Genomic DNA, 70,399 nt, shown 5'->3' with positions numbered 1-70,399 from the left:
TCCAGTTCTGCAGTGATGACAAAATGGCACAATTGTTTGTTAAAAGAAGTTAGTAAAGACAATGACACTGAAGACACTGTATGACCTTGACATCAGGTGTCTGACCTTGACGACACAGGTTCAGATGGCTAGAGCAAAAACCACCTGATGATTCTTTACAGCCTCACCATGGGTCTGATATTTGATCCTAGGAAACTCACTTGTGTATGGTTCCTTGTTTCACAGGGATCTTGGAAACCTGGGAGTTTCACTGGATAATACTATAAGCATGCTGGAACTCCTCAAGTATAAGCAAGGTGAGAGGAAAAAGAGATTTACTTACATGTATAAAGATCCTTGACTAGTGCTGACAGCTGTTAATTGCCACCTCTGTTATTTTTTTCCCTCCCATTAGAAAACATGGTCCTCAACAGAATTTAGTCATAATTTATTGAATAATATTTTGAGAGACAAGAGAGAGAGAGAGAGGGGTGACAGAAAATGTTGCAGTCACTTGCAATTGTTAAAATGTGTCTTGCTGGCAGCTTCATTTCGAGGAAAAATATAATCTCCAGTAAAAGTGATTTATCACAGTGACACATCTCAATGCAGAGCTCAGCAAGAGCCACTTAATACACACACAAAAATGAGAGAGAGAGGCAGAACACAGAAGAGAATAAAACCCCTGCATTTCTGGTACCTTCAGAAGTGACAGTCCTCTTCTCCCTTTCCCATAAAGAAGGTAGCATTCTCACCAGGATCCCAATACAATCCTCTATCAATTGCTCATTGCCCATTCATCTGTATGTTTTTCACTGAAAAGGACTTATTCTTTTATGTTTGTTTTTTACTCAGAGTAAGCTTAAAAAAATTTGTATCATGTAAAACTTTTAAGAAAAAATTCCAAATACTCTAAAGGTTCAGGTTTCTAATTAAATCAAAATGGAAACGTCTGGCTACCATTTTTGCCCCCAGAAATTAACATTCTTAAACCAAAACTGACTTTTTCTTTTAGCATTTTCATTTCATCAAAAAGCTATTTTCTTCGGAAAAAAAAAAAAGGATGGAAAGCTTTTGATGAGACATTTTTACAGAACACAAATGAATTACTAAGCCCTTACAAACTTCCTGGTTAACGCTGTATTCATCTGCTTACAGACAACAGAATTTTGGTCTGTCCTAAAAACGCACATTCTGCTCTCCCATGTAACAGCCAATTTTCAGGAGGTGTGAGCAGAGGAGGAGCAGACACAGCTGAAGAGCTCTGACGGCACGCAGAAGGCCGAGGCACGCACACCCACAGCTCTGCACTCCTCACACAAGTCTAGTCACGCTGTCCCTGTCTAAAGGCAGTGAAGGTAGCGATGTACCAGAATTACTCACTTTTCCTGTTCACAGCACCTAGCACTCGGACAGAAAGTACAGTCCTTCCTTATGACATTGTCCAGGCTCCCAAAATACGAGATTCCTAGTTTAGAGGGCAGCACAGTTAATGCAGCGTGTATCTCCTGATTCCATGACCTGCTCAGTGCCAGACAGGACTGTTGGAGCACTAAGATGAGCTAGAAGTGCGAGACAAAAACATACTCGTAGGTCCCTTCCCCTCTGTGAAGGAGTTCATTAAAATGTTTTTCAATGCAAGATGAAAACTGGCCAAGTGACAACTCAGATTTAAGTCATCAGATACTGTCAAGGCTTCTTAAGAGGAAAACCCCACAGGTGTAGCACTTGTAGCTCAGCATCTTGCCAGCACTAAGATTCACCAGTACCCAACTGCCTGCTAAAGAATGGCTCCATTCACTCACCTGCAGCCTAATCCTTACAACAAGGCCAGCTATTCAGTCTTGTGCCCTCAGCAAAATCCTACAAAGGAAGACAGTTTTATTTGGCATCGGTTGCTATGGGTATCAGTGCATCTTGCTTTTAAATTAGCTCAGGTGTGGTTTAAACAGTAGAAATAAGGGATGTCGTGGAATTTCAGAAAGCCTGAGGACACAGTTCCCTTCAGATATCAAATTCACAGATGTTATATTCAACAGCATTTCCCAAAAAAAGAATTTCTCAATAGGCACAAACTCTGTTACTGGTTGCATTGGGATAAAATTACAGTAATTCCACTACCTTAAAAGTTCTTCTCAATTTTAATCACCAAAAAAAGATAGAGATTTATGCAGCTTGGTTCCAGATTTTCAGTTCTGTCCAAAAAAAGCTGGGGAAAAAAATAAAGATAGAAGCAAGACTACGCAGTGAACACGGTCCTTGCCTGCTACTCTGTGGAGTTCACTAGTATAAAACAACAGAACCAGCATTAAGCAATCACAGAGCAGCAGAGTTTGCAGGAATTAAGTAAAACAAAGCACACAGATTACACAAGGAAATGAGTGAAGTGTCAGAAAAAGCTGCTATTTGAATATTGCACAGAAATCACTTTTAGTCTAGAAACACACGTTTATTTCTTTAAATAAATCCTAAGTGACCAACATCAAAATAAAGCTCAATGAAGACTTGAATGGTAAGCAACTGAATATGACTGCAGTTGTATCTTTTGCTGCCTTGTATACAAAATACCAAAAGAATTGCCCAACAGATGCAAAAATAAACAAACTAACAAACGATTAAACAGCTCCCTGGCTGGGCTTTGTCTGCCAAATCTCTGCCTGGAGAGGACTTTTATGTCCATGTAATGAACCCTCAAAATTATGGGCTTACAAAGGAAACAGCTGCTTAACCATAACGGTAATTACCCTGGCCAGAGCGCGGAGCACCCAACCTCGAGGCTGTGGCTCAGGGCACCCATCTCGCGCAGCACGCAACGACCCAGAGACGGAGCTGAGTCGGTGTCACCACACAGCGCTCGCAGCTGACACCTCTGCGGCGCCTGTCGCGGGGCAGGCTGAGGAGCAGGACGAAGCAGCGCGCCGGGCTGGTGCCCAGGCCCTCCCGGGAAGTACCAACGGCTGCGAGGGGGCTCGATACGGGCCATGTGGCACCACCACAGGGCGGTGGGGGATATCGGGAGCAACCCGTTGGGGCCCAGCTCACACATCCTACGGCAGTTTTTAGCCCACGCAGAGTTAGTAGGGCGTCAAGTTCTTCTCCTGCTGCCCTCTGAAGCTCATCCAAAAGCCCCACTGAGACACCCACCACCTTAGGCTCCAAAAGCAGAGAGGTACGCCCTAACCCCTGCAGTATTAAGGCTGAAATTATCATTATTGCACTTCTGTCATCCCAATGGGCTATGGACCTTAAAGCAACTCTGGGTGCACTGCTGTTGTCTTTACTGATGAGTCTCACTGATCCCCACAGAAGGCAGTGTAGGCCCATCTGCTGCACTAGCACCAGTTATCTGAAGAGAGCAGAGCGTGTCGTACCGTAAGTACAATACATCCTTCTGCAGCAAACATTACAGTTGGGGCAAACCTAGGTAAGAACTAGTTGAGTGTCTCTCACGGTCATCTGGTGATCTGCAAGTGGTCAAACCTAGAAAGCAGGGGTCCTGACTCTCAGTTTGCTATTCTAGCTACCTGAAAACACAGTGCTTCCCACAAGTGTTATTTGTCATACTTATCTTGATTGCCCATATACCTATGAATAGCCACAAATACAATACTCCCTAAATCCTTCATATGCTCATGTTGTCCAGCAGCTGGAGGCTGAGACTCCCATTACCACAGATCCTGCCCTAAGTGCTGGAAGCCACTGAACTGAAACAGCCAAGTGCTCTGGCTTGCACTGCAATTATCATTTTGATACATACATACCTGAGAGAAAACCATCAACTGTTTATTCAGCAGCTGACAAAGGGTACCACTTGCTAACAGCATCTGCCCTGTAATCCCATACTGGCACGACCCTTTTTGGCTCAGTGATCTGCAGCGTTAACTGCACAGCACCACCTAGGACGTGCATCCACAGTGCACAGAAATGTTTATGTATAAGTCGCTCATTCCAGCTAAAACACTACTCAGCCTCTAAAAGTTGCTACAATACTCATACGCACAATAGGGTGCTTTTAAACGTGTCATCTGCCAAATACATCTTCTGACAGAAAGTGATTGCCAATATGATACTAGATAATTTCTGTATGAATAGAGTTAAGCATGGCTTGTAAGAGACCAGGAGAGCAGTAGTTCAAGAAGCAGACAACAGACTAGAGACAAGTGACAAAGCTGATCTCTGCAGCTGCAATTAACTGTCTTTCCTTCAGTCTCTCCTGCACAGTTCTAAGAAGGGCTACATTTTCCTCCTGCTGATGAAGGTTGATTAGCAGTCAGGTGGGGAAAGGCTCTGGGGATGGCATGACGCATTAATTAAATCACTTCTCCCAGCTAAGTGATGACACTTTGATTTATAGCAGAGCTCATTCAACTAGACACTGGCATTTCCTGGGCACCAAGATGAGGAAAAGCCAAGCTGGGAAGCAGGTGGGAGAAGAGGGGATGCGCACATAAAGGAAAAAGAACAAACTGTTAAGTAAATGCCTGGAGCTGATAGAGACTATATTTTTTGAGTGCTTGCAGGAGTGACCATGCGCTGAAAATAGTTTAATTTACATTGCTTATACAGAGAGCATTTAATTTTGACTGCACCTACAAGAGCAGCTGCTTTAGGACAGAGTCTTCTAAAAATCTCCCAAATTAAACATAACATTAATTATTTCATAAGGCACATTTCAACCTGATATACTCAGTTTGTGACTACAGGCATGAGTCAGTGCACAACACTGTTCAGGCACAACAGCAGCAATCTCAGAAGGAGAAGGCAGAAGTCTCCAGAAGGCAGAGCAAGACAGTGAGGCAGGGGCCAGCTTTAGACGCCATGCCCCAGCCTTCTCCTGCTGCATCACCTGACAAGACTGATGTCTCCTGAACACTGTGTTTCAATTTCTCCCTCTGCCAAAGGGAGATAATGTTATTTCACCAACCTTTGTAAAGGGTTACCTCTATCCAACTTTATCTATTTTGTTTCGGATGTTGACATTTGAAAAGGCTAACTTAAACAGTCTTCCTATCAGATAGCCTCTCTTTTGGTGACAAGTCTACATGTTGTTCCTTGTGAACTCTGTGGTCAAAATCACAAACTCGCACAAGGGAGAAAATACTTCTACACCCCGGGATCTGAAATAGGTCAAAGCATGATTATCGTTACAGCAATATTTCACTCCCTCTTCTGTGTCAACCGTGCTTTGGTAATTCTTGGATTACTTTTTTCTTTGATAGCCTAAAGCAAGCATTTTTGAACACTGAGGGTCTAAAATCTTCCACTTACTAAAAAATACCACTGGCCTGTTCGGTAAGACGTATCTTTATGGTTTTGAACACAAAGGATGTTTGTTTGCTCACAACATTGTGTGGGGTGAACATTTTTTTTTTTTCTAAAAGCTCTTTAAAGTTATATGCAAATTTTTAGCAAGGATCATGTCAGACCTCTTAAACTACATCAGGCTCAGTCTCGTTTCATACGTGAAGAGGTAACATTTAAGGAAAACATCAAACAATAAGGTTAATTCAGAGAATGTATTCCTTTTAGTCAATATTAGTCCTTCTAGTTCACCTGTGTTGCTACAGCAGACAATGGTCTCGGACAGGGCTGAGGCCATGTCATGGTGGCGGCTTGTAAGAAGGTTTAATAAAAAAAGAGAATTCTTATTCTCTAACCTTTCACTAATAAACAAGAAAAACCCCACAAACAAACCACCTCTACGGATACGGCTTCCCTAGCAGTGACCAGTAACAAAACAACTGCTCTTATTGTAAATCCAGATTCTGATCAGCAAAAGAACTCATGAGCTTCTTTGCTTGGTGCATGCATCATGTACATTTGTTTTATCTCACTAACTTTCCTCGCTAAATTATACTTCTTCTTTCAGCTCAAAGCTTTGCTATGTCTTCTACAACCAATTTCCACCTCTCTTGCAATGTTTCATCTCGTTTATAGGTGACATTAGTGTTACACTTGATGACATCTTGAACTTTCCTCACACACCCCCTAGAATCTCCAAGTGCTTTATGGCTAATTCATTGTGAGAGTCAGATATGAAAAACCCTTTCCAGAAGCAGCAGTAACACAGAAATTTTTGTCATAAAGGACCTCTGCAGCAGACCAGAACGTAGATCAGTGTTTAACCAATATCATTTGTCCTTATGTATTTGGATTCTTTCGCATCACCAGCTCTTAATAACAAAAGCTTTTATTTAATACTGAATTTGGTAGGTAGCTAGGTGGGGAAAAAGGCTAGCTTGCTCTTAAATAGATCCACATGCATCTCCTTTTCATCATTAGAATAAATTTCCAGAGAGGTGAGCAGAGGTTTAGCTGCATGACTCTCATTAATGTTAACTTTATTTCAGTAATGAGGTGAAAGTACAATCTCTGGAGCTAATATAATCAGAGTGATGAGACCAAAGTCTGCTCCCGTAAATACTGCTGAACAAGATGACATTGACAATACTGATCGGTAAGGAAAAATAGGTGTCAGCAGCAAAATGATGGAGTGAGGGTGAAGACCCTGCCTTTAGGTATAGCAGTAAAACTTAAAACTGACAGGAACCGTTGCACTGATGCGAACATGCGGACGCTGGTCAGAGAACCATCGGGCAAGACGCTGAGCACACCACCACTCAGCTTTGCTAGCTCCTAGCAAAAAGTGAGGAAGCAGGGGGCTAACAGTCCTGTGCCCCTCAAAGTCATTTAAAAAAGATGAGGAGAATTAACATAGTAGCAAAAAAGGAATGTTGAGATAAAAGAAAACAGCAGGTGTGGAAAATCAAAAGCTACTGGTGACAGCCCCAGAAGACAATCACAGTAATATATTGCACCAGAAAGACCTTATATAATGAAAAGTGAGAGAGCCATCGTGCCATTGCACTCCATTACTCCAGCTAATAGAATGATCTGAACAGAACAAGGCTGGGAAGAATTCTACAGTAATTAGCAAACCTGTTCATGCCCATTTTTCTTGTGCACAACACATGAACGAAAGAAAAGCAGGCACAGCTATAAAGGGAAATTGATAGGACAGGAAAGCGGGAAGACACAATGAGTTGGGTACCTCTGCAAATGTAAAACTAATAATTACATTTTTTATTACAAAACCAGTATATAAGCATTTTTAGCTTTGCACTAAAAAAAATACACTACAATACTAAATAGATAGCACATAATCATCCACACCCAAATACTACTAGCAGAGAAGAAACAGAGGAAACATAATGTATACATCCACTCCATATAATTCTTGCAACATTCAGCACCTCTGTAAGCGGCTCAGCACAACTTTATCCAGACACCACAAACATAGGGGTTTTTTAAATCACGTGGAACTGATCTACTCCAAGCTGTTTGTACTGAATCCGTGGTTTTAACCTTATAGCTACAAATGAAGTGTATTTATAACGACATGAACAATATGTGCCCTTTTCACTTGATTTCAGTATCTTACTGACCCTTTGAAGACTGGAGCAGAATTGTTCTGAAATTGCTGATGCTCAGCAGCAATCTAGGTGGTAAGCCCTCTCGCTTTTTGGATTAAGGCAAAGCATATTTGGTTTTGCCATCCTGGCTCGCTCTGTTGTCCTAGTCCATCGTCCATTGTTATTGCAGATATCCAACCACAGCAAGACGAGCCCAGATCAATGTCTTCGTTGTGTAGATCTCAATTAACTACATCTCACTTTCCTTTGACAGCAACACAGATCACATGCAGCTGCTGCTTCCACTATGAGAAACACAAATTCTGGAAAGCATATTTATTATCTGGCTGTTAAAAGCAACAGAGCATGCGAGCCTCACCCTGCCTGGGTTACCTGAGAAATCAGCGTCTCCGTTTGATTAACTGACTGCCAGCTACTCACCTTCTCACTCTAACCTTGACGTGGCAGGACGGTGACAAGGGCATCTAGTGTAACATCACAAAATGTTTCACTGATGCACACAAACAGATAGCTTAATTTGTTTTAATAGCCTGGTCCCTTGAAGCACTTCCACTGCAAACTCTGGTTTTGAGGACAGAATGTATCACCTCTGTATAAGGAATCTACCCGAAAGCCAGCTGGCAGGAAGCCAGGGAGAATCCTGATGAGGCCCAAAGCTCTCAGTCTTTACCCAGCTTACAGCACCTAATAAATCCCAAAGGAATTCCACCCCCACCACACCATTTTTTTAGTCATATGCCTCAGGATCAGAAAAATTTACTTTATAAAAGTTACACCTCCTTAACAGTTCTTCTGTAGCCGAGTATTACTTGTGTACCAATAAAACCTGAATGAATTTCCATTTTATATACAGAGGCAACTAAGTCCTTATAGGGCGAAGTTTGATTTTTATTTCACTTGTCTTGCAGAAGTAACGGGGCTGTCAGTCACGAACTCCCACAATGTTTTGATGGGTCTCGATATTTGTTGCTTTTTCCCCAGTTGCAGCTGCTGGAGTAAGGTGGCCACATAGAAAGCTCAGTTTTTACACAAGAAAGCGCGCTCTCTACAGCTGTAGAGAGGAACTCAGAACTTTGAAACTTCCTTAGTCCATCTTCAGATGATAAACAAGCACAGTTCTCATTTTTTAATTTATTATGGCATTAGGAGTGGACCTGGCTTGTGATTGCTGAACACTTAGAGTTAGAACTCTGAGCACGCTACACTGGTGTTTGGGTTCATGTATCACCAGTAAATCATCTCACTTCCAACTGCAAAGCTTTTATAAATAGGAATATACATGATGCAGAGAGAACCCAGCTTGAATTTACAAACTAGCAGCACAGGAAAAAAGCATATTGAACACTGCAAACTAGCCTTCCCAGGCGTCACTAAGCAAAGGAGAAGATAATTGTTTGTATATCTTTTTTAGAATTACTTTTCAGCATAGATCTGGGCTTCCATACTGTGATATGAAGGTTCATGAGTGCAACTCATCTGGGCTCATTGTGAGATAATAACAAAATTTTAAGTAACTACTCAAAAAAAAAAAGTTTAACTGATGCTGGTGCCATTTTGGCATTACAACAAATTCTAAATATAAACTTTTCACAATGAAAGATTGAGATCAGGAAGCAGGTACACCTTTCTTTTTTGTAAGTCATATTTCTCCTGCAAGCAAGCCTCATCTGCTCTTGGCTGCAAGCTCAGACATCATAATTAGGACAAATGCTTTCTTCAGCAACCTAGAGGTCTACACTAGCTTTCAAATAGATTTAGAACTCTTGTTGCTGAAAAAGTAAGTATATGCTTACCAAAGCAAAACCCATATATTTGAGATGCATTTGTCTACCCAGGTCCAAGATCTGAGCTCTTGGAGACAAATGCAACACAAATGGGAAAATTCATATTCTGCTTCCCAACCCAGCTGACAGCACAGGTGCCAAGAAACACAAGTTTTCTTTCCTGCAACTTTGGATGGGTATGCCTTTTAACACACACTGCAACCATGATAGTATGAAATTTCACAAAAATACTCCAAGCAAAAGTGGACTGAGACACTGGAAAGCTACAGCTAGCACCAGGTTAAAGTGGGGGCAAAAAGAAATTGAGAAGGGGAAAAAGAGTAGACACATGCCCTCCTAACTCAAAAGCAACTACTTCTCCCTACTACAAAAAGAAACCTCTCCTCAAGGAGGGAGAATTCCCAGTATCCTATTCCAACCTTCAGTAACTACAGCTGAGACATACCCAAGGCAAAGCAGGGGAAGGCAGAAAAGATATAGGGACCTGAGGAGAGGAAAGAAGGGGAGGGGGGCGAAGGAGAAACCAGAGCGGTCAGTGAGCTGAGAGAAGAAAAATAAAAGCAGGTTTAGAGTGATGGGAGGTTAAAAAGCAGAACCGCAGCGCTCTGTGGTGAGAGGCTGGGAAAAGGGAGGAGGAAAACAGGCTCTGAGGGGCTGAATCCCCCCACGGTCCCACGGGGCGCGGCAGCTATCATCCACACACACAGCAAGCGGCCACGGCCCCGGGGTACCAGGGACACAACAGGGCAGCAGGGAGGTTAAGGCTTAACTACATCTTAAGATACGGCCTAGCGCATCTTTAACAACAACAAAAACCAAGATCAAAAAACAACCCAGCCCCACACCAGGCTCGTTCAGCTGCAGTCAGTCAGGGGAAGCTTCTAAGCCAGTGCCAACAAAACTGCTGCCGAAACAAAGCAGCAGCTCAGCGTCCACACGCGTTAGAGCAGCGCGGAGGCGCCTCGCCGCGAGCCCTCCACTGCCGAGGCGCTGCCTTACCTCGGAGCCAGCGGGCGGCACCGCCGTGCAGCGGGGGAGAGGACGCTCCAGCCGAGGGCCGCGGTCCGGACACGGTTATGGAGCTCCGTGTAGGGCAGGACGCCGGAGAGCCACGACGCCCCGTCCTGTCCGACAGCCTCGTCCCAGGGCCCGGTTCGTTACCACGGCGGCCGCCTCAGCTGAGGGTTCCCCTCGCTCTGGGCCGGGCAGCTAATGGCGGGGGCAGCGTAAGGGGAAAAAGGCGGGAAGGCGGCGCCGGGCGGGGAGGCTCACCCTGCGCCCTGGCGCCGGCCCTCCTCGGCGAGCCTCGGCCCTTGGAAGACTCGCGGCCTCGACGGCAGCGCCGTCCCTTCACACCTCCGGGGCCTGACTCGGCGGGAGGAGCCTCTTTCACTGCGGCAGCTCCCCTGTGGCGTGAGGAGAGCCGCCATGACAGGCCAGCCCACAGCAGCAGGCGGGTAAACCTCTCCAATTTCACCCCCTACTGTGTGGGCCAGGGGTTGGTTATTATTATTATTATTTTAGTACAGCAGTTGTCAATCGGGTTGCCCCAGTACCGTGGCTATTTTCCGACATGAGCACCCACAACAGCCCAACAGGCTGAAAACCCAGGCAGCCCTCAAAGGGAAATTTATTTTGTGGGTTTGGGTGGCCAGGCCAAAGGTGCAGAAGTAATTCCAGACAGGCGTTTTCCTGGAGCAGTGTAACAAGTCGTGTTCCGTACTTGCAGGTTTGCCTGCCTTTCACCAAGTGAAATCCAGCTCCGAGGGCCGCCTGCCAGGCCGCTGCGGGAGGAGAGCAGCCTTCATCCCAGGGCTGGGGTAACCTCTGCTGGCTGCTCCTCGCTGTTACAGCGGCTGAGACACTGCTGGAGGTCAGCGTGTCGGCCGACCCAAGAAGTCGAGCAAACAAAAAGGCATCAGAAGAGGTATGTTCTAGTTGCTTACTCATACTTTTGTATGCATTTGCTACTACAGAGGATCGGGGTTTTTTAATTTAATGTGTATTTTTCAGGCCTCCAAGATTTAGATAAATTAGGACCCTGTTTATCCATGTATGAACATGTTTATTTCCTCAGAACTTTTGTTTCTAAGGAGGTCAATAATTGTAGTTCACAAATAGTTCATATTTTTCAGTTTGAAGATGTGGACGCATCTACCCACTGTCATCTTACACAGCTGATGGATGCATTTTTATGCATATGATAATGTCAATAGCTTAGGATGCCACATTTTACTGTTAAACACGTCACACCTGGGATTTGTACCCAGCCTTATGCCACTTCTTCAAATGGTGATATTTCATATCTGTGCCAGACAGGAGTTATTCGTATCAATAGGTACATTAAAGGCTCCGGGTGAGGCCATGGTCAGAAGTTGTAGGAACTACAAATGCAGAGTTGTCTTTTTGCTCTGAGTTTAAAAATCTAAATAGATTTTGTGCAGGACAGAAACAGAATGCAGACAAACGACATACGATTCCCATTCACCTTCAATCCTATCAGTGTGCCTTACTCTGTACGTGCATGCAGAGAGACAGAAAGCATACAGGATAAAGGACAGCTGGATTTTATTCCATTACATTGGCAAGAAATCAGGTGCTAGTCCTCATTTCAGCCATTAACAGTAGAAAGAGATTAATTGTAATCTCATCTATGGAAAACCTCACACTTGCTTCCCATTCCATTTGCAACTGTAGCTTGTGGTCTTCCATCCCCTTAATTGAAAGATATACTAGAAAAGCTTCTACAAGGCAAGCTTTTCAGCCAGAATTAATTTCTTCATTTTCTCTGCTCTGCAGCTTTGTATTCTTTTACCATAGGCAAAACAGCAGACCACAGCAACAAACATGCTTCAATCTGAAGGCATCCTGAGAACTCTTGCTTAAGACTAATCTACTAAGAACCACGATTTCTAAGAAAAATCTGTGGCCATATGACTGCCTCAAAAATGGAAAACATCATGTAGACAATATGCATGTTGCTACAAGTCAGAACATATTTGACCAAAAATATTAGATATAACTGCCTGTTTAATTAGACACGGATCAAAAATAAAGACCTAAGTACTTTCCCATCGTTCCTGCAGGTCTTGAACTTGGCATTTTTCCCCCTTTGCCTACAGTTAGCTGTTTGCCTCCAGTTGTAAAGAAAAGCAGAGGGCTCTTATTAAAGCACCAATAATTTGCTGAACTCCATCTTTTGTGGAATTTGCTGAGTTAGAAAATTCCTTGTTACCTCCTCCCCCACCTCTCCTTGACTATTTAACTGAAGAACAAATATCACATTATGGTGCTAGGTAAAAGGATCGAGTGTGTTTGCAGTTTAAGTGACTGACACAAGACAGAACAAGTCCTGCAGCTCAAGCCTGTCCAGCAAAATGACAAAGGAAGTAAAAAAAGCATTTGTTTTTTAAAAGCGTATCAGAACAAAGACTGATGTTTAGGATTTGCTGTGCTTAGTGCCTTACATTCAGAAATTGACTCCTACTTACAGTTTGTTACAAAGTTCTCCAAGCGATTAGCGCCTGAAAACATACAGGGGAGAGAGTGAAGAACTGCCACTACAATGAGGGAGATTCTGAGAATGCAGAAACTGTGATCCCAACTCAACTGTTCAGTGTTGGCTCCAAGCCAGAAGTCTGCTTTTGCCTTTTCAGAACTCCAGCCTGTCACAGCAAGAATGTTTATCCAGCTCTCCGTGCACCATCCCAGTGGAGCAGTACAGCAGGTTCTTTCAAGGCCAATGGCTCAAGTTTTAATTCAGTGAAGATGGCAGCTACTGCTTTGCCATTCTGCCATAGATTACCATTTCCAAACTCGTACAGCTAAATACTATCCCTGTTCCTCATTAGATGTCAGCTGCTACCATTTTTCACTAGTATTAGTATTCTTGTAAACAGAAATCAAGGAGTACACAACCCATTCAATTATACCCAGCATTGACCTCAGTGCAGGTAAGCAGAGCTAGTTGCTCCATCAAGTGGAGCTCACATTAAGAGCGCTGCCAAACACTAGTCAACAACCCAAGTCTCTTAGCTGACAAATAGAAAGGAGAGGTCAAGACAGCCACTGGCAACCACGGAATCACCAGGCTTTTTTGCAAGAGGGACGGACATCACTTAAACCACACAGAAGTAAAAGCAGGAAGCACAGATTTGACGTTTCTCACAGTATCTTCACAACATGAAGCAACCATTTGCATTCCTTTCCCTGCTCAATCCACTTTTGCAAAGGGCCAGATCTTTGTGCACCACTGAGAGAAGCATTTTCTTAGATTGAAATGAAATCAATTTCCTGTTTGCCTCTACTTGCTTGCCTTTATTACACATACTCAAGTTGGTGACACTCTCTGCTCCACTACATTCTTCAAGCTTGCATATTGGTACAGTTGCCTTGTAGTTCAATGAAAGATGTGAGAACAGGCAGTATTCTGGAACACAGATAAATTTTTAATGATTTAACATATAGTATAGACAGTAGCTGAACAGCTCAACAACCAGGGAGGGAGGATGCAGTTTCTGTCCCATTGAATGGACAGTGGTCACAATGTGCTTCCGATCACATCTTGTTTTTCTAGGAGAGAAAGGGGCCAGGATTTCACACTGATGTTGTCCCAATTAGGTTGATTTTTATTATTTCTTACAATTACTGCTTCAAGCAGTGGTATCACCTGCTAAGGAATTAATACCAAGTTGTAAAAGAAAGCAAGAGCAAGTCATCAGTATCTTGATCTCACCAGTTGTGGTGCTGCAATACATCTCCGCAGGAATAATATAATAGATGAACCTGATGGCCTTCCCCGAGGAAAACAGTGCTGGAACAGGGGTGAAGAATTTGTTTTAACACTGAAAAGAGAAATAACCTCTGCTACCCTCTGAAGACAACATTTCACACTGCATCTTCACACTGCATCATGTCTGCTGCAGCAAGTTGCCATAGGATGGCAGCAAAGCGGAGACAGATTCTCAGCTGGATAAACTCCTAAGACTAAAGCTTTTTTTAAGCTTTTGGAAAAACAAGACTTTCAAGAGAATCTGCTGACGGAACCATTATCGCACTTGTTGACTTCTGGGAAAGAACAATGAAAACAATGCAAGTGGATTTTATCAGATGGCTGGTAGCACTATTTCTTGTTTACATCATACATAATTGCAATAGCATTCTACAGATCTTTTGCACTAGGATACTCCACCACTGTGCTTGTTTGGTTTGGGGTTTTGGTTTTTTTGGGGGGGGGAAGGGGCGTGTTGGGGGGTTGGTTTTGTGGTTTTTGTTTGGGTTTTTTTTTTTTTAAAGCCTCTGTAGATTGTTTTAATTCAGTCAGGGAATAGGAACTATCAGTTTAAACAAGCATACACAAAGTCAAAATCACAAAGGAGATGGATGGGGTAAAAACAAGAGAAATGAGGCTCTGTGTATAGAAAAGAACAGCCCAATTTTGTCTAGTGCTTGGACTTTGCCCAGTGACTTGCAGGGAGAGCGCAAATTTAAGTCAGCATTTTACAGGTTCTTTACCCGTCTTTTCTGCGTTGCGTGGCCTGAAGAGGCAGACAGTTTAAATTGCAACTTTAGAGAGCTAGGAGAAACTGTGGGAGAACCAACCCTGTTCTAGTGCCATTCTGATCAGAACAGAATTCCAGAGTAGCAGGTATGTCAAATGGCAAATCAAAAACATCATGACTGTGCCACTGAACTCGTGCAACACCATTGTCCTCAGAGGAGGGCTTGCGCCATGTTCTGACGCTCTAATTCCTTCATGCACAAGGACATCATTAAACTGAAATCCTCGAACAACCCCACCCTTTTGCCTCCTGCACAACCAGGAGTGAAGTACATTTCAATTACCGAGGCCTGAACAAGTTCAAGCAAACAAACCTGCAGTGCTCCCTGTCACAAAGCGGACCAGCAGAGAGCTGTTTACAAGACTAAGACTCCTCTTCGAGGAGACTTGCAGAATAACAAGGAAAGTGTTTACAGACACTAAACATCCCATCCTAGGCAGATCCCTGCTCTTTTCTTGTGCTAAGGGACTTTGACAGAACAACTCCATTGGAGTTCTGAATGCTTTAAACTCACCAAGAGGAACATAAGCACTATAGTGACCAATCCCAATACAATTCCTTTAGACTAAGGAGGAAAAAAACCAGTTTTAGTCAGGATCTAAAATATCCTTTCTACCTGACAAAACAAAACAGGGACTGAATGGCATCAACAACTAGCTATACAAAGCATCAATACTTTCAGCTAGTAATCCATATAAAATGAATAAATAATTCATAATTACATATGTAGCGTACACCATGCTTGTCAAGAAGTGCTCCGGAGAGAGAAGCACAACAGACATGCTTTACTCTCTGAAAGCAAAAATCCTCCAATTATTCCTGTCACTCTGGAAAGTCTCTGGACTGCAGAGACACAACTGAACCTCCGTGCACAGCTGCAAAGTTACATTAAATATTTTTCCTGTGATGTTTTATAGACTAGATGTCACAGGTTAGGGACCCGGACACTAGATCAACTCCGTGCATCCTAAAATTTAGAGGAAGCATTCGAAGAATGTACTAGTACTCTAAAGCAGGTGCAGAACAAACTGAAGAAAGCAAGATTCAATTCCAGAGAACTTAAGTCCCTCGCTTACGCTGCACACCTCTGGGTTTGTCCCAGAAACAACAAAAGCCATTTACACCAAGGGTCTTGTAAAGCAACAGCTGTTGTCTTGCTCTTTTGGATTTGTCTCCAGTTCCTTCCCTTCATGGCTTAGATCATGCAGCTCTCAAACAGGCAGAAGCTCTGGGGGATATTCACCATAGCAGTATTTTGCAATTGGATCTCTGTAGGTGTTTTCATGCTGCACGCTCTGTCAGGAAGAGGAGGAGAAGTTTTAACAACACTCACATATTGAAACAATACAGCCCTTCACTGAGGGCCAAAACCCAGAGCATCTATACGTATGCAAAACATTTCCTAAATCCTTCTCTACGTTAGAGTATCATCTGGAGTCAGACAATCCTGCACTCCCAACATGTAAGAGACAGTTGCTATATTATAGCGCTTGATGTTGAACCATACCCAGAACCTCCTTTTCAGACTACCCAAGTAGGTGGGAACAGATTCAATATTAAAAAAAACAAATTATACATGCTTAGGCAGTATCGTCAAATGTCCAAAGCAAGCAAGGCACAATAAAGTTGCTGCTTGAGATGTGTGCATTTTTCTTGCTAAATCTAGAGTTCAAACACAATGGGTAAAAAAACCCCCAAACTTTGGAGACATTTGGAACTATGTCCTTTGTTTGCCATCCATCCCTATCACTGTATTAAATGCTCAAGCTGCATGACATCTCCAACGGCACTTTCTAAGAGGGCCGATGCTTGCTTAGACCAAAACTTCTACTCAAATCACAGGAGGAACAGAAGTTCACTTCTGTTCTTAAAAAGCAAAAAAATTACAACATACTTTTTCAGTTACTGTGCAGATCACTGTCAGCATATGGTAGGTCTAAAAACGTACCACAACATAAATAGCATTCTGAAGCCACTGGGAACAACTCTCACTGTTCTCATCCTTACGAGATCTTCCCCAGAACTCACCCGAGATCTTCACCGGTCATGGAACTCAGCTAGTCTCTTTTTAGTTAAGTACCTCTTTCCTAAACAGTGTACAACTCATCCTGCTCTAAATATGCACTTTCCCCTTCATTTACTGCTGATGTTCCTACTTCGTCTTACAAACCAGAGGACTGCCTTCAGGTTGGCTCTCAGCCATAGCTGCAGCATTTAGGAAGATGCCCATGCAAGCACAGCAGACCAGCCATTCAGAGGACCAAGCCCCATTTTGCAAGGACAATTTTTGGGTACTTTTCCACTTTTGAGCCCTGGACATGTACTTGTGTCTTACCTGGGATGAAGTCCTACATTTCGCCAGACACAACTCGAAGTGGTCTTCCACTGCCATGAAGAGGTTTTGAAAAGCAATAGCTGCCCGGTTCAAGAAACGTTCCAGAAGATGTTGCTGAAGTGGTTAGCAAAAAAAGACGACAAAACAAAACAAAAAAACCCCACACTTCAACAAGGAGTAATCAAAGCCCACCTTAAGCTACACAGCTCAAGTATCAGAGGAATAGTAAGCAACTCCACTTAGAACTCCTAGCAAGCACTGAAAGGTTAACACATCACGGAACCCCAGCAGCAGGAAGAGAATCTAGAGAAGCTAACAGAGGATAGGGACTCATTGCAAAACTGATACTGGCAGGAACAGCTTTTCTGCAACCGTTTCCCTTCAGCAACTGCAATTCCCCTGAAGCTGAAATATTTTGCAAGGCTCCCAGCATTTCCTTTCAAAGGTGGGAACAATTAATTTTTTTAAAGCTTGATTTATAGCTTGTCATAGGGTCCTTGCAGGCTTTCCTCATCCTTCCAAGAAAAGGAACTGTCCCCTCTAAGGAAAAAGCTCCTCGCAAACAAGCCCTTTCAGCCACACAGGAACCTGAGCAGCTGAGAACACCTGAAAAGCAGGAGAAAGTCCACGCACCTTGCTGGGCTGCAGGCAGCAGGAAACACAGTACTCGTACACGCTGCAGCAGCCGTTGGGAAGGCAGCTGTCACAGCTGTACAGCTTTGTACTGGGCACGTGGATGTTACAACAGCCATTTACCAGTAGGTCCTTCCTCTCACAGATGTAGCCTGAAAAACAAAACCAGTGGTAACAAGTGACAAGACGTACTCCTTTGGACAGTCTGTAGAAATCTATAGCAAGAATCACATTACTTAAGAACAGGTTTATTTATCATTTAGTGGATTATGATCCCCCTCAATTTGACTTAAGTACTAACTAGCTGTTCTTTGAAATAACACTCGGGCATAGAGCCGAGTTTCACAACAGCCTGGTGTTATCTGCACAACTATTATGTACCTACTCCTAATATGTTATATATACAGTATATGAGTATTTAAATACAGAATATTTAAGTTCTCATTTCTTTTTGGCGTCATTCATTGTTGCGACTGGAAGGGAAAGGATGATTGGCGAGGACTGCACTGGAAGCAACTATGACATAGTTCTTTCAGCTGGTCTATGAACAACTCTCTTTACAGTTCAATATGAAGAGACTTAGATTTCTGCCTGCAGGATAGCTGTGACACTCATTGCTAAGCGGAATCCTTAACCGTATAGAACCACAGTGTATGTCCTTATGGAAACTGTACTACCACAGTGTTCAGCTGTAAAAGCTGTCTGTGATTTTAGAGACCTTAGTGAATCAGCAGTAAGCATAATTCAGGCAGTGCTAAATTCAACATTGATGTCAATCACAGAAGATGTGGTGGTTCTTCTACAGCCTTGATTTCTGGTCAAGAAAGGTCCAGTGCCTGAGCAACAAGCACAGTGGGGAAGCATATGTGCAGGGCAGGAAAGGCACCATACACTTAGAGCAAGTGGTTACTTTGAGAACCTGCAAGAAATATCCCTGGGTTTACAAGGGTCACCCGAGCTTGTTAACTGTGACAGCACTAATTATACCAGTCCTGAGCTGCCTCCACACAAGGCCAATCAGGTTTCCCTGATTACTCTCCCTAACGTGCCTGACAGTAGGAATACACTGCTGGGAGATACAAATACCTCTGCAAGCAACCACACTAGATTGAGCAGGACTCAGCTGAGTTCTGTGCAAAGGTAACTGGCGTTCATTGAATCTAAGGTGGTCCTGGAAACAGTACAGCACCGTGCCTGAGCTGAGCCCAGCTGGACCCAAGCCTGCTGTGCACAGAGTCAGATCAGCAGTGCCTGCAGCCACAGCAAAACTAATCCAGTCTGAGGATAAAATGCCAACAGCTGAGGTCGTGCAGGAAGAAAGCCTTTAATAAGGAGCAGTTGTTACTCGGAAGTGCCATCAGCAACCAGACAGGCAAAGCAGCATTCAACACTGCAATATGCAGAATAAATTCTTAGCAGCAAGTATACCCAGTTCATCTGTAATGAGGAGCTTCCCCTGCACAGAGTTCCTGCACTGGTTACTCAGCTGACTGCTGTTTCCTGAACTGAACTTCACCTTCCACACAATCGGTTGCTCGTGCTCTTGCACTTGGAGGAGATTCCGATCTCTCACTGTCCTCTCTTCCTGCAAGGAAAGACAGCAATGCAACCAAACATACAAGCTCCTTCTGCCATCCCAATTCACGTGCTTCTCCCACAATTAAAAATGCCTCCCAGTTGTCAACTCCACAGCCCAGGAAACTCGAGTGCCAATGGCGTAAGCAGCGTGCTACTTGCAGTAGCTCACCTTGTGCTATACGCAACATGGAAGCGGCATAACCCAGTGAAACGGGAGCGTGCAAGTTCTCCCAAGAATCCGCTAACACAGAATCACAGAACGGTAGGGGTTGGAAGGGACCTCGAAAGACCATCTAGTGTGTGTGTGTGTCCCCCACCAGAGCAGGACCACCTAGAGCAGACAGCTGAACGCAGCTGGACTCAGCACCGCGGCAGCAGGTAATCTATTGAACAGCCCTAGCTACACGTATTGCTCTGCTGCAAGTTCTTTGCTACTCGAGCTACAGTTCACAAGAGATATTAAAACAGAATAATCAAGTCCCTTCGAGGCTTTTTTCCCCTGCTTTGGTTCAAAACACGATCGCTGTCAAACGCGGTATCAGACGTGACTTTTTAAAACTCTCGTATTTATTTAACAATTATAATGTAATTCTTACGGCAACATATCCATGACAGCACTTGCAGAACAAACGCTACCCGGGATAAGCGATGTTTCAACCCACCCCCCAGCGGGACGGGGGCTCCGGGCGGGCACTGACCTGCTTGAAGGTGCTGGTGAGGAAGTAGACGAGGGAGAGCCCGAAGACGACGCCGAGGACCCAGCGCTTCCTCAGCAGCCGCCGCCACAGCACCGCTCCCCAGGGCACCATGGCGGCGCGGCGGGCGGCCCGGCCCCGGGGCCGCGGGCTGGGCCCTCAGCCCCCCGCCGCTGCGCTCGCCCGCCGCACGGAGGGAGAGGAACGGCGGGGGCAGCGCTGATCCGGGATCGGCATCACCGGCTCCGGCGGAGGGGGGGGGAGAGAGGCGGAGACAGCGAGCGCGGGCTGCGCCCGGCGGAAAGCCCCGGCGCGGCCGCCCCAGGCGCTGCCACCGGGCCCGGCTCCCTCCCGGGGAGCGCGGCCCAAGCGCTTCCGCCGGCCGCGGGGCGGAGGAGGCGGAAGCCGCCGCTGTGCGTGCGCGGAGAGGGGGCGGCCGCGCCGGGCGAGGGCGGTGCCCGCCGCCGCGGCCCGCACGGGTAGGTACGGGGGCCGCGGCCTCTGGGCCGGGCCGGGCCGGGCCGGGCCGGGCCTGCTGCTCCCTAGACCCGGGCGGGGCGTTTAGCCACATGCACCAGCGGGCATCTCCTTCCCCAGCCTAACTGGAAAAAAGAGCCCTCACCTCTGTCTCTCCGTGTGTGTACATGGATATGCGTGTAGTATATAACTATTTATAGATATGTATCTGTGTATGTGTGCTTGTTATGTACGGACATGTACGTATAGATCTATGCATTGCACACACACGTGTGCGTGTATCCACAACAAGAGTACAGCCCGGCAGGCGCCCAGGGAGTGCCTGCGCAGTGAGCAGGGCTGCAGGTGCCAATCCCGGAGGAAAACGGCCTTGTTGGAGCACATGTGTGTGTGCAGGGGTTGAAGCACTAAGGGTTCCTGCTCCCCTCGGTCTTTCCCAAGGAGGTGGAGAGGTGAAACTCACTGTGCTATGGTGAAAATGACTCTATGCATGTGCTTCTTACAGATGCGCCTCTTGGAGCACTGTGATCCAGGTGCCTTACAGTCATCCAGCTTGAAGGACCTCTGATGAGTTTGAAGTTTGGATCCTCTTGTGTTATCTGAAGGACTCCACATATGAGATGTCTGCACCCGCTTGAGCTTCCCTCTCTCCCAGCTTGAGCTTCCCTCTCTCCCACTGTGGCACCTTGCACCGCTGGTTAAACCAGTTGTTCAGGTACTGTTAAAAAACGTCCAAGTGTTGCAAGATGACAACCCCTAATCCAGGAAAGACAGGACCAATCAGTGTTGAAGCTGAGTGTTTTTAAATTCTGTCTGATCTAAAATCTGTAGGACCCTGGGCAGAACAGATGATTGCATCTCATGAAGGCCTGCATCTTCAATGCTTAGCATTCATGTCACTGTCCCCTTCATGGCTGATGCCAAAAGAAAAAGTGTCTCCTCTTAGAGCTGCCTGTCATCTGGAACATGATTTCACCCCAGATTACAATCTAGCAGACTTCTAATGGTCTGAAAGAGAGTGAAGGATTTTCCAAGTTTTAGAGTTATCTCCACACTGACCCTCGTTCTCAGGTTGTAGCATGGGAAGATGGACAGATTTCTTTATAAGCAGTGGCCCCAAAGCTGTTCACAGGTGGGACAGCTCTGCCTGCATGGATCAGCCTGTCTTGGCCTTTCCATCATATCTTAATTAATTACTGTTCTGGATAAAAAGAGGGTAATATTATATATCAAGTTGACAGAGATACTGTCAGGTTAGGATTAAATAACATTTACTGCAGGGAATGCATAAAAGACTCCTGGAGTACTAAGTGTTGTTACTACAAATGCAGCTTTAGAAAAATCTGAAAAAACCACCTTCATATGGATTTTTTACTGTATAAAACTTACAGATCCTTATAAAAGAAATTTTGGCCCTGAAAACACAATGCAAATTGAAACGTATAGCTAGAGATTGAAAAACTGCTGGGAATTACAAGATCAACATTTGTGGTTAAGAGAGTGTTGGAAACTTAGAGTATTAGAAAACTTTGGCTAGAATTCGATGATGGCTTCCTGCATCTTCTCCATAAAATGTGTGAAAAACTGTGGTTTTCCTGCCGTATATGATTATACCAAATTTTATTTACGTAGATATGTGTACATTTATATTAACTGCCCAGGGGATGTCCAAAGTTGGCATCTCATGTTAAAAAGTCCGTGTTCTCTGTCAGTAATGACTCAAATCCAATGTTGTCTCAGTTCAGCCCACTTGATGGGATTCTTCAAGATTGGATGTTACAAACCAAGAGGCTTTCTCTTTTTTGCAAATGTTAACTTATTTTTTTTCCTCATCTTGTTACAAATTCAACACAGTTACCTGTGTGATTTAACAGAAACACCCTTTTTTCTTTCACTGTTCTGTAACTTACCTTCGGGTCTGTGCAAACATCATGGACTCTTACTGCAGGTGTGCATGGTGAACACTACTGTCTCTTTATGCACTGTGAACTGCATGATTTGGGCTTTATTAAGGGATGAAATTCGAATTTAATGCAATTTTGGATGGGCTAGTGGGTCACTGAAAGTAAAGAATATGAATGAAAAGGTGAAAATACAGCGGGGAAAAAATATTCTGTATTTTCTGCTTCTCAGCTTCTATACTCTGCTTACAGACGGTGAGGAAATGCTCTCAGAGCCATTGTGCCTTTACAGAGTACAGATACAGGGCTATTATTTACATATATTCATGCAGCGTGCAATGTTATAAATAATGTTATAACTTCTGATATTCAAAAGTATTTAAAGCCTTTTACATTTTATTCAGTAGCTATCGTAGTCTAGGGCTGAGTAGGACCAGACTTCAGTGTTTAAAGGATGTCTTCTATGAATTGCCTGTGGGAACCTGGACAAATCACTTGCAAAACCAGCCCATTCTTCAGTTTTTGTCTCACTAATATAATATTAAGCAGTGTAAGACTATTTGCCTGATACCCTGTGCTGTGCCTTGATGATGATGATGATGTGTTCTTCTTTGCTCTTGAATTAACTTTATTTTAAAAAGGTGTCATATGTTTGAGGATTTACCCTTAAAATTAGACACTTGAAAGCAGAGATTTAAATAACTAAATAAAGAACTTCTCTCCTTGTTCTAGAAAAAGTTTCTGAAGTTAATACAATTTCAATGCCTTTTCATTTCCCACTCCAGACCTTACTTTATTTATGCTGACAATTCCAGAATGAGTGGAGCAGGAACATGTAATCTTTTGCATGTATGCCTGTTATTTATGACCATTCTGCAGTTTGCTAAAGGCATTTTTGTGGTTTAAAAGGAGTGGATTGCTTATTTAAAAGACTGTTGTCACGACCTGATTGTATTTTTTCATAAAAAATGTTTATATATTTTCTTTTTTTTTCCTCCCTCTCAGTTTTGCTTTACAAAGCAGGTTTCTTCAGAAGAGGAGGAAGGGATTTAGTTTTGAGAGAGTGCGTGTCGATTCACGTGTCACATCGAGAGCTGCTCCGTTAGTTGTCCTGAGGTTCTTTATCAGAACATGTCAGCACACAGCTGGACACTCCTTGTGACTGCCACATACTGCAGAAGAGGATCTGACTAGTTCCTGCCCTGCGTGGAGGCCTGTGTACGTGTGCTTCCATTTGCCAGCTGAAAGTGTTTCTTTGCAAGTGTGCTGAGAAGCTTGAGGTGCCCTTGCAGAGAAGCGAGTGATTTGTGCCAGCCATGTCACTAGCTGAATGGGTTTCACAACCCTCTGACTCTGTGGGCCTTTGTTAGTCACACTGGGATTTGTTGACCTACAACGTTAATGTTGAGCGTGTTGTGTTTTAAGGTTTTGAGGAAAATGCAGAGGCGGCATAGCAGCAACACTGACAACGTTCCTCCTGAAAGGTAAATCTTTTTCTTTCTTTTTTCCTCCATTTACCCCCCTAGTGGGGGATGTTCTGATTTAAGTGTATGGTGTGTTTTAGAGGATGAAAGCTCAGCATTGAGAAAGGCATATACTTCCTGTGCATGCAGTGTGGCCTGGCTTTCTGCTTGAGTTTAGAGAGTTTTGAGACAGATTTGCTTTTCTCCTTCATATCAGTTATTGGCTGCCACCAACTACAGTGTTCCAGGTTTCATGGTTCAGTATGGCTTATATAGAGACAGTTGGCTTGGCAGAGGCAGGACGTTGTGGAGCTCTGGAAGAGCGATTTGTGGCACAGTCCTGTGGGGATTTGGGGTGCTATCAATCGGAAAGCATCGATCTGTTTGAACAGAGGCTATTTATACTTCTGTTGTCAAGGTGACTAAAAAGTCTACTGGTCTGAAACTCCCAATTACTATGACTTAGTATTTTATAAAGATTTTGAGTGATTCTTTACATCGTCCCAGAATCTGTATGTAGCTTCATGTACGTGAATATTTAGAAGTAGAATACCTCTAATTCATTTCTGTAATTGTAACAGCAGCAAGGGAGGCTTGCCACTGTTGTTGTTCTGGCACTAAATATTCCCTTGTGCTTTCCCAGGGTTAGAGCTTGACTTTTTTTTTTTTTTTTCCTAAAGAAGAAACTAATCTAATTACTCTGAGGCAAAATGGAACTAACGAATTTCATTGCTCTGGCTGAGCTGGGATTGTAAGTGAATGATCATTACTAAATATTTCTTAGTGGTTTTGCAAGTAGAGGTGAAGCTTGATGTCATGACCACTTCTAGCATGGTACCATTCTTAATTTCAGGGGAAAAGCAAGCCATCTCCAACTTTCTCGGCATGATGCTGCCTGAGTCTCAGTGCAGTCTGTGGGTTTTATATCAGCAGGCAAGGCTGGGGCTTGAGAGGCACATACCACGTTGTGTGGGCCTTCCTGCCTGCAACGTAGAGCTCTCGGAGTCTGTACAGACTTGTAAGGCACTTCAGCATCTGTTTGAATGGTTAAAATATATTCTGAATATATTTTAACCATTCAAACAGATCTAACAGTGTATATATGATATATACACTATTACTGAGTCTAAAAGGTAAGCAGAGTAATATCAACTAATTATTATAAATGCCTCTGGTTTTTAACAGGATAAATACATATTGTCAGTAATGTAGGCTGAAGCTTTTCTAACTGTAGAGTGAAATGCTGTTGCCACTTATCTTCACTTCTGTTAACTTCAGCAGACTCACAATTTCATGCTTGTTCATTTGTTTTTAAATATGTCTCTGATAAATTCCTTCCTGCTGAAAGCATAGTCATGTATCCTGGTAGTATTGTTCCAAACAATACTTGTATCTTTATCTTTAGCACTGGGTTCCACCCAATTTGTTTGTCATGTTCCCAGATGTAAGTACTGTCACATTACATCCCTGTCTTGTGTATACATGCCTGAATGGTAACGTTAGGTGTAAAATTGGAGATCTGGTTGATGAATATTCTGAAGCAAAAAGAGATGTGCGATGTCTTGTTGACTTGATTCCTTGCTGGAGCCTGTGGAGAGACACTGGGAATGGGGTGTAGCTGTAAAAAGCTGTATTAGGCATTTCCTTAGTGGGAAGGTGCACCCAGAGAGGTTTGAAGCGGTCTCCGGAGTCAGATGAAAGGCAGTGCTCTGTGCCCTGTGAGATGCCTGGGGAGGCTTTTGAACCCATGGGAGAGAGAGGGTGAAGGGCCTTGCATATGCCTGCATGTGCTGTCTCAGCTTGTGACCACTGTTTCTAAAGGCAAAGATCTCCAAGGATTAAAATCAAGAGAGAGAGAAGCTCTGCAGCGTGACTTATTTGTGGACTTTGCCTCTTGCTGAACTTTATTTATTCTTTACTCTCCTTTTGCAAGTTAGTGAGGTATTTGCTGACTAGCGGGTATTTACTGCCTAATGATTGTTCTACTTGTTATCTGTATTGTTCCCTATTATCTAAACTTTACAAGTATTCATTTGAGTACCCCAGTAATGAGTTCAGGTGAAGAAAGCCTGTTTTCTCTTGGTATTAGGATGAAGATATTTAAGACTTTCTATTTGGAATCTGGCTATAATCCAACAAGCTCAGGAAAGAATCAGTGCCAGATCTAAATCTTTCCATTGCCCAGTGATTTGGGTACGTGCATGGCCAATTTGCTGAGAATATAAAAATAAAACTATTTCTTTTGACGCATGAGCACATCCTTTACTTGTAGCATTTGTTGGGTCAGGGACACACAAGCAGCTCTCAACGCTTCTCTTCCCCAGTTGACTCTGTCTGTTGTTGGTGTTATTCATCAGTGGGCAAGTAGTGATGATCCCTAAATAAAGACAGAAGATTTTGAGGGTAGATCATTTCTTTGAGTTATCTTGATCAATTTGTTTGTATATAATGTGACCTGTCTTGGTTGTGCTGTGCCACATGAGGTTTTGTATGTTTTTCTTTAAATACTAAAATCATTATAGAAGATGTTGAATTTAGTATTGGATCTGTTATTTCTTTGCCTCCAAAAGTAAAGGGGATGTTTGGGCACTCTGTTCCTTAGCTGAAGGCACTGGTACATTTTGATTTGTTCTTTAGAAGTACTCTTACCTTATCTCAGGAGTCTGGTTACTGGCCTCTAGTTCTGCAACTGTGACTTTCCAACAGCAAATAGAGGGAAAAGCATCTGTCGTCTGGAGACCTACGTATTCTGATAGTGTGTGAGGAACTGGTAAATTACTACCGTCAGGATTAGGCTAAAAGACTGACAATTCTGTGGCATTCGTTTTTCTTAATCGCTTTTTTGTAATCTCTGTCTGCTGCAGAAACCGGAGCCAAACAGTCAGTTCTGAAACCAGCGTGGATGAAAGTGGAGTTTTTGAAAGTCTGAAGGCTGAAGCTTCCTCACCACAGCAGCTGTTCTCAGGCCTGGCAGGTATCCCGTCGGGCACCATCACAGCCGCGCCGTTCCAGTCAGGGTTGGTTCTGGGCTCTTCAGCAGGAGGTGGGGAAGTGTTCATTCAGATGCCAGCCCCAAGGGAGGAAGGGACGGGTCGTACAGAAGGAGCCCCGTTTCACCACCGGCAATCGTCCCATCATTTCCACCACGGCCATCACCGGGGTTCATCCCTACTGCACATGGCAGGAGGGGACCGCCACGGGCATGCTGAGGAAGGCAGCGACGAACAAGCTGGGACTCCAGCCCCAGCTCTTTCAGAGTTAAAAGCTGTCATCGGCTGGCTGCAGAAGGGACTTCCCTTCATCTTGATCCTCCTGGCTAAAGTTTGTTTCCAGCACAAGCTTGGTAAGTATCTATCCTTTTTGGATTGTAAGTGTGTTAGGGAGTGCTTAGGAAGCTTTATCATGCTGTGGTATCTGATAGATTTATCGGCATGACGGTGTCTAGAGACAGTCTAGCACGAAGGGGACATACTCAAATGCATGGGGTAACGCAGCTGATAAATTCACCCTGCTTTCAGTCCAAGCTGGTTTGATCTGTGTCAGTCCCATCTGTTTCCTCTCCTGACTTGTGGGAGACCCATTCCGTTCCTTTTCCTAATCTGTCCTTAACATTCCTGTAGGGTCTGAGGATGTTACCAAGGCTTCCTCTTCAGACCTCTCTCTAGGAGAGACGGGGAGAGCTTACATTAGTGACTAGCAAAGGCTTATGTGTAGCACAGAAGGGTTCAGAGGGATGAGACACTTGTATAGCTGGAAGGATGGTAGTTGTGAAATCAAGCCAAACAGCATCAGCAGTTACACCTTACAGTTGAGATCTCCGGAGTTCCCCAAAAGAATACATCTATCCAGCTTTCTTTAATAGTATCTGGGTATTTCAGCCCCTCAGTGGTCATGTAAAATCTATGCATCTAATCCTCCTGTTGCTACAAAACTGTATATGTGGCATGTCTGAGATCCTTACTCATTCTGGGAGTAGTATGCTGAGATTATCATCACAGGGAAGCCAATAATGCTTGAGTTCAGCCCACCTACAGCTCTGCCAGTGTTCCCAAAACCAGGTATTGATTCGTGTCTGCAGCATCTTGCTCTTTGGACCTGGTATTCTGTATGGGTTTGGTAGTGTGCCCTGTCCTCCGTGAGCTGCTGAGCTGCTCTTGTAATACTGTCATCTGGCTGAGTTCTGTTTGCACAGTGCAGCCACGACTCGGCAGCACTTCTGTTCTCCTTCAGCACAGAACCTGACATTAGGACAGCATGTCTGTGTTGGGCTGGGTGGCAAGGGCTCACTGCAGTAGCTTCATTTCCATTTAGCTTGAATTTGAAGTTTATAGGAGTCCAGACTGCCCTGGTTTAGTCTATGTATTTTAATTCCCAGTGCATCCAGAATATCACCCAGTAATTTTTTTTCTAAGCCTGCGATGCTGACATCAAATGGCTTGGGACTGATGACCCTCCTGCTCAGCCTTACACAGTCTGACAGTGTCTTTCCCTGCAGGGATTGCCGTGTGCATCGGTATGGCCAGCACATTCGCCTATGCCAACTCAACCCTCCGGGAACAGGTTGCTCTGAAGGTGAGTACAGCATCCTACGCTCTTGTGTTCTCAGGCAACGGCACTCCTTGTACACAAAACAGTGTCTGTGTTGAACCTTCTTTTGCAGTGTAGCGCTGAATGCCGTTGTACGCATACAGACCTGTCAATAAGAGCACTGTGCGGTAATCCTCGCTTCCTCTTCCTACTTCTCCCCATTGATGCTCTTCCACAGTTTCTTTCTTGCTCTTTTGTGAAAGTGTGGCATAGTAAAACAAAGAGAGGAAAGCTCAGGGATGCTGTGATCTGCTTCTGGCTCTGCCGCTGCCTGGCAGCGCATCTTCAAGCACTGCGCCTTCGTTTCCCATCACGTACAGCAGAGGCGCTGCAACCTGTTTCGCTAGTTAATGACAAGGTTTAATTTATTAGCATTTAGGTAATGTTTCAAGATGTTCAGCTGAAGGTTTTTGTAGATGTATTGCTTGTTACCATCTTTATAATGCTCTATTGATAATATGCATAGAATATAAAGAAACCAGCAGATCTTTTCAGGTCTTATGATCTTTAGTGTCAGCAGAATACTTCAACAGCACTAAAAGCACAAGACTGGAATTGCTTTTTTGTAAAAATTACATGGGTGGCGCAAGTGTCTGCTTATATCTACCAGCAGCAGAGGAATAAATGTGATACAATGCTGAATGAACAGATAAATTGCACGGTCATGTAATAGATTGCTGTTGCCTTGCACTTTGCGCCTCTGTCTTTCCAGCAGTGTGCCCCTTAACCTGCCTGCTTTAAATCTCAACCTAACATCCCTACAAAGAGCTATTTTCTTAATAAATCAGCGCACAAGAAAGCTGCTAGATTTTTTCCTCCCAGGAGTGACATTTGGTCTCCAAAATTACACTGGCCCAGGACCCAGGAAAGATCTTCTGCCATCCAGCTTCCATCTGGAATGTTCCATGTCTTTTGAAATGCAAAATTTTCACTTCTTTTGACCTTTAATTTTCCCTTCAATAAAAAATGCACGTTGTAGAACTTCCCTGCATTCAGGTATCATTGATAGGTGCTGCGTGTAGTGATGGGTTATGCTGTATTTGATTTAGCTAAGCCTTCTTCTGAGTGACTTTGGATCTCTTTGTAAAACACCCCTTTGATGAAGTGTCATTACGAACAGGTGACAGCTCACAATTACAGGACAATCTGTGGAACTGATTTTATTTTTTTTTTAATCTGCTTGTCCAGCTGCATTTTAAATGTCAGGAAAAGCTAGGTGTCGTAAGAAAGATCCCCACTTTGCAAATTGCATTCTGCAAGTAAGGCTGTTGTTTTCACCAGTGTATTTCAATTAATTTCTCTGAAGTTAGTTTATTTGAAAAGGGTTGCCGAGTGAGAGCCATTTCTGCTTGTGTTTATACATGTCTTTACCTAGCAGCCTATTTCTGAGTTGTAGCTCTATGTAAATAAACTAGTTACTGAACACCTCGTTGCATGTTTGTGTCCCCTGGGTTGGCCTTGCATTTTTCAGCAGTCAAAGGCTCAGCGCAACCCTCGAGACTTTGAATTTATTTTCTCTGCTTCTTTTTCTTGCTCAGGAGAAGAGATCAGTGTTGGTTGTCTTCTGGATCCTGGCCTTTCTCACTGGAAACACCTTGTACTTGCTTTACACATTCAGCTCTCAGCAGCTGTACAACAGGTGGGCAAAATTTACATTGTACGTGGTAGAAGCAGCTGATAATTGCCAGATAGGAAAAAAGGGAAGCCCGCTTTTCCCCACACTTCGGGAGGAAGTGTGCATAACGTAAGGTACCAGCTGTCTCTGCTACATCTTTGTAACACCTTTCAATGGAGGAAAAGAACATGAGCGTCACTTCTACCGGTGGACTGTGCTCCTGTCAATAAATGACACAACCAGGGTGTGATGATACACTGCAGTGTCGCTGCTTGAAACATGTACTCTTGCAATTTTCTTATGTATCGAAGCAGGGTGGATACTTTTTTATAGTGGGACTTCAGAATTTCCATTTGACTGCTGTGACTGAACATAAAGGGCAGGTGTTGGCAGCAGATAAATTGACCCACTGATTCTCCTCTTCCTATAATGTTTTCTTTTCTCTTCAGTCTATCAAGCTTTGAGTCCATTTACAGGGGATAAACTGGAGATGAAATAGTAGTGTTTTACTTCGTGTCGTCAGGGCTTGGAGGCGCTTGGCTCTGAGGTGATTAAAATAGCCTCCACTTTCAAATTGTGACCAGGGGGGTTCTCAAATACAAAGAAGTTAATACCTGTGGATTTGGTTCAGTACTATCCCTACTTATGATAAAGCAGGGATTAAATGACAGAGAGGAAGCAAAGATACAGAACTTAAGCAAGGGGTTGTTAGTAGAATAAACAGGAAGAAATGGAGCAATATCAAACCTAGTTACTTGAGAAAGTAGTTTTGATATTCGTAGCTAAAACTATATGAATTATCTTCCTAATGAAAATTTTATTTGTCCCACTGAAGGGGACTTAGAATTCCAGACTGAAAATGCAGCATGTGTAACATGCATCAGTTGGGTTATGGCGAGATGGCTTTTGGGTATGGTTTTTCTGTCATTTATTTCATTGCTTCCTTCCTCCTTCCCACCAGTACTGTCTGTGCAGTGGGAGGGTCAAGGTCTGCCCACAAGCCTGGTATCCTTTGGAACTGCCCCTAATGTATTTGTGTTTTGATCACTGGAAAGCTCTGTGTGTAAATGCTTCTGGAGAGGGGGGGAAGATGAGAAGGGCTGTAGGTGTGGGTCCAAATGAGAGATGGCAAGCCATGGGCTACTCTGTACAGGGCTTGTAGGAGGGAGTGGAAGAGACAGCTATGGCAGAAAGAAGAAGAAATGTTTGCACCACAGGGAAACGGTGTGTCTCTAAGAAGGTGGTTAAGGTTAAAAGTATGAATGGGATGAGTTTAAAATAAAGGATGGATCATCTGAAATAAAAGTGTTTCAGCAAACTGGGGCCATCCTACACACTGTTTAGGGCGTGGTTTATTAACAGTGAACACACTGGGCAACAGCTTCACTGAAAAGCCCTGTTCCTGCAAGTGTCATAGTGGCACCTGCTGTGTCAGGCTTGGGCTGGTGTATCTGTTGTTTGACACGTGGGAACCCGTGACTGTTCATGAGGCAGGCGTGTGAAATTAGAAATAGCTGCTTTGGTTTTGTTTCTTTCTGGCTTATTTTTCGTTTCCTGATTTATTTACTTTTTGCTTGTTTCTAGTGCATGAATAGTAGTAAAGTCTCTGATTCTGTTTCTGTTTTTAGGGTGTAATTTTACCTGTTGTGCTGTGCCAATGTTGTGAGTATTTTAAATTCATGTTCAGGCTTTTCATTCTGGGATGGTTATTTTAATTTTGCCTATTTTTTTGTTAAGTTTTTTGCTTTCTACCATGAGGCTTTAGTAGGTAAATATCCTGAAGATGAATCCTGGTTGTTCAGTCTGAGTAGGGTCCAGCCTCATTGCTGCTCAGGTCAGTAGCTCCTGCCCATTGCCAAGTGAAGTTCTTCTGGCCTGGACTCCTCTTCTTTAAAGAGCAAATGTTCAGCCCAGCCAATAACATTATGTAAAGGGCATTACGTTTTTGGATCTTTGGTTCAGGTAAGAGTTGCTGATGAGCACAGCCCAGCTCTCGTTCTGCTTCGGACAGTGGCAAGCCACTGCCAGAGCATGACACGCCTGAAGTTCTGACCTTTCTGCCATGTCCAGTGCAGTGCTTCCTTTGTCGCCGGCTTGTTTCACATGCACAAGGGGCTGTAGAGACTGCTGCCCCTGCAGTAGTTCTACCTGTGGCAAGCCAGCCTCAGAGGACATGGGGGTCTTGACTCGGCCATGACTTCCCCAAGGAACCGTAACTGCTGCTGACTTGGACTTCAAAGGATTAGCTTTTACATCAGATCTGACAGAGCAAGCCTGTGGACTGAAGGTGCTGTCGTTAAGACCAAAGGCTCTTTTACAGGGTGGATTGCAGGTGAGGGAGACTGCAGTCTTCCAAACCAGATTTTGTACATGTCTGGGTCCTGTTTTCTGATAGTGGGCAAACCTGCTGACCTCAGTAGAAATGGGCAAGAGCAGACAAAGTCAAGAGGCCCAGAGGAACCATGGGACTAATTTGCATGTCTTATTGCTATTGCCCTTGAGAACTTCACTGAAGTTCAGTGGAGTTTCTAGGCTTTCTCTAGCCAGCAGTGGATACAGCTGGTATCAAGAAGCTTAAGTGAGGTTCTCCTCATTGGTGTTTGAGCCTTGCTGTTATGCCTTTCAGCCTTATATTTCTGAAACCCAACCTTGAGAGGCTGGACTTCTTTGACCTGATGTGGATTGTGGGCATCGCAGACTTTATACTGAAGTACCTCACTATTGCATTGAAATGCCTAATTGTTGCCCTGCCTAAGATCATCCTAGCTGTCAAGTCAAAGGTAAGAAGAGTCTTTTCTTCTTTGATAGGCAGATGTTTGTCTTTGATAGTCTGATACCTTTACAACATGTTCGCAGTATGAAATATGGGTGGAAGAAGAAAAATAATAAAACATCTGATAAAACTTTGGCAGTCATCTGGGTAGTGAGTTTTGGGTTTTAAGCCATTGCAGACCTGAGCAAGGGTTTGGTAATACCCATGAGTAATTCAAGTGCAGAGAGAGGTAAGCATTGCTTGAAAAGGCATAGGTACTAGCAGTAACATAACTGGTTTTCTGGTTGGCTTTGTTCTAAATCTTGTTTTCTGAGTAATCTCTGTACATAGATATTTCTGAAGCACAAATCTCTTTATTTAATGGAAAGAAATTGCAAGTACTTGTCCTTTTGGCTTTCCGCTTGGGGCAAAGAAGTAACAGTATTAAATAGAAGCTGCTGATGCCATGAAAGACAGCACCAGTTCTAACCATGGGTGAAGAAATATTTTAACTAAATGGTTAATGTACTTAAATGTTTATAGAATCATACGGAGACTAGACCTAACTTTTGAAACTTTCTCACTACATTCTCTCTCATGAAATACCTTTTCATATTTTTTACTTTTACAGATCTATCATGCTGCCTCTTCCTCCGCTTAGTAGGGTCTACATTTCAGTGGCAAGTGTAGCAATGTGTATTATTTGCATTCAGTAAAGAAACTTTCTGGCAGCTGTTGGGATGAAAGGCACTATATGGATGCAAGAAATTATCATTAATCGCTGAAAGTCTCAGGCAGGGCGCTTAAGGGGATATCTAAACTGGGCATAGTTTTGCTTACAAATGACATGGGTGGCAGGGGAGTTGAGCAGTTTGTTCCTGCACAGCAGGGCTATTTGAGATGGTTATTAATTTATTTCTGGCAATTGTCCAGCTCTTTTTTTTTTCCTCCTTCTTCTATTATTATTATTTTATTTTGGGAGATTAATGTGCTGGGTCAGAGCATAATCCAGCCTGGGGAGGGAGGGAAAAAAAAGTGATGTGAATAGTCTTCCCAAGATAAATTGCAGTGTTGGAAGAGGTTCACAGCCTTTGCTTGCTTGTCTGAGAGCTATCCCAAGTACTCATTAATCCTTGTCGGGAGAGAAGAAAGAGAAGGGGTCTTTATTTGCAGCTACGGTGGGAGGCTGGTAAGATCACATCTGTCAAGGGCCTATAATGACTCGGAGCACAGATGCTTCATTTTTAATACCTTTTTCTGGATAGCAATATTTCTCACTTTTTTTAAGTCCTTTTTTGTCTTAGGATGTTGTTGATAGTCCCTTGACATCTGAGACTGCTGTTACCTACCACTATGGATCTGGATTTATTTTTTATCCCACTCTCTACACTGCATCCATTAAGCCAACTAGGGATGAGATCTGGTGTAACAAATTAAGCAAGATCAAACTAGGATGGGAGAGCTCCAAGAGAACCCCAGGATGCTGTAGAAATTGTAATTGGTAACCACATAGCTGAGCTCTTTCCCTGAGCCTGATGACCCAGCTTGCTTCTGCAGGCCAGCACAATGCTACACACCTTATTTTTCAAATGAGTTTTTTTCAAAAGTGAGCTTTTTCTGAGTTAGAACAGTTCTGCTGCGCTTTAGGCACATTAACTTTGACCAAATTCTTATCAAGTTATTTGCTATCTGCTAACTTAATACTTGCCAGAAAGTTATTCTCTTCCTCCTCATATGCTTGTAGTATTTTTCTGCTTGAAGCCTAGCTTGTAGTTTATGAACTTCTGGATGGCTGTCACTTAATGGGAGCAGGTAGCAAGCTGATGGAGAAATATAAATTAAACTCACAGAGTAGAGCTAGAGGATTTTTTCAAGATATATATATATATACTGAGAATTTTTCTGATATAACTAGTCAGAATCCTAGCCTCTGACTCCCTGTACTACAGGGCCTGATGTGGAGATTGCTGCGCTGTCAGGGATAGAGTTCAGCATAGCTGTGAATGGGATAAAGGTATTTTATCTGGAGCCTCCTTGCAGTACCTTCTTGATGGCAGTCAGTAGTAGATGACAAAACTTGCCCATGGATGGGATATCAGGAACTCTGATCATTCTGCACTCAACCTGCGAGTGGGCTCTTCAGATTTTCCTCATTTTGGAAGTTCAAAGGCACTTCCAAAGCTAATCTGGCTTTTCATGCTGCTCTTTGAGATTTTAGTCTTCTGTGAATACTGTATAGTTTTCACTGGTGCTTGCATATAGCCTTTTTGGTACAAGGCATCTCTGAACGTCCTTCTTTTAAGTCTCTTACCTCTCCATATCCATTGTGATTGGAACAAGATCAGATTCTTTTCTTTTACACATCAAAGTCTTCATATCTCCCCTCAGTCTACACTGTAGACTGAACACCACCAATTTTTTGAGTCTTTTCTCAGAAATCATTCAATCCAGGTATTATTATTCTCTTCTGGACTGTCTTCAGTCCCTCCTATTTTCCAGACCATTTCTCCAGTCTGTCAAGATGAGTTTGGATTATAATCTTCCTTTCCATTGTGTTTACAGCCTTTCCCAGTTTTGATAAGCCTACTCTGTTCCATCAAGATCATTAATGAAAACAGTGAAGAGTACTAAACTCTGCTTACCTCAGTTAGATGCATCTTTTCATTTTGATAGTGAAAGCATGAAAAATTTGGGCTGGAGCACTCAGTTCTCCCAATCTGAAGTACCTGGGTTATGTATTCCTTGTACGGCCCTGTCCCAGGAAGGGCAGCACTTGGTTTAGAATGACACCAAAAACCACCTTAGATTTATAGCATCAGTTTATGCTTTAACTAAGAAAAAACAAACTAAAATTAAAAGGCAGTAAAAGAAGTTTGTCGTTGCAATCGGAATACAGAGAGCAGTAAACGTGATCATGAGTGCTTGAAGTGTGAAGCCTGGATCCTGCTGCGTTACTAGGATACAACTAGCCAGAGTTCTCCAAACTTGAATAACTCAGAAATGGAATACCTCTGCAAGCAACCCCTCCAAAGAATGAGGGAAGACTGAAAATTTGACAAAATAATCCCAGATTTCCCAAGTTCCAAACCAGCCTGGAAAACAGAGGTGCCAAGAGAAGCTGTAAGACTACAATCAGGCTGGAAGGCAGGGAAAGAAGAGCTTGCAAACAGGAGAGAAAAGCAGGAAAAGGAAGGTCACCCCAACATCAGACTCCAATCTTACACTGCTGTGATCACTGAGAGTTTGGGGGAGAAGGAGCGTACCTGTGGCTAAAGAAGTCCCTTCCTCCCCCATGAGCTGTGATGGGCACATCAAGCTGAGCACAAGTTTTAATAGCAGCTGGGCTCATCATTCCTTTGGAAGGGGGGCTTGGCTCCCACCCTGCATGTTGAAGGCTCTCCATTAAAAAAGGCAAATAAGATCATTTGGTTCAATATAAAATGAATTAAAGTAAATTAAACTGCAGGAGCCATGTGGCCTGCAGAGGCTTCCATTGTTGTACGCACATAAATGGCAGCTTTTCATTTTCACTGCTAAGGAATGACAGCTTGAGGGGGGTGGAATTAAAAATAAGGAAATAAATAATAAAAAGACACAGTTGCCAAAGATTTCGTTTAGGAAATCCCAGGTGCCTGCAAGTCTCCCATCCCCTCCTCATGCTGTTGTCAGCAATCTAAGCTGGTATCCTGGAGAATGGAGTGAAGCATGGCGGGGGAGGGAGGGGAAGAAAACCAAACCAAGAGAACTATAAGAAACTGGTATCCCAGGTTCTTTTATGTACATCCCTATCTCTATAGGGGAGAAAGATACCAAGGTCTTAATGGCTGGTATATAAGAAGGGCCCTAAGTAAGAATTTTCTTTGCATGCTCAGTACAGATGTGCAGACAACTTACAAGGGGCTACATTTCCAGAAGACTGAAAATTTGAAAGAAAAACATTAATAATTATTGAAAACATAGGAAATCACTTTGAATAAATACTTGTCAGTTTTGTTTGGAAGCTGGATCTAGACATTGCAAATGAAGGTTTTTGTGGCATTGTGCACTTGAAGTTTTTTCTTTTTGCTGTTTAAATGGTGTCAATGGCAAGCATACAACTACTAGTCCACACTAGCACTCCAGACTCCTCTCTGCATCTATATGCTTGTTGGGTTTTTTTTTGGTCGATTGGGTTTTTTTGGTGCCTTTTTTTTTTTTTCCCCCAAAGTACAGTCTCATCAAAGCTGGTTGGAGAAACTTTACATAGTTTTGCACGGGGACTTTGGACCTGATCCCTTTTTCAGGTACATACCATGTTTTGTAGCATAGACTGTTAGAGCTCTGCCATGTAAACTGGCACGTTAAGGCTTCCATAATCCTTCTGAAGCTGCACCTTGTTCATGAAAGAAATATCAGAACGTCTTTTGCAGAAAGTAGTATGTTTTGGATCATTCAACTGAAGCAAACCCTCTAAAGGCAGTGTATTACAGTGTCAGTTGGTCTGTGATAACTCTGTTCTGTGAGTCTGAAGCTAGTAAGGCTGATTTTGAGTAGCCCCAGTGCTCTTCCATGTTCTAATGGAGCACAAGTATATCCACAGTTACTTTGGCTATCACATCACCACCTATTTCTGTCTCTGTGCACAGCCATCTATAATTAAATAGTTATTGTAAGAAAAATGAGCACTTACCTTATAATTATTAGAATTGTTCTGCAGCCTGCCTCCATCTTGTGTCAGAGCTCAGCTCCTAGGGATGCCATGGCCCCAAATCCTGGTGCCCAGCCTGTCTCACTGGGCAGACTGACCCTGCCTCCGTCCCATGACCAGTTGCACAAGTGACTGACACGTGCAGAAGTTTTACACTTCTTGAGCAACAAGCTCTCCTTGCACTAGTCATTCACCTAGAACAAGCCATGACATAGGACAAGGTCCATCCTTCTCCATCAGGGGAAACTGGGCAAGTTGGAGCAGTTTGCTGCTGCCAACATGTTTTCTCTAGGCCACAGCCTCTTCCAGAAGGTTCACATTAGGTGAGAAAGTGCCAGATGGAAGTTGTGTTACTTTTAATGGCAGCAGCCTTCTAATGTCCCTGCGGCCTCTCTTTCATCATGGGGCCAGATATTCATCAATCATTTAATATGAAGTTTGTGTACATTTTTTTTTTTTCATCCTGAGAAAAACAAGGGCTCTTGGAGCATTTGAGTCCTCTAGATGCTGGTCAAAACAGTACAGAAGCATTAAAACGGGCACTGGGAGTAGGCACATAGATGAGCTGTTACAAAAAAATATCTGGGTGAAGATCTTCCTATTCCTCGTCTGTGCTCTCTTGTACTGTGCAATGTGCAAGTTAATCCTGGTCTTCTCTGATGGTGGGGCTAAACTGGTGTTTCCAGATAGGTGATAGCCCGTTCTCTCATTACCCTTTCCTTGGTGATCTTGGATGCTGTTTGGGAGAACTCACTCAGAAATATTCACTTTTCTTGGGCAATAGTCTGAGTTTGATCCTCTAGACCCCCAGGAATTATGTGATGGTTCTGCAAAGACTTTTCCCTGTTGCAGCCTGGGACAGACGTGGTGTCCCAGAGTCAGAAGTGTGGGATTTATTACTTATGAAAGACAAAGACCAACTAAAGCATAAGACTAGATACTGAGGAATTAGGACTCTTTTCTGTGCCTCTCCCTGACACACTTTGAAAGTCACTGCTACTAAACTTTTTAAAGGAATCATTGCACTTAGGTGCCTTCCAAGTTTAGCTTTCCAGTTCAAGATACCCAAGATGTGACTTTCAGAAGTGCTATGCACTAACTAAAAATCTCATTTTCCCCTCTAGTCCCACCTTGGAATTACTCCTCATTAGTCTTGCATGGATTTTCACCAGCATCCTCTGTGCCACAATCCTGTTTACTGCTCCTACCCAACACTTTCTTATATTGGCAATATGACCTGCAATCTCAGCGGAGCCTGCTCTCCTCTGATCCAAACTGCCAGCAGGTCTCAAAAGTTTTTTCTAGCATCTTCCTGTTTCAGAATACATCCTAATGCTGCTGGCAACAGAACAAGTGAGACTTGGAACTTCCCTTGAGTGCTAATCACAACTTACAGTTGCCTCATTGCAACTTCTCTCACTTCTCTTGCATCCCATTTTAATTCCGCTGTGTAAAACCTTAGCATGCCTTTCTGTTTCCTTCTGTGGAGGCACAAATACACACTTATGCAAAGCCTTATGTCAAAAGGGACAAAGTCAATTTTTGGTTAGACTATGTGGGAATTAGCATTGCTTCTGCAGCTGTAATTTACCCCCTTTGGTGTGTATATGTTGTGATTCGATTTTTAATTATGCAATTCCATGTTATTCTTCCATAAGACTTCTTCCGTCCATCACCAGTGTATTGTGCCCCGCAGATGAAGCAAGGTGAGGTATCGAAAGAAGCATTGTAGAAACTGGAAAGTGCAGAGAGAACAAAAAGACTGTTGGAAGAAGAATGTTCTACAAGTTAAAGTTGAATGCTACACTGGAGAATTAAATTCCATCCTTTACTGTGCCAAATAATTCCTATGTGATTCTAGAAAAGTCATGTACAGCTGCAAACTGAAGTCAGTGGTTTAGCTTTTAATGGTAATGTGATCTATAAAATTGCTTTATAAAAAGTTTAATCCCAGACATCTCAGCTTGGACACCAAAACAACCTTACCTTAACCTTCGTCTTTCTGAGTGTCAAGTTTTCATTTAGAAAATGCAGAGCTGTCCCTTATGTCAGCCAGCGATGTGAAAAAGGGGGGGGTTTAAACCTTTTACTCTAGTGATGTCATAGAGAGGCTGAATAAATGTTAGTAATTTGCTGCTCTGAGTAGAGCTCAGATAGCATGAAGTGATAGGATGCAGATCTGCCACCAAGTAATAAGGATCACAAAATACTAAAAAATTACATGCTTAAGAAGTGCCACTTGCCCTCTGAAAAAATAGTATGTGTTCACATCATTACAGACTGTGTAATACTGCATGTACAGAAGAAAAATAGCAATTTTATGAAAATCCTGAGTTCTGCTCTTTCAAAATGAGTGCATGATTTAAAGTATAAAAATGGTCTTTGTGTGGTAAAGAGGTAGAGGAAAATGGAAAGTTACACATGAGTCATTGACTTTGTTTTTAACAAAGCGCTCTGGAAAAAAGAAAGGAAGCAGCATTTCACCGTGTGGTATCACAAGTCTCATCAGCAGAGTTGCTATAATTAGATCCACAGCACAGTCCTCTGACACTTGTGCTAATGAAGTGCTTGATAACAGTACTAGTAGACTGTCAGCTTCCACAGTAACTGACCCCACAGAAGAAGCAAGGTAAGCAGTGTACTTCTTTCTTTTTAGTTAGGCTTAACTCCAACCTATTGCAAGGGCTTGATGAGAGCACTTTTTCTGCTCTCTCCCTCTACCCTAACCGGAGCTGTAATTTGCCCTAATATCCTGTTTAATCTCTGCAGTCCAGCAAGCTGTGGATATGCTTGCTCTGGAGGGCTGGATCCTGCACAGTCCGGTCACCATTGGTGCTGGGCTCACCAAAAATAGTTTTTCATAGAACCATAGAATGCTTTGGGTTGGAAGGGACCTTAAAGACCATCTAGTCTGCCCTGGGCAGGGACACCTCCCACCAGAGCAGGTTGCTCCCAGCCCCATCCAGCCTGGCCTTGAGCACTGCCAGGGAGGGAGCAGCCACAGCTGCTCTGGGCAGCCTGTGCCAGGGTCTCACCGCCCTCACAGGGAAGAATTTCTTCCTAATAGCTAATCTAAACCTGTCCTCTTTCAGTGTGAAACCCTTGTTACCCCTCATTCTGTCACCACACCCCCTGATCCAGAGTCCCTCCCCACCTTCCCTGCAGCCCCCTTTCAGCACTGAAGGCCACTCTAAGGTCTCCCCAGAGCCTTCTCTTCTCCAGGCTGAACAACCCCAACTCTCTCAGCCTGTCCTCACAGGGGAGCTGCTCCAGCCCCCTGACCATTTTCATGGCCTCCTCTGGACCTGCTTGAGCAGGTCCATGTCTGTCTTGTGCTGGTGTCCCCAGAGCTGGAGGCAGCCCTGCAGGGGGGGTGTCACCAGAGCAGAGCAGAGGGGCAGAATCCCCTCTCTGGACCTGCTGCCCTGGGTGCAGCCCAGGATGCGGTTGGCTTTCTGGGCTGCAGGTGCACGTTGCCAGCTCACATTCAGTTTTTCATCCACCAGCACCCCCAGTCCTTCTCCTCAGGGCTGCCCTGTCACATCATCCCCCAGCCTGTACCTGTTCTTGGGATGGCCCCAACCCGTGTGCAGGACCTTGCGCTTGGCCTTGTTGAACTCCATGAGGTCTGCACAGGCCCACCTCTCCAGGTGCCTCTGGGTGGCCTCCCTTCTCTCCAGCGTGTTGGCCACAACACAGCTTGGTGTCATTGGCAAACTTGACCATCCATGTCACCGATGAAGATGTTAAACAGGACTGGTCCCAATGCTGACCCCTCATGAACGTGACTTGTCACTGATCTCCACTTGGACATCGAGCCATTGACTGTGACTTTGAGTGCAACCATCCAGCCAATTCCTTATCCACCAAGTGGTCCATCTAGCAAATCCATCTCTAAATTAGAGACAAGGATGTCATGCAGGACAGTGTCAAACGCTTTGCACAAGTCCAGGTAGATGACAGCAGTTGCTCTTCCCTTATCCACCAACACCGTAACCCCATCATAGAAGGCCACCAAATGTGTCAGGCACAATTTGCCCTTAGTGAAGCCGTGTTGGCTGTCACCAGTCACCTCCTGATTTCCCACATGCCCTAGCATAGTTTCCAAGAGAATCCGCTCCGTGACCTTGCCCAGCACAGAGGAGAGACTGACTGGCCTGTAGTTCCCCAGGTCTTCCTTTTTTCCCTTTTTGGAAATGGGGATTTGCTGATCTTGGAGCTGTTCAGTCTCTATAGAGTGTATTCAAGAGAAGATTCCCAGATTTATGTGGATTTTTATGAAGTAGGAAGAGTCACCTAACAGAGGCAGGCCTTGCCTTATTTCAAGCTGTTGTTCCAAGTCAGATGCACAGGAGACAATTATATTGTGCTTAATATAACACACAGTTTTTCCTGATCTTGATGAGAAGTAGGTGAAATACTTTAGCTGAAGTTCTCAGATGAACTACAGCTTGAAACAAAGATTTGGCTTTGAAAACTTCAACCTAGATAGCCAAGATGTAGAAAAGCTGAAAAGCAGAAGACAGAAAGGTATATTGAGTGTGCTTACAAGTGATGGGTGCCGTCTGCTATAAGCTATTGCTATCAGAAGGTTAAATTTTGCTGCTGAAGTTACAGGGAACAACCCTTGTTTTCTAAGCTTCTGGCTCAGAAGGAAGACCCCACTTCTGGTGCCTTCCTTTGCAGAATTACTTCCGATTTCTAGGCACTTTTCCTAGTTTAGGAAAGGGCTGGTGTGTTGCACTGATGACCAAGATGCCTGACAAGACTTACATTTCTGTAAACACTTGCTGTAGCCCGAGCTCTCTTCTAGATGCCACTCAGCTGTCCTTTTATTGCTTCACTCCTAGCTCTAATCCCTCTAAGCTTATCAACAGGCCCCTCTTAAATGATCAAGTGGGTGGTGTTAATGGGCTGGATGGAGAGATGCATCCATTTAAAACTTGACTTCATTCTTGTGAGGGTTAACAAGTATCTAGCTGCTAAGCAATCCTGATAGTTACCATTGAAAACAGAAGATTTGCGTTAGAGAATGGAATTATGAAAGCTTTGTAAACAGTGGAGATTGTGGTTAGAAAATTGAAATTGGTCACTTGCTGCATGTTCATTTTAGAGCCCCACTCTGCCGCTTGCAATTCCACAGCTTGTCTGGACCTCTAGGGCTGCCTGTGACCCATCTTTCCTTACATCTTGCTGTAGACTCTAGCGTTCTAGTGCCTCAAGAGCTTCTGTTGTAGAAGAATTTCCGCTTTGATTCTCCAAATGCTGCATCCACAAGTTCTGTCTGATGCAATGAGAAAGTAAGCAGTGACCTGTCCCAGCCCAGCCTGCTAGGGAAGCAAGGCTAAATAAAAGCGGATGAGTGAGAGCCTGCGGGGAGGAACAAGTCAGAGAAAGCAGTTTGCTGCCTTTAGCTTGCTGGTAGCTTTCATCAGAGCTGGCTGGGGAGGGGGAGACAGAGAACTGCCTGTGTGAAGGGAAGGATGTGACAGCATAGTCATTAGCAGACTGCGACCCTCTGTCACAGGGGCTCCTGAAATAAATGATGATTGTATTGAAGCATGAGGCTGGATAGAGACCTCTGTGCTAATTTAATAAATTGCTTGCATTTAGGACCCCAGATTGTTGCTGTTACGTTTTTGCTATGTGATGCCACCTGGGATTAACAAGGAGGAGGGGATGGGGGAGAGGAAGAAAGCAGCTCAGGTCCGTTAGCAACCACTGGTGTGACCTCACTCCTTGTCCCAGGGGGGAAATGAGATCATGAGAATGCCAGAGCTCTCTGAAGGATTCGATTTGTTCGGTACAGCAGGATGGCCTGCCGAGTGATCTCATCTCTGAGACCCTAGGGAAGGGCGCTAGCTGCTGCTGCTAGCCTCGTGGACTGCGGAGGACTTAATCCCCACTCCAAATCTCACCAATTAACAATTGACCTGTGATGACATCACTGATGACAAAACTAGCTGGGACAACACAGCAAAATTCCAGGGGAATTTCCCCTTCTCCGTGATCTTATCCAACAAAAGAATTTTGACATGTCAAAACCAGATCTTTCAGTCCTGATAATGTCATTGCAGACTAAGTATAGTTCTGGGCTCACAGCTTGCCCTGACCTAGTGCCCTGTCCCCAGTTCTCCCTTTTGAACAGGGTGGGACAGAATATAAACAATGCCTTGTTAAGACTGCGGGTCTCTAAATTACATACCCTTATTTAGCCAGCTTCCCTAATCTTACGTGCTTTACGATAGAAATTATGTGGTAAGAAAAATCCATTTCAGTTGTTGCACCTCATGGTTGTAGCAAGCCAGGATGGAGTTTGTTACCTTGCGTGTGTCCTTCAAGGAAGGAAAGCTTTCTACCTGGAGTAAGCATCAGAATGGCAAGGACAGCTTTGGTGAAGGTTTGCAAAGGTTGTTGCCCATTCTTTGAGTCTCTTTTGAGAGAAATGTTTCAACCAGCATGCTTCCCCCCTCCCTCCTTTTCTTCCTTAAGGTCCTCAGAAGGGTTTGGTATCTTTAAGTTTAAAAATGCCTCGAGGGTTTGTTTTTCCCAGTGCTAGTCTTTATCTGTGTACTGTACAAGAGCCAACACACACCTGAGTGGAAGGGGGAGGATGCTGGCAAATATATAATTAATTTGGTTCTTTGGGATGATCTAGAAAGTTGTCAGGATGACCAGTGCCACCTTACCTTTAATCCCTGTACCTTCAGAAAGGGTATAAGATCAAAGAGACCTACCTGTCTTGCCTTCCTTTTCTCATTATTAATAGTATCTACAACTTACATAATATTAATCCCTGTAAACCTTAACTTCTGCTGCTACTACTCTGTAGCATTGTCCAAATTATGGAACAAGGTGTATATCCATAACCTGCTCTAAAAGTTTAAGATTCAAAAGTGTAACAGCTGGGTAAGTGACAGAGCAAGAGGAACACTATGAAATGAAGTGATAGTTACTCTTTCTAGGCACAGAGTGAAGTGGCTGCAAGGAAAGCTGCATCTCGTGAGCGCTGGTCTTTGTGCTGTTCAACAGAGTGCGTGGGTGAACAGGGAGCACAAGCCCTATAAGCTTCAAGCCCTGCACCTGTTAAGTGCTCTTCTTTTGACTTCCCGATAATAACCATGTATTGCTTGTTTGGTCCTTTTACAGGGAAAGTTTTATCTGATTATTGAGGAGCTGAGCCAGCTCTTCCGCTCCCTTGTCCCCATCCAGCTATGGTATAAATACATCATGGGAGATGATCCATCCAGCAGCTACTTTCTGGGGGGGATCCTGATCATCCTGTACAGCCTCTGCAAGGTGAGTACCACCTCATTAATAACCCCTACAGGAGCTGTAGCAAGAACAGAGGAAAAAACCGCAGCTGAAGGGAACAAATAGACCTTTTGATTGTTGCTGTCACTACTCAGGAAGGGTTGCTGCAGCAGCTGGGGACACCATGTGCTTTAGTTGCCAAAAGCATTTTGCTTTGCCAGTATGTGGGCATGGGCGAGCTACAGGAAGATCTGTGACTGTTCATGTAGTGTTGCATCAGGCTGATGAAGTCATTGCCGCTTTTTAATACCTTTCTATAAAGGCTAGAGGAGAATGGGAGTGGAGTCTTGGGGGACCAGTACTGGAGGAGATGTTAGCTGTCTGCAGACTTCTAGGTGCAACACTGAAAGGAAGGTTGCAGACAGTTAAATGTTTCTGTCCAAGCCTGTCTGTCTCTCAAGGCAGGGTAGGTGCTCTGTCACTCACAGTACTGAATACAGCAGAGAGAGGGAGGGTCAGCCAAGTCCTGCCTAGGTAAAACAAGTAGTTTTGGCCCCCTTCTAGGCCCTGGTCTGGCTGATACAAGTCCAGAATCTCAGTGATGGACAAGAGTGATTAATGTTTCCTCAAAGATAAAAATGCTAAGAGCACAAAGTCTGCCTATACAGAGTAGGTGTGACTCATTTAGAAGAGTCCCAAGTCTGAGGTCTAGAAGTAGTTGTATTTTTAATTGTGTGTTGAACCCTGCCTGGGGACAGAGCACTAGCTGAAGCAAACAATGACATAGCTGGGTTATCCATTCCTCTGAGAAAGGCCAAGGGAGGCCAGCTTGCTGCAGCCCTCATACTTGTCTCTGCCTAGGAGAACAGGGCTATGGCTTTGCAGAACCAGACTGAGGAACGAAGAAGAGAGACTGTATCTGAGCTACAAACAGCTCAGAGGGTCTAATGGATTGCTGAGCAATACCAAATCATACTATAGCTCTTATGCAAGATGTGGCTGCAGTTGCAACCATGTGTTATATAGGAAGGGGGCAATACAACCCCTGGTGTCAAGGAATTTACGGGGTTTTTAAGCAAGAGAGGCAGGGGAGGTCATGGGAAGTGAAGTGACTTGGTCACAGCAGGCTTGTGATCAAGCAAGAAACAGAGCAAGCAGTGCCAGAATAGAAGGCACATAAGACCAGCCTAGTTCCCTGCACATCCATCCATCCTCTCAACTGCGTGTTTCCTGCTCTTTACTGTGTGCTGTGGGAGAGGATTGTTGCCCCTTCCAGAGATGCCATTGTCTGGATCTGCTCTAGGCAGCAGTATCCAACCCTTCCATGCCCTTCTGGCTTGTGAGGTCAGGTGAACAGATCACAGTGACAAGGACAGATTTCAAGTGACCTTTCTGGTGTCCCTTCTTGCAAAAGTTACTCAACACCTGGAAAAGGGATGCTTACCTGCAGTTCTACATGCCATTTCTTACATCTGGAGAAGTTCTCAGTGTGGAGAAGCAGTGGGGACCATCTGCTCCTTGGAGGAAGGGGAACCACACGCAGGAACACAGCTGGCAGGGTAAGGGCCTCACCAGCCAGGGCCCAGCCCTGCAGCACCCAACAAGGCAAGCAGGGCGATAGCTAGGTTCAAAGAGTCCACATCTTCAGGTGGTGAGGCAGGTCCAAGGTAAAGCCAGAACATCAATCCTCAGGTCTGGTGAAGTCAGCCGGGGTCAGACACAGTCCAACAACTGCAAGTCTCAGCAGTCTCCATAGCTAGGCACAGACATGGCTATGGCTGAACTGGAAACCAGCACCTGCATAGCACAGTTCAGCTGTGAACTGAGGCTTCCAGGGCTGAGCTTAAATAGAGCTCCTGGGCCCATGGGCAGGGGTTGTGGGTGGAGATCCCAGGTGAGGCTCGCCAGGGCCGTGAAGGCCTGCTAATCCACTCGGCCCTGACACAGACGTGCAAGCAGTTCTTTGTGGGTTAACATCACGTTTCTGTACTCTGAAGCCTTTACAGGTAGTGTTGTGACGATCCAGGTGATTGAAAAAGCAAGTTTGTTTTGAAAAGTTCCACTGATCTGTTGTTTAGAAGCTCCATGAGGAGAGGACAGCTATTTACTGGCCCTGACTAGAATTTAGGACCAGGACTGTGGGGCACACTTTTGTAAGAGTGCCTTGGCTACAGCCTATGCCTTTGACATGCATGTTTCTTCCTTTAATTCATCTGGTTCATCAGAGGTGTAAGTGGAGGGGTAGGCCAGCTGAAGCGTGGTAGCTCCAAGAACATGTCCCAGGTCATCATGTGGCAGCTACTTAGTACCTCAGATGAGTCCAGGTTAGGATTAGACCTCTGCACGCTGGAGACTTTGCTTGGAAGTGAAAGAAAAGTGGGAGCACGCTCTTCCAACGCGGATCATGAAATACTAGGTGTGTGCATCCCATTTACAGTCACAAGAGCTGCAGGTCTAATTCCTTGCCTGAGACACTGAAAGTATACCCAGAGGAGTCCACATTAGCAAAGCCACAAACCACATTAGAAAAACCACAGAAGCCAATTTGGCACTCAGACCTTCTGTGCTCCTGGCAAAAATCCAGGGCTCAGCTAGGGCTGCATCCCCTTTTCCTACACAAAAGGCAGGCTTGACTTTCAGAAGGTTGTATACAGGAGCTGTCTTGGTGTCTCTGTCTGGACTGTGTGAACATGACCCTCTCTGATTTTGGCAAACAAATCCCAGATGTTCACCAGTAAGGGCATCCAAGTCATTTTTTCCTATCCTGAACAGAAGCACTCACTGTCTGTGAACCCAATTGTTGCAATGACATTGCTAGAAAGGTGACTGATGCAACATAGACTTCAGTGCGAGGGGTGATAAATGGAAGTTAGGCTACTGAAACCTGCATCTTTTGGGGGTACAGGAAACCCCAGGGGAAAAAAAGATTGAAGGAGGAAATGGACTGGGAGAAGAGGAGACGTCAGAGCCAGAGCAAAGGCATCAGAAGTCACGCCGTAAGCAAAGCAGCCAGGAAAAGCTGTGATTTGGACTGTGGGAGAGAGCTGATCCCTATCCTCGTCAGAAGATAAAAAGTCCGTAGCAGTCGGCAGCCTCAAGGGCTAGTTGCTGACTGGGTGCATTACTGGAAGGACCCCGGGAGCCTTTCTGCGTGCTGACTGGAAGCATTATTGGTGCCTTCATTTGATTCCACATCTATTGCACGATGATCTCATTGGCATTCCCTGCAGTGAGCCCACTTAATCATGCTAACTGAAAAAAAAAAAAAAAAAATAGAAAGCCAGCTCCAGGCATTCTGGTGCCTTTGTGCTGCTGGTCCACGACAGCTCTGCCTGCTCTGCATCCCGTCTTCCCCTCCTCTCCTTGCCGCTCCTCTCTCACTCCGACAGGCTAGAAATGGAAAGGTCCTGTTACATCATCTGGCCCTTCTCCCCGCTAAGGCAGGGCTGTTCTTTGCACAGTCACTTTTTAATGTCTTGTCTCGTTCGTAGTGTCTTTTTCCTCGTGTTCTGCCAGCAGATAGGGAAGATGAAGCTGGCATACGGGATTAGGTTTTCAAGCTGGTTTCCCTTTTATTAGTAGTACCTTGTCTTCACTTTAAGAATGCTGAGTGTCTCCTCACTTGCTCAGCCCCTTGATATTTGTAGGCAGTTTATTATCTTTTCCCCCACTTTTGTACTGCTCAGCCAAGCTGTAAATATTTGTATGTCTTTTAGTCTCTTTGCAGAAATCATTTTCTGCAGGCTCCTGTTCTGCCCATCTCTGAACTGCCTTTAGTCTTTAATGAGGAGCCCAGAGTGAGCACTGCTCTCCAGATGCAGTTAGACCGTGTTTGCTGGCCAGTGGAGGGAGAGGGAAAGAAAAGGACCTGGTGGTGTCCCTGCTGTTGGCCATCTTTGGGCATCTGCAAAGTACCAGGGTGCTGGAAACCTGCTCCCTTCAGGGCATTTGGAGTTTCTCACTCTTTAGGTGGATGGGAGCAACTCAGCCTCAAGTCCTGCTTCTCGTTCCTCAGGCCGTTCTTCTCTTGGCAACATCTAAGCACTGCACTCTGCTAAATCACTCTGCAGCAGGACAGGCAATTCCCACTCCTTCTTTCGTAGTATCATCTGGGCCCTGAAGTGTCAGGCTGTGTGGCAGAGCCACCCAGCCCTGGAAATCCCCCTTTTCCCCAGAGGCTGAGGAAATCTGTTTTCTGCCTCTTCCACGTGAAAAGACTGCCCTTCCTTCCCTCTTTCTCAAGCTAGCCGCAGGGTTTTCTAACCTCGCTTCTGGGCTTCTGAGGTACTCAGTTCCCAGGGTGGGAACGGGTCCCTGTTAGCCCTTTCCTACTTAGGGGGCTGGGCAATTTACCCTACCGCAGCTCCCTGGTTTTTATCTCCTCTTTCTTCCTGTAAAGTCCCTGATTTGCAGTCCGTTGTTACCAGAGCTTTCTTGGCTTCCCTTCTGCGCTGTCAATTTACGTTTATCACGTATGTCATGATCACCATGAAATCTTTTTTGGCACCACTGTTACTTAGGATCTTTGTTCCCGCCGAGTATCCATTTGGAGGCGCTGTTTGTGAGTTTCTGGACTCTACACACACACACACGCATCCGCACACACCCACATTGGGTGAAAAGTATCTAAGATGGAATGTCTTTATTGCAGTCTTTTGACATCTGTGGTCGTGTGGGAAGTGTCCGGAAGGCACTGAAGGTCCTTTGCACCCCACAGGTAAGTAGTCACACGTATTAGAGCTGGTTCATGGGTGGAACTTTGTTACTACTGAATGATGGAGTTGAAAATTGTTCAGTGTATCAGGATCAGAGAGTAAAATAAATCGTTGTTGCATGGCTGGATAAGCTGTTATCTCGTCAGGGATGTTTAGAACCTTTTCTGGTACCTGCCTTGTCCCAGCTGGGGTAAGAGATTGTCGCTAGGCTGGTCTCTTCTGTCTGAGTGGAAGCCCTGTGTAATATGGGTTAATCCATTGAGGCCAACACTGCAAGCAGCTGACGAAACTTTGTAGTGCAGAGTGTGAGAAAGACTGTAGATAGAAGTATGTAGTGCCTGATGGGCAGTGACATTAAGAGATCCTACAGCACACAGACATTATCCCAGGCATCGCTGATACGGTACTGACATGTAGAGCTGTTGCAGTGAAATGCTGTAACGTACATTTTAAAATGGGAGAATCAGACCATGGAGAAAAAGAACATAAACTCACAGAAGTTTGTTAGAGCTTGCCTTGCTTATTCTGTGGGCTTGGGCCAGTTGTTTTTCCTCAGCATGTTTCCATTTCCCCTGTCACAATAGGAGAAGCAACATTTACCTTCCGCATGTTTAAAAAGAGAAGTGGGAAGCCTGTGGGTGCTGCTGCTGTTACTCTTTCTTCTGTTGTCTAACTTGCTAATAATAATACCTCCCACTATCTAAACACCTCTGCAAATGATGCTGAATTAATCCTTTCAGCTCCCTGTTGAGCTCATTAAATTTCATTATCATTGCTCCACAAGTGGAGGCACTAGAAGATGGAGTCAGCTCGAGGGGAAAACAAAACAGAGAACGCAGCGCTCCAGACACCCTCTGTTCTGTGCGCTGGTGCCCAAATCTCCCGTCCCCATACACAGTGACACAACGCCGGTGTCCTTCCCAGGTCGTGCAGGGAAATGGCTGTGAAAACCAGTATCTTACGTATATGCTTAGCCACAAACCAGCTTATCTTCAAACCCTTTGACACGGGGATTTTTTTCCCATCTCTCCCTAACAGACCTATGGAGTTCGTGCTACCAGCCAGCAGTGCAGCGAGGCAGGTGACATCTGTGCCATTTGCCAAGCAGAATTCCGGGAACCTTTGATCCTTATGTGCCAGGTAAGACCCCGAGCTTCCCACGTCAGGTTCCCCCATTGGCATTCCTTTGGTTGCCTTCTGCAGCTGGGGAGAGGCACAGTTAGCCTAGGGGCTTCTAAAATGATTTGCTGGGTCTTGGTGTAGGTCCCAGTGGATATTTGTTGCCCTCTTCCGGATAGCCAGTGATTTGTGGTAGCTGAGCTGCTCTTTAGGGGCTGATCGCAGCTAGCTACGAGATGGAAAAGACCACCTAGTAGTCCAGGGACTGCCAGTTGGCAGCCCAGATCTTGGATCTAGAGTGCAAGACATTTTTATCTGGCCCTGGGAGAGACTGGCTAGTCCATAGGGCAACCAAATTAAGAGCCAGTGCTATGAGAGGGGCGTAGATCCAGAACGAGCCTGGTAGGGTGCGTGGAGGCTGCTGCAGCACCGGGTAATCGCGGTCTGGCCTCGGAACACCTGGCCAGGAATCAAAGTAGTTCTGCGTGTGGAAGTCGGTCACCACTGGGAATTGTCCTGCTTCTCGTTTGGTAAACGCTGGAAAACCTAGAGCCTAGGAATGGCACGCTCTGAGTAACATAGTGGTCCTCATCTGGTGCAGGTGAAACCCTTCGAACACACCGTGCTGCCGTGGGTTCTGTTACGGTATCAGAGGGCAGCTGAAGGCGTTGCCTCGTGGCGAGGCTGGTGGTGCTTCCCCAAGATTTTCTCTTTAGGTGCTTTTGTAACAACTTTGTCTGTTGGGGCTGAAGTTCCGCGCCGTGGAGGCTGTCTGTGGGCCACGTGTGGGTGCGTGCAGGAAAACCTCAGGCAGAATGATTCAGCCATTTCTGGGAATGGAATCGGTGGGATAGATGCTCTCTTGGGACATCAAAATAAAGCTCAAGAGCCTTTTTCTGAAGAGCATTAAGGTTCCCATGCTTTAGAACAGGGTTATCAAATTAAAGCAAGTAGGTCTCCTGTGCATCAGACGCCTCTTACTATTCCTGTGAACATCTGTGCAGATGTTATCAAGCGCTAAGCCCCAGAGAAGCTTCGTACGTGCTTATCAGCGCTGAGATTTTGATGAGTAACATTTCTGCTGACTTCTGCACGTGTTGAGGAGGTCTCAGCTTCTCATGGCTCACAATACTCTCTTCTTGCCCTGTTCCTGCTCTTGCAGCCTGGGGTAGATGGGGCTGTGTGATGGACAGCCGTCCCTCCTGATCTCTGTTTGTACCCATGGCAGCCCGGAGGGAGAATCCTGTTGTGCCTCAGTGTAGAAACGAGAGGAGAAGATAAGGGGTGATGTTTATAGAGAAGGGGAAACGGGGCCTGCGAAGCTACTGGCTAGGGCTGGGTGGTGTGAGCAGAAAAAAGCAAAGCAGTAAGGAGTCGAGGGGAGAAAGGGGGTGGTTTGAGCTGAGTAAAGACGTGTAAAATAACCCCGGGAATTGAGGATGGAAACAGGGTGGAGAAAACCCTCCCAGCTACTCGTTAGCGCAAACGTCCTAGGTCGCCTTAATGTTTCTTTCCATTGCTGTATTAAGAAACAGGGTAAGGTATCATGAGCTTCAGCAAGCTGAGGTACTAGTGATGCTGGGATTTGGTTTTCATATCACGTGAGTACTGCTAGTCAGCTGCACTGTCCGCCTGAACTTGAACCGTTACCGGCTCCCGGGGCTGTTGTGTTGAGCGTGCACCCTTGTGACGGGATTGGACCTCCTGCCCTCACCGTGATGATGCCCTTTTGTCTCCACAGCATGTGTTTTGTGAAGAATGCCTCTGCCTCTGGTTTGACAGGGAGAAGACCTGTCCTCTCTGTCGTTCTGTCACAGTAGAAACCCTGCGTTGCTGGAAAGATGGCACCACCTCTGCTCATTTCCAGGTGTATTAAAACCAGCACGTGCTGACAAATGCAGTAACGTGTGCGGAGAGAAGAAAAAGCTGGGAACTCTGGTGATCCCATGCCCCTCTTTAGTTGTCTGTGGTTTTGTTGTCTTAGTCTTTCTTCGAGCTCTGTTTCTCCAGGAACCACAGAACAACTCTTACTGGCCAGAAACTTTATCCTCAAAGGCAAGAAAGATATTTTTATGTTATGGCAAACTCCATGGCTAAGCTACAGCCAAGATTTTTTCTTGAACTTACGTGGTTATAAACTGCCTGGGATGTTTCCTTTTTTTTTCCATCCTTTTAGTGTAGATAATTATTGCGTGCATAAGGCAAGCGTACTGAGAATTGCATGTCTATAACCTGATACACTGGAAAAAAGCTGTCCTCCTCTGGCTCAGCCAGCGGTGAGATTTTTCACATTAAATAGCTTCCCTGAATCCCTAACTTCGTAGAACTGCACTGTTGCTGTTTTACTACCTTTGCGAGCTCTTCCAAAACGCTGCTTCAGAACCTCGAGCCCCAACTTCGTTTGGGGTTGGAGAAACATCATTTCCCAGCAGCAGAGTTTTCGCAACTGATTCCACAAATTGCACGTGTTGTCATCTGAATGAAATCGCGGGGAACTCGGGACAGACCGTGCTAGTGAAGCTGCAGTGACACTTGCTTTTCTTGGGAACGTTTTCCCCCTTAAATTTTCATGATCGGACTTTCTGGTTTCATTGCGTATGGGGAGAACAGTGGGAGGCCAGGAGAGAGTAAAGTCAAGCTGGATTTGTCTAGGTGAAAAGGGAGGGTCCTAACCAAGAGCATCTCCCAAACTGAGGTGTCTCTGCAGCGTGCTCCTCAGCGCAGCCCCTCGAGGCCAGGCTGACTGCCTTTAAAAGCCAGCGCCGCTCAGCAGCCAGAACCTGCCCGGCTCCAAAACCAGGAGCGACGTGTCTGAGCCCACCCAGCCCTGCTGACCCCGCAGTGCTGGGGCGTCGGCCTGCAGGGCCCCCCTGGAGAGACTGGGTTTAGTGGGACTTGAGGGCAGAGTTCTACGGAGGCAGCCGTGGTGCTTCAGGAGCCAGCCTGGTTTGCGCGGGAGCTGGGGAATCCACCCGTGAGGGGGGAGACCGGACCGCAACACCTCCGCTTCGGGAAAAGCTCTTCGAGGAGGGCCCTTGCGCTGGTGACAGGAGAGCTGACGCGCATCGTGTCGCTGCCACTTCCATCTGCTGAGGTGCTGCAGGGGCTGGAGCTGGAGCTTTCACTGAACAACCTCTGCTTTTTGCTGCAGCCCAGAGAAGGGGCCTCGAGGCGCTGGTGGCATCTTCCATGCTCGTTGCTGTGGAAGTGGCCGTCGGGTGACAATCCCCCTCGAGTGGATGATCGGGGAGCACCGTACCTGGGGGAAATGAGCCTGTGTGTACGTACTGACTGCACTGGCTGCCGCCTTCCCCTCCTGCTGTGGAACTCCACAGGGAGAAGATTTAAAGCAAATGGGAGCTAATGGTAACAGGATTAAGGCTCCGCATTTCTTTGGAAATAATAGTTCAGGATGGCTGGAGGGGCAATGATGAGAGACAGAGCCTGAGCAGGGAAGTAGTCCAAATCTGGCTTGAGAGATACGGGGAAGCGGAGGAGGAAAAGCTTTACTTTCCAAAGCAAAGTGATTTGGGTCTTGTCAAACAGATCCCGTGGAAGTGGAGAGCTGAGCCAAGGAATCCGGTGGCTGTCTCCAATGGGAACAGCCTTTTGCGGATGGGGGAAGAGGGTTACGGAAGGAAGGAAGGAAGGAAGGAAGGAAGGTTTTCAGTGGGCGTAAAAAACGTTGTTATGTACGATGGTCTGGTGTATTCACCAGGAAAAGGGAAAATCACTGATTCTGTGGGCAGGCAATTTATGAAGGGTTTCAGTGTCAGTTTTCAGTGCAATGCCAATGAATTAAAGGGTCGGTGGTATCTGCTTTCCAAATATTTGAAAAGCCACTTCTAATTCTGTTTTTTTTTTTCTAAATGCTCCTGGAAAACGTATTTGGAGAAGTGTATGAAAAGGTCGAGATGAGCCTAGCACTACAGGTAGCATTGGGTGCACAGTTTCAAAAGAACCATTTTTTATTTGGTGATAAGGCAGGCAGGCAATCAGAGGGAAAGTACCGGCAATATTTTTTGCCATTCTTAGAGACCTTTTCTTTACTTTTTCTTTTCTTTACTGAATGGTCTTTCCCAGTGTCGGTGTAAGAAAGAGGGGACTCTCATCGTCACGTACTTGAAACGCTTTTCCACAGCCCACGGACCCAGAAGGATCACCCAGTGACACTTCATACCAGCGCACAGCGGACGAATTGCCGCGTACCTCGCGTGTGCTTGGTACCCACCTAAGAACCCCCGCACCAGCACCATCATTTCCTAAAGAACTGCTAGCGCTGAATTTTTCTTTTGCCCCATCTCAGTGATCCCTTCTTGACTTTTGCTTCCCCTCGCTGCTACCAGGCAGCTTCCCGGTCCCCGTACGGCAGCCTGGCTGACGGCCTCAGCGGTAGCTGCCACCCGCGTGCAGTAACCCACCACCGCGCTCCTGCCGCTGAACAGCCCCCAGGGACGTTGGTGGCGGGGTGACCTCCGAGACAGGCGGCTCCTGTCGCTACGCGGGTGGCTCCGTGACAAAGCGCGGCGCTGCGGTCTGCACGGGAGGCCGCCGTTGCGGGACGAGCCTGTGTCTGCGGGGGCCTGGGTGCCCGAGACTCTGGGCCATCCAGCCCTCACTTTTCTGTTAAAACCGGTTAGTGCTTGACAGAAGGTGAAAGTTTATGCTGTGGGTATTTATTCTACTGGAAACGTAACAGAGATCACCTTAATTCCTGCAAGAAAAGCAAGTTTTACTGCAGGCCACTATTATATAGCTGTGAAATTCAACCATCGCCCTTCAGTCCCTGTTCTGGCTGTGGAAGAATCAGCGCTGTGCTGCTCGCAGTCTGCCAGCCCCCGCCTCGGGCATGGCGGTGGTGCTGCAAGGCAGGAGGAGGCTGCCCTCTCCTAGAACGCGGCACTGGGACCGGAGAACATACAGGGGAGACTTCGGTTCTAATGACAGCTGAGCAGAAACTGCTGCGGGTCTCTGTGGGAAAAGTTAGGGTTGTGGAAAGAAATTATTCTCTCAGCTTTCAGAGAGGAAATAAAAACTGGAGCCTTTTATTGCCATTGAACAGTTGTTTTTCTTTTTTTTTTTTATTAAAGTCATTATAAATATGTACAAAGAGTCTCAGCATATGAAATTCCTTTTACAAAAGAGAGAAGCCACATCCAACCACAAGCAGGAGCCTTCATCAGCTCGTTCCAGCAGTGAGCGTACGCTTTGCTCTTGCTTTGGTGAGGGTGGAAACTTGCACAGTGACTCCACAAGAGTTTACATCCAACTGGTACTACATCCTAATGTGCAAGGAATTGTGTATTCACTGCATTTCATCTGGTTTATGCCGTTAGCAATGCATCTGGGAGCAGGCTGGAAAACTGGCAAATGCCCTAAGGTCTAAAGGTGATGGGGAGATTTTTTTTTCTTGTGATACACTATGGTGGTCAGGTCGCTTGGAGAGGTTACACTGTGAATACCCATGAAAACTAAATCCCACTGGGCCGGGTTTTGCTCTGTACCTCGGTGGCACCTGTAACTAATAATGGATGTAACTAATAATGGCAGCTCAATACCCAGATGCTTTCAGTGAATGTTTGTCAAGCTCCAAAGTCACTCGCTGTAAATATTCAAAAACTTGTGAGATTCAAGTACTCAAGTATTCCTGCAGAGCGAACACTGAAGAAGTCTGATCGGAGTTACATGAAAATTCACTCTTGTATTTAAATAAATATTGTCAGAAAAAAAAATATTCACCGGTTTTGTATTTTGTGGTTTTAAATTTCTCCTGCAGACGGGGAACGGGAACCCTGCAGCTTTGACTGGAACAGTCACCTCTTCCCACAGCTGCCGAGGCAGAGCGCTCGGGAAGACCTCCGGGGTTACGCCGGGGGACGCCTGGGTCGCGGGTGGCGCGTGGCTCAGGCCACAGGCCTGGCGGGGGGAAGAAGCCCCCAGGTGTCTGCGCTGGGGACAGGCCGATGCGCCTGGGCGGAGGGGCCCGCGCGTTCAGGCCGGGGCAGGAGCAGCCTGCCGGGTGCCTGCCCTCCACTCAGACTAGGTGGCAGACCCGGGTTTTCCTAAGGAAGCCCAAGCCCCACGTCTCCGAGGGTTCCCTAAGGCTCTGGGGTTTCAAATTCACATGGCCAGCGTCTCCTAAGCTGAGAGATGAACGAGCTTAGCTCGGCATCCAGCAAGCAGTGCCTTGCAAAGTGTTCTACAAGACCGAGGCCAGTTTTGGATTCAAAATCAAATTTGCCCTAAGAGAAGCTGTGAGGATATTGTTCACCTGTTGTGGAGGTAGAGTATAGCCAGGAGGTTTTGACATGGACAGCAAATGTGGGTCCAGGATTTAATTTGGAGTTAGATCTATCTCAGACTTCTGTCGAGATCATGGACAGATGTTTTAAGACCATTTGCAGGAAGATTACAATGAAATATTAAGGCCGATGTACTAGTCTGTCCTCATCGCGAACCACTCTGTATGGGGCGCTGCGGTTTTTCCAAAGGGAAAGATCTTCAGTTTTGCTCCCCCATTCTCCATTGCCCCCCCCCCCCCCCCCCCCCCCCCCAGTGAGACACCCCTCTGCCCACGAGGACTACAGCGACGGCAGGATTTAACCAAATCGTTTCCTCTTAGGAGGCAGCAGGGAAAAGTGCCCGATTCCAAGGTGCGGCCACAGAAACTGCACCGGTCTGACCAGATCTGCCTGCAGTCAGCTCCGTCAGGAGGCAGTGCTGCTGCCTTCGCAGCGGATTTCAGCCCTTACAATTTTAGCGTGATACAGGCACAAAGCACATTCACAAATCAGATTAAACTGCTTTAGCAAGTGTTTCTGCTTTAAGTAAACTGCTTTAGTAACGGCCTTAGCGAAATGAGGGGAATTTCTGCCTGCCTGCGAGCTCTAACACCGAAGTGCAGCAGGTTTCTCATTCCTCTTCCCTGGCAACTCATTGATTTTGGTCATTTGCTGTATGTTTTTATCGGGCGATGAAGTGGGTGACTTCATCTCCTGGGCACATGAAGTGGGTGACAGGAGGCCTGGTCCCCTTCTGCATGTTTTTACCTACTGAAAATAATACTAAGAGAGAAGAGGGAGGAAGCTGGAAGGAACGGGCTAAATTCTGTCCTGGGTGTGTAACCCAGCCGTCTGCAAGTAGACAGTGCTGCTATCCTAGAATTAATTTGGCCAAAGGACTTATTTTAACGGGCAGGGGGAGAGAAGCTGATTAGCAGTCCACACTAGACTGCTTTTTTAACTTGAAATATGAAGTTCCAGTATGCGATGGGAGCTATCTTGGTGGAGTGCAGCTTTAAAAATTAATAAAGACTTTCCTCACAGCCACATTATGCGGTGTTCTATATAGACTATGATCTCATAACCTCCTCCTCTGGCTTGCACACGCACTGTCTGCTGAAACCTAAGATGAGGGCTTTATGTTTTTCATTTACAGAGCACTCCCCAGGCTTCACGGAGGCGCAACTGCGAAGCTAATCAAAATCAATGACTTCTTGGCTGCTGTGAAAAAAAAAAAAAGGAGCGAGAGAGAGGAACTGTGCTGGTTTCCGACCCACCGGCACGGTACAGAACCCCCCACCACCTTGCACGGCACTGCTGCAATACAGTAGGAACAGCACTAGGGGAGCATACAGCATGCTTTCTCTTCCAATATAAACATCGACCAGGGTTAAATCAGGTATTTTAAAAAGGATAAAAACACCCCTTGTCAAAAAACGGAGGCATTCAAGAATAGCAATTATACCAGAAAATGTAAGGCTTTGACAAATACATACCCTCTAGTAACCCATGTATGTACAGTGAACGCTGCCCATGAAGTGCTGGTAAGCTCTTTCTCTAGCAAAGCCTGCTTGACCCAGCAACCACTAGATCAAAGTCGCCGAAACTTAACCCTCGGTTCACGCTAAACATCCAATTTAGAACAACAAAAGTGAAGCAAATCAGGACTGAAGCAGGAGCAGGGGTACTGGACCTGCTCCTGTTTACACTGGGAAGCACCACGGATTCGGTGGCCGTTTCATGAGAATACCGACAGGCAGCACGTGTCTTCTAACGCTTTTGCTGAAGGTTGGGAACCACCCAGGAGGCAACTGCTCCCCTGGGAGTTCGAGGGTTTGGGTTTTTGACAGAAAAGCCCGTCCACGGCGGGTTAGGACTGCGGGAGATGAGCCAGCCACTGTGCTGCTGCGGCTGACGGCTGACTCGAGGGGCTTTCCCAAGGTGGGGCCGCTACGGTAAGGCCAGAACTTCCTCTCCTTTTCCTGTGCTGCCATGTCGCAGGGGAACCGCCTCTTTGGGAAAAAGGCTACGGGAAGTCTCAGGGCTGCCGGCCCGAAGAGCCAGCGTGGCAGGAGAGCCAAGGGCAGCGCGAGCTGCACGCGCAGGAGACGCAAGGGAGAAGGGAACAACGCATCTGCCGGGGGAGGAGTTCGTTAAACATCCAGCACTCCGGAGCTCACCGTTGTGACAGGGGAGGGACACGTGGGAAAGCCCTCGCTCTGGCTCCCACAGCGGGTGGGCCGTCCCAAGGCCGCCCCTGCGGGCGTGGGGCGCGCGGGGCGCAGGGCGCAGGGGGGCCTCCTGCCGGCTGCGGGTCCGGTACGGCCAAGTGCCGCATCCAGCCTTCCCCAGCGGCTCGTTCCTGTTCAAACCTGACTTGGGCAACCCCGTACGCACCGTTTCACCCCCTCGTTTGAGTGACTGGCAGAAAGTTGTGGTTTTAAGACTCTGCCTGATCCAGCAGTCACTAACCCACCGCTTGCAACGCTGCTGAAACCAGCTGAGGCTCCTCCTGTCGCTGGAAGAACCCTTCCTTATCTCAGCAGGAGCCGGAGCCGGGAAGGAGCGCGGGATACCGAGTATTACTGACCATCAGGCCAAAACCGGTAGGGAAATGTTTTCTCGGTCCCTGTGGTTCTGACACCACCTCAACTCCACCAACAGACAAACTGCACTGAGCTACGTGATCCCTCCCAACGCTGCACATCACATCAAGCAGGGCACGGCTGTTCATTAGGAACAATCTCCTCGTTAGCAGAGCCCTTGCTGCTGCACGTGAACCGACTCGGATCAATAATACCCAGGAATACGCATACGGGGGGGCCCGAAACACGTCGGTGAGTATTTGATAACGGGAGAATTTAGGTTCGAGATCACTTAGAAACATTTCTCCTGCAGCAGCGAAAAATGCAAGGTCTGACCGGGACATAGCGGCCACTTGGCTCGTTCCTTGACTGGGCGAGGGCGAGGAAATACTTTTACAAGACAAGGAGCCGAACATCCTCTGGAAACTGGGTTCTTAACAGTCCTTCATGCCTTTGAAAATTCCCCCCTGCCCCCGCCAGGAGAGGGTCAATTCTCTGGTACAAATATCTGAAGCTGGGAGAAATGTTTCTAAAAAAATGTGCACAATAATGACTGTGAATAGCGTTTGGAGGGTATCCAAAATCTGACAGGTAGTTTTGGCTGCAAGAAAAAAAGTGCTTGACTGAAAAAAGCCCTTTGACTTCTACGGACAAGTTCTGCTATCCCCTAGCCTACTGATTCGTCTGGATACAGGGCTCTGCCCCGGTTCCCAGGGTCTGAGAGCGCTGCAGTCACCAGCCAGGAGCACCTCCAGCTCCGGAGCCGCAGGAGCTCCTGCCCTGGCAGGCTCTGACACGTGCACTGCAGTGAGAAGAGCCGGGGTGTCTCTGCCATCTCACTGCCTGCTGCTTCCCAAGCTCCGAACCGTCAAAAGAAAAAAAGAACTGACCCAAAGAAAACTAGTTTTATAAAGTTCTGGGCTAGATTATTTTTTTTGTCTTACTTTATGTAGAGTCTGAAAGAAAAAAAAAAAATAGCACCTTCTCAACAAGTATTATTTTTTGCTATCTTGTGTATAAATCTTAATAACCAAAATAGATTTCTCCTTGTCCCGTGTTTCAGAACATCCTCTCGGGGAAACTGTAGCACCACGGAGAGGCAGTTTAGCCCCAGACAAATATTAAATGTAGCACCAGAGAAACTAAAGTCATCAGAAAAGCTTATTTCACCTGGTGCTATAGCGCTTAATATATACACACACAAACTGTCTGCTGTCCAAGCTGCCGAGCACTGCTCCCACCGCCACGGCCGGGCCATGCCCACTCTGCAGCAAGTTTGGTCTCTCAAGATACCACTAAACTCTGGACGTACAGATTATTTTTCATCCTGCTGCATCGAGAGGAACGTTTGTGTCGCCGTAAACAAGGTGCAGTGGAGAAAATGCTGGCGTTACAGCAAGGACATCACTAATCTTTGACTCAGACTGCAGGAGCACGAGTGCTCGGACCACCATCATCTACAAGGAATGTTGCTTACGTTCTCGACAAGGCATGCACGTTTTAACGTATGCATACAGGAGGGTTTACATTCTTCTATATATAAGCATGTATGTGTCTCTGTTTTGCTGCTGGGCCCTTGAACAGCTCCTTCCGTGCAAATCCTTCTTCACGTTGCCCAAAGCACTTCCAACATCTTCCACTTCTTTCTTTATCTCCACTCTTCACAGCTGCTGCTCAGGCTCTGGATTCCCTGTAGGAAAAGGGGAAACAATTTTCTCCAAGGGCACAGGGTTTTCTCCAGCCTAAGAAAGCAAAAGAATTGTGTTTGGTTTTAATTATATTGATGCATTGGTTACAATAAAAGCTTCTTTAAAATTTATGCTTGAACCCTCCTGCTAAATTTACCGACCAGAAGAGGTATGTAATTTATGGGGAGGATGGTTTTGTGGTTCAACGCAAGAGATTACGCCTCTGTCCCTGCGCTACTGCAGGATTTCTGGTGAGCTCTCATTTTGCAAGGCTCGTTCTTTTGGGTGCTCCATCTTCATTTACATCGTGCTAACAAAAATGTTAACTTTTAGGGAAGCCATTCGTTCTGTTACAGGTAGGCAATGGGGTGCATGGAGTATCACAGGAGACTGGAAGCACTCGCTCCTTCCTGGTTCTGTCACTGATTAGATTTGTGGCCTTGGGCAAACCACTTCTTTCAGCTGCTGCTGTAAAATGAGGGCAGTAATAACTTATTTGCCTCATAGGTGGGCTGCAAGCCTTAATTAATAAAGCGCTCGGAGAGAGGCACCTATCTAAGTGCAAATTAGCAGGAGAGGTGCCCAAGGGGCATCTGCTATGAAATTCCCATTTCCCGCATTTAGACCTAGGTGTGTCGGTACCAGCGTTTGCCGGGGCAGATCCCAGCTTTCCCACTGCGTTGTCTGGCTTGCAGAGACCGTGACAACGAGTGATCTTATAAAAACCTCAGTGGAGACATCCCTGCTGGCCTTCTGGGTGAGGTGATTTCACCCGGGTGGGAGAAAGGAGGGGGGGAGGAGTAGCTGACTATGCAAGTGCATCAGCTCTGAAGTCAGAGTGTAATTAGGGCTGGCGAACAGCTTTGGGGCAGACGCCGACCAGCGTTACTCCGGTGCAAACCCAGAGCCCCTTCCCGTCCTCCTCCAGTTTACGCCAGCGTGAAGGTTACCACGATCCAGCGGCGCTGCCTCTGAGATGGACCGAAACCTCCACCGTGAGGCAAGCGGGCAAACCGGTGCTGCGATGGACGCAACCTAGAACGTCTCTGGTGGCGCCTCAAAGCTCTCACCGTATCGGCTTCATCCCAGTGACTCTCAGCGGCTCAAGCTGCTGCTGCGCACGGGATGCGGCGATTACAGCCTCCCCCTCCCTCACTTGACAGGCTTGCTTTCTAGTTTTAGAGGAATTTGAAGCAACACTGAAAATAGCTGGAAGGACTAAAGCCAGAATGAATCGTCTGAACTTGAAGCCCATTTTCATTTGTCTTGCTGTGATCAGGGCTACCAGCTAGCCACAGTTTCTGCGGCTCCTCTATCTGCACGCACGCAGACTTCGCACACACACCCCCCCCCCCCTGCTCTCGGGGAGCATCAGAGGTATTTTAAAAGGTTTTCTGCAGCGCTGCTTGGCTTCTCTGGCAGGAGGTGAGCAGGAAAGGCGCTCACGACTTGAGAGAGTCAGAGCGCGGTAACGCTGGCTACACGAAAAGAGCCGACGGGCACGGAGCGTCAGGAACCAGCTGGCAGCAAGGAGCCCTGAGGCTGAAATGTGGCCCCGTTCGGCCCCCGGCCCCGCGCGCCCGGCAGAGCCCCCCGCGCCCCCGCAGCCCTCCCGGGGCCTCAGCTGGCGCTGGCACCGCCGCGCGCTCAGACAGGGAGCGCCGCGGCCTGCTCCGGGCTTGTGAAACGCCACGAGGAGATTCCAGGCGCCTGGACTTCTCCCGCGAGGTGTTTTTGTAGCGGGGTGCTCACGGCTAACGCCGTGGGCGCTGCTGGGGCGGGAAGGCAGGGCACAAGGAGGAACAGGGCTGGCCACACGGAGGAAGAGCCGGCGATGCGGCTGCTCACGCGCCAAGAGGGGAGGTATTGACTCAGGTTACCCGGGAATAAAGATGGCAGGAGTTGGTTAAAGGATTTCCTCCAAAGCAAACCATTTAATCCTTGGTTATCATTTCTCCCGCAGCAGCACTTCCAAATGCCAGCTACGAACCCTTGTGCCATCTACGGCCTGCCACAGATCATCCTTGGTGTCAGTGCGTGTTACAAACTGCCTCTCCGTGTCACTTAACGCACAGAAAAAATCTATAAAACCCTGTAAAAGTTGATAAATCCTAGAACGCCTTGAACTCCGAGTGATAAATCTGCTCTGGGGCAGGCCAAGAGCTCAGCACCACGCTGATGCGTCTCACAAGCCCTACTCTAAGGGCTTAAATGGCTCTTCAGTTTTGCATCAGCCTCGTGCTGGCCTTCCGCATAAAGGTGAATTTCATGGAAAGAAGAAAAGAGAACCCCAGAGCCCTGGCCTTCAGCCCATCTTGCAATAAAACAATGCTGAATATCCCGGGCTGTGTTAAAGCCATTTCTGGGTGCGTATTGGCTGCACTGCCAGTATCTGACTCATTAATGGAACATACTTTGAGCCAAATTCTGATCTCATTTACAGCACTGTAAATCCAGGGCAACCCAATTGACTTCAGTGGAGTTACTCCAAATTTCCCACAATAGGCACTCAGCAGATAGTTCAAACTTCGGGACTTCGGGTCTGAAAAAGGCTGAGGAAAGCCAAACTCCATCCCATTTGTAATACCGGGGTGGATCCTAAGTTGGAAAGAGTGTCAGCGTGTGCCCTCTGCAGAGCTGCTGAAAAACTGTTTATTTTACATGTCATTCTTACAATGTTGAAACTTTTGGGGAGGATTGTCCACGACTGTCAACATTTTTCATTTACTTACTAAAAAAAATGGAATTCTAGCTGAGTTCCTACATGAAAAATGCGGTGTGTATTGAAAACATGGATTGAAGGGACAGAGAAAAAAATCACTTTCCCTTTGAAATTCTTCATGGGAACCACCATTCCCTGTGGTGACGTATCCCTCTCTTCCCGGTCATGTAGGGAGACCCACATTTTGCTCAGAAAGCTGCTCTTACTCACTGCACCTATTCAGCAAGAAGGTTGTGAGGGGACAAATCACGCTGGCCGATATTTGCGAAACCGTCTCAGCCGGCCTCGACACATCGCATCGCTTTGAAGAGCTACGGGCATCTCGACTGCTCAGTCCCCTGGAGCTCCCCAGCCTGAAACCCCACGGCTTTGTCACAGGGCTGGCTAAGCGGGGCTTACCAAAACACCCAAAGCTGCCCTCCTCCGGGATGCCGAGGAGGATGGGCAGGGAATGACTCAGGCGGGGGGTCCCGAGGCTCATCGCAGCGTTTCTTTGACTAAGCTTTATTCAGAGGCAGGACGCGAAGCCGCGCTCGGGTACCACCTGCATAAAGCCGTAGGAGAATCTGACCTCACGTCCCCTCAAGCGGTTGGCAAGAGGAGCTCTGCTCACGGCTAGCGTGTCAGCGTGGAACTTCTTGATTTAAACGGGTTACACGGGCAATTCAGTTGGCACACGTTCCACTCCCAATAAACAAAATAACAGTTATTGATATATTAAACAAAACCCAATATTCAAGGGCTTGGACTGCTAAGGGAAAGCTTGAGGCAGGGACAAAACGAGGCGCTCTCGCTTCCTTCCTCACGCAGCAGCAGGTTAATGAGAAAACAAGGGCTGGGCAAGAGCCCTGTCAAATTCCCAAGCAGCCTGCATCCATGTACACTCACACTTCATTAGCATCTCTGTGGGAGACGGAAGGGTAACTTGGAAGACCGAAAAACAATTAGGAGGGTGTTCAAGAGGTAGGACGAAAGAAGAGTAGAACTACTAGGGAAGAATGGTGAGTCCGGGAGATCTCGGCCCGGGAAGATCAGGGAACCCAGGCCGGGTGAAGAACCACGCTGGGGCTCCCGTCTCTCCGCGCTGAAGCGGCCTGCTCGGCCCCAGCCCACCTGCGGAAAGAGGCACTTCTGGACCGCTGGGGTTTTTTGGAAACGCTGCGGCTTGTTTATCGCGACAGTTAACGTTGTTGACGGAGTTTTCCTTGTGCAATTTGACGGTGAGGCAGGGGTAAGGGTGGCGGGAGCGCTGGCACTTCTGAGCAGGATCTTTGCCACTAGGAAGAGCAGGCTCCTTCTTCCTTAGCTGTCCAGGAGGATAAACAGCAGCGCTTGCCTCTTTGTGCCAGGGATGCACACAGGGTGCAACACGCTGAATGTCTGTCCTCGTGCAAAACCGCAGCTCACTGCTGAGATAGTCGGCTTAGCCCTGCGCTCGCTGTTCTGCCTCTGGTCCTTCATTTTCTTTGCACTCCTGCACAGCTCAGTGTGACATCTCCAGAAATCTTATCAACCCAATTTTAATAGAGATAATTAACTGCACTGAGACTTTGGACAGAGTGGCTCTGCATGAACCTCGCAGCAAACAGTGGGGGGAATTACTGGCAACACAGTGGGCACAGAACCAGGCTGGTGAAGCTGGCAGGGACAAGTAGGGTTTGATTTTAATACACTGCCACTTCGGAACTAATAGAGCGAAATACAAGTGACATTGTATGCCAAACTGGCACATGACAACTACACTTCATGCCCTGGCTGGATATTTCAAGGTGATGTCAGATTATATATTGTAAAAGTGCCATTTGCAAAGCATTCATCCCCAAATCCCAAGCATGGTCCACAGATAGGAGTTTGGTCACATGCAGCGGCCCTAATCCTGCTTTCACTGGCATCACCCAGGGGCTGTGAGAGCAGAAGTTCCTCGTACACAGGATTATTCCCTGAGCTGCACTGTTGTGTAAAGCCACAAGGGCCCGAGGGAACAACTACCAACCTGCTTCCTCAGAAACAGCACATACACTCCCGGCAGCCAATGCAAAACGCTGTTACCACTTGAAAAAGCAGGAGGGGAACTCAAGTAGTAAGCCAAGATGAAGCTGGCCTTTTCCTCTAACTTCTCTATTCCTTCTGCAGCCACCAGATCACAAGACAAACGCTGACTTTGCAGCGCATTTATTAAGGGTATAAGTTTACTCTCCTCTTTTAAGCCGTTCCATGAAATCCCAAGATCACAAGCGCTCAGGAGCCCGGACTTCCCATGTTGCTGCAGAACAATGTTGTTACCATAGAACCACAGAATGGTTTGGGTAAGATCCTCTCGTCCACCCCCCTGCCCTGGGCAGGGACACCTTCCACCAGACCAGGTCGCTCCCAGCCCCATCCAGCCTGGCCTTGAGCACTGCCAGGGAGGGGGCAGCCACGGCTGCTCTGGGCAGCCTGTGCCAGCGCCTCACCGCCCTCACAGGGAAGGATTTCTTCCTAGTATCTCATCTAAATCTCCCCTCTTTCAGTGTGAAACCATTACCCCTCATCCTATCACTACCCTCCCTGATCCAGAGTCCCTCCCCACCTCTCCTGCAGCCCCTTTCAGCACTGAAGGCCGCTCTAAGGTCTCCCCAGAGCCTTCTCCTCTCCAGGCTGAACAACCCCAACTCTCTCAGCCTGTCCTCACAGGGAGCTGCTCCAGCCCCCTGAGCATCTTCATGGCCTCATCACTGCGGAGTGTCTCTATGGATGGCAGAAAAATAAATACTTTGTGCAGAAATGCTCTCCTGAGTTAATAAAACACTCCTGCCTGACCACATCTCTAGGTCTAACCCAGCTCACTGCGCTATCACTTGGCCTCTGAGACACTGCAGACAACCAGATACCTCCACCGGTGTGAGCAAATTACTATTCAGGATGAACAGAAAGGATTCTTAACAGCAAAAATAAGCCAGAAACTGAGGTGCAGATGATGTATTTAATTATTCTGGGGTTGCACCATATTTTCATCCGCAGCTTGGTCACTTGTGCCTTAGAAGACTGCCAGGAGTCGGACAGGTCAGGGGCAACCAGGAGACTGTTACCAGCTTGTTATTCTCCCACATCTGGCCTCTTTATCCCTGAAACTGCTCCACATCACACACAAGGATTTTCTTTTCAGAGACTTACATTTGTATTTGTGCCCACGAAGCCCCAGAGCATTTGGAAGGCAGCTCAGCACGTCCTGTCTGCGGCAGCCTTTGAAGCTGCGAGGAGGACCGTGCATGCTGAAGGAGCTCGCCTCAGCTGTGTGGAGGACAACGCTTTGCCTTTCTGTAGTGTCTTTATCAAAGCCATTGATAAGCAACTGCTTATTGCTGGGCCTGAAGTGCAGAAAGCCAGATGGAGGTGAGGGCTCCACAGAGTCAACAGCAGAAGACACTGGGGGAAAAAAAAAAAGTACTATCTGCCTAACCAAAGCAATGCAAACCCTCACAAAAACTAAAAATCCAAACAGCTTTGGCCTCGTGGGATTGCCGGGAAGGCTGTGCTGAGTGGGTGCGTGGATCCAGGGGGCCAGCGAACGGGCTCTCTCTGCCAGCCCTTCTCACCTGCCACCTCCTCTACACGGGATGAAGTCCCAGGCTGGGCAGAGATGAAATTCCCCAGCTTGTTAGAAAGAACAGGACACCCGGGACACTAGTTAAGGGAGATCGCTGCAGTTCCTCCTGGGATTTTGACTTTTTGAGCTGAGAGGCAAGCGAGTCAGGCGCATGGGTTTGCTTCCAAACACGAGAATCGAACTTGCCACAAACTGACGGGAAGGCAAAGGAGATCTCGAAGCTCCGCTCCTGACCACAGCCCCACGACTCCAACCGCTGCCCCACACCACCGACACCAACTCTCTGAGGGCTTTGCTGGGTACAGCTCTGCACGCACCGTCCCGGAGCCTCACACCTCCGAGCTGATGATTTTATAGAAATCGAGGCTTTGATTCACTGAAAAAACAGTCCTGTTCTATTTTTGTTTTCAAAGAAAGCTTTCCAAAGGTAACCAGCTGCAGCTCCTGACAGACGCAGCAGCTGTGGCTCAGACAGACAACAACAACAACGTCCCCCCATACACCACTGCATACACACACACGCAGTGCAAACACACAGACCTGCTGGAAAACCTTATTTTTAAACACTCTCAATAGCCGTACTTTTTCTCCACACTATATGTATGTATTTAACGGTATTTCATGCACCTAAAAAGCATGCAAGACATTTTGCACTACAAGACCTGATTCCTGACAGGCAAGGTCTGCCCAAGAGTTGCAAACAGTCCAGTTAAGCTGAGGTTGTACAAGGTCAGCCTTGTATATTGGTGGTATTTTTCAACTGATTTTAAGCTCTTGTCTAAACCCTATCCAAGCTGGTGGGCTACGAGTGCACGCTGAAAGTTAGACATGCACTTAAGGTCTTTCCTGAACATGGACAGACGCTGGGGGACACTCATAGATGTAATTTAAAGCACCCAAAATAGGAGCCCTTGCTCCTCACGTCTGGTGGGGAGAAGTGTATGTCCCAAAGAGCACTTCAGAGCACCCAAAATCCCTGAGGTGATGCCTCATATGCTCAGTATCCTTTCGTGCTCCCAGGGCTGAGGGTGCAGAGCTGTCCCCATCAGCCCAGGAGGTGTCACCAGGATGACAGTGAGGGTTACGGGATCAGGTATGTCCCATTTCCCTGTTGCTGGCTCTGGAGCACAGTGGGGGCTCTAGGAACCAGCAGTAACTGGGCTAGGACGCTTTTCCCTGGCTGGTGGCTTGGGACCCTCCTTGGCGAAAGCCTCCGCCACTGGGCAAGGCATTATCCAAAACACAGAGCCAGGCACAGCCAGCCAAAGTCTCAGGCTGTCCCGCTGGACAGTCCTCTGGAGACTTCCCACCACCCAGGGACCTTTAGCGTTGGGTGCCTTGCGGCACCCCTGGGTCTAAAGCCCACCGGGGGATGGCAGGACACCCGGGAAGTTCCTTCACTCACAACAGGGATGGCGGCTTGGCAGGCACGAGTGCGCAGGGCAACCACCCTCCATCTCCCAGGGCTGGCAGTCGGGGCAACGCGGGATCTGCTTCGATCCCCCCCCCGCCCCGAGACGCCCTGTCCTGGTGCCGCTGGCCCATGGGGCCACAGGCTCACTCCGTGCGGGCACAGGGCTAAAACTGCCCCAGGAGAGCACGGATGGCCCGGGCGGCGGGGAGGCACGGGGCTGGAAGCCGGGAAAGTTTGGGGAAGGGGAAAGGGGGCGTTTGGAGAGTCCTGGGAAATGGGAAGGAGAGGGAGAGGGGATGTCGGTGCGATCTGGCAGCGCCGGTACCTGCAGCCCGGGGCTCCGTGCGCTGCCCCGGCCGCTATCAGCCGCCGCAGCCCGGCGAGTACCGCGGACAGCGCGCTGCGCCGGGCCGGGCCCCGCGGCCGGACCCGGGCCGTACCGAGCCGGGCCCCCGGGCCGCATCCCGCCGTGCCGCACCACCGGGCCATACCACGCCGGGCCGTGGCGCACCGACCCTGCCCTGCCGTGCCGCACCGGGCGGTACCGCGCCCTGCCCCGCCGGGCCACGCCGCGCCGCGCCGTCCCGTGCCGAGCCGAGCCGAGCCGAGCCGAGCCGAGCCGAGCCCCTCCGGCCGCCCCGCCGCTCCCCGGCCCCGTCCCCCGGCGCGGTGCCGACCTGTTGCGCGTCCCGCCTGCTCCCCGCTCCGGCCAGCGCCCCTCTCGCCTAGAGGCTCCTCCTGCGGATCAGCCAGGCCAGCGCGGCCGCGGGCGTGAGGGCGCACAGCAGGCACACCACGGCGGCCAGGCGGCGGCCGGCCGAGGGGCCGCGGCCCCGCGCCTTGCGCCGCGCCGCCCGCTGCTCCAGCTCATCGCCCAGGCGGCGCAGGCGGGCGGCGACCAGGCGGGCGGCGGCCGAGGGCCGGGCGGCGCGGCCGGGGCTGCAGGGGCAGGGCGCGGGGGGGCCGCCGTGCAGCGCGCAGGGGCACATGGCTGCGCCGCCGCTCGCCGCCGAGTGCCGCGGCGTGTGCGGGCGGGCGGGCGGGCGGGCGGGCCGGGGCGGCGGCGGCGGCGGGCGGGGGACGGGGGGGGGTTACATCATCCCCCGCGGGGCGGCGCTCGGCCGCGGGGAGCGGGCGGGGGGGGGGGACGGGGGGACGGGGACGGGGACGGCGAGGAGGGGAGGGGAGGGGGGGAGCGTGGGGCGGGGGGACAGGGTGTGGGGAGCGAGGGGGGGGGACAGCGTGGGGATGGGGGCGGCGTGGGATGGGGGATGTGGGGGGGAATGGGGGGGGCGGCGTGGGATGGGGGACGTCGGGGGAATGGGGGGACAGCGTGGGGATGGGGGCGGCGTGAGATGGGGGACGTGGGGGGAATGGGGGGGGCGGCGTGGGAATGGGGGACTTGGGGGGAATGGGGGGACAGCGTGGGGATGGGGACAGCGTGGGGATGGGGGCAGCGTGAGATGGGGGACGTGGGGGGAATGGGGGGGGGCGGCGTGGGAATGGGGGACGTCGGGGGAATGGGGGGACAGCGTGGGGATGGGGGGGCGGCGGG

At 47.0% G+C, this 70,399-nt stretch overlaps 3 protein-coding genes across 5 annotated transcripts; 1 reads left to right on the top strand and 2 right to left on the bottom strand.

Annotated features, from left to right (window-relative positions):
- Nucleotides 1-13,623: 13,623 nt before the first annotated feature.
- Nucleotides 13,624-20,112, bottom strand: SPRING1 (SREBF pathway regulator in golgi 1). The gene is made up of 5 exons (XM_086474157.1): nt 20,002-20,112; nt 19,154-19,310; nt 17,726-17,877; nt 17,093-17,206; nt 13,624-16,052 (listed from the first exon to the last, which is right to left on the bottom strand). The coding sequence occupies exons 1-5, from the start codon at nt 20,110-20,112 to the stop codon at nt 15,969-15,971; spliced, it is 618 nt and encodes a 205-aa protein (XP_086330283.1). The 3' UTR covers nt 13,624-15,968.
- A 3,407-nt stretch (nt 20,113-23,519) lies between these two features.
- RNFT2 (ring finger protein, transmembrane 2) lies at nt 23,520-52,884 on the top strand. 3 transcript variants are annotated; one of them, XM_086474137.1, is made up of 10 exons: nt 23,520-23,594; nt 23,802-23,860; nt 26,704-27,182; nt 28,335-28,411; nt 29,965-30,065; nt 32,668-32,821; nt 44,630-44,779; nt 49,386-49,451; nt 50,488-50,589; nt 52,310-52,884. In XM_086474137.1, the coding sequence occupies exons 2-10, from the start codon at nt 23,814-23,816 to the stop codon at nt 52,442-52,444; spliced, it is 1,311 nt and encodes a 436-aa protein (XP_086330263.1). In that variant the 5' UTR covers nt 23,520-23,594; nt 23,802-23,813; the 3' UTR covers nt 52,445-52,884. The 3 variants fall into 3 exon arrangements, with proteins under 3 accessions (XP_086330263.1, XP_086330260.1, XP_086330262.1); XM_086474134.1 differs by lacking the exon at nt 23,520-23,594 and having other exon boundaries at nt 23,778-23,860; XM_086474136.1 differs by lacking the exon at nt 23,520-23,594 and having other exon boundaries at nt 23,778-23,860; nt 28,320-28,411.
- A 16,685-nt stretch (nt 52,885-69,569) lies between these two features.
- Nucleotides 69,570-69,833, bottom strand: HRK (harakiri, BCL2 interacting protein). The gene has a single exon (XM_086474435.1). The coding sequence runs from the start codon at nt 69,831-69,833 to the stop codon at nt 69,570-69,572; it is 264 nt and encodes an 87-aa protein (XP_086330561.1).
- Between the last annotated feature and the right edge of the window lie 566 nt (nt 69,834-70,399).

Source organism: Leptosomus discolor, chromosome 16 (assembly GCF_034619465.1).
Source record: "Leptosomus discolor isolate bLepDis1 chromosome 16, bLepDis1.hap2, whole genome shotgun sequence".
Taxonomy (NCBI): domain Eukaryota; kingdom Metazoa; phylum Chordata; class Aves; order Leptosomiformes; family Leptosomidae; genus Leptosomus; species Leptosomus discolor.
This window is presented reverse-complemented; position numbering and strand designations above follow the sequence as displayed.

Bases quoted from the DNA above. Each gene is read 5' to 3' on its own strand.
- SPRING1 (XM_086474157.1), bottom strand. From the start codon at position 20,112: ATGGTGCCCTGGGGAGCGGTGCTGTGGCGGCGGCTGCTGAGGAAGCGC. The intron at 17,207-17,725 runs GTGCGTGGACTT...TAACCACTTCAG, and splicing joins GCTGCCTGCAGCCCAGCAAG to CAACATCTTCTGGAACGTTT. The intron at 16,053-17,092 runs GTAAGACACAAG...TCTTCCTGACAG, and splicing joins AATGTAGGACTTCATCCCAG to AGCGTGCAGCATGAAAACAC.
- RNFT2 (XM_086474136.1), top strand. From the start codon at position 23,778: ATGTTGAGCGTGTTGTGTTTTAAGGTTTTGAGGAAAATGCAGAGGCGG. The intron at 23,861-26,703 runs GTAAATCTTTTT...TGTCTGCTGCAG, and splicing joins GACAACGTTCCTCCTGAAAG to AAACCGGAGCCAAACAGTCA. The intron at 32,822-44,629 runs GTAAGAAGAGTC...GTCCTTTTACAG, and splicing joins TCCTAGCTGTCAAGTCAAAG to GGAAAGTTTTATCTGATTAT.
- HRK (XM_086474435.1), bottom strand. From the start codon at position 69,833: ATGTGCCCCTGCGCGCTGCACGGCGGCCCCCCCGCGCCCTGCCCCTGC.